The following is a 72,089-nucleotide window of genomic DNA, read 5'->3' on the forward strand; positions in this document are numbered from 1 at the left end:
TTTCCTGATTTCCCCTTTAATAGATGAGCCCCATGCTGCCAGGGCATGGTCAGCATGATCCACCACAGAACCTCTGGGTGCTTAATAATTTGCTGAATGAGGAAGTGAAAAGAAGGAAGGAAAGAAAGAAGGGAAGGCTAGAGGGAGGAAGAAAAGAGAAATAGAGAGGAAAGAAATGAACAAAAGAAGGAAGTTATCTTTCCATGGAAGGAAGGATGGATCAATGGATAGTTGGGTGGATGGTAGAATGGATGGATAGATGGGTAGATGGAAGAATGGATGGAAGGATGGATGGATGCAAGAATAGATGGATGAATGGATGGATGGACAGATGAATGGAAGGATAAATGGATGGGATTGAGGGAAGAAGGAAGGAAGGAAAGAAGGAAGGAAGGAAGGAAGGAAGCACCCTTCCTTGCTGGAGATCTCTGAGATGCACAGGACGCACATCCCTGCCTTCTCTTCCCTGAAGAAGGAGGTGGCAGGTTTTTCCATTCCTCTTCTTGCAAGAGGAGTTCAGGGTGTGCAGATCAAACTGCTTTATTCCCAGCATCTCGTTGGTGCCCTTGTTCTGAAACTTCTGAGTGCTGCGGTGAGGAAACCAGAACTCTGCAGAGCTGGCTTGTGATTGCCATTCACTCACTCGCTCGCTCACTCACTCATTCATTCACCAGCAAGCGCCCAGCACTCAGACGTCCATGAGCATCCATTCACTCATGCGTCCATTCCCTGAGCTACCCACGCTTCTGGTGCTGGGCTGGCCCAGGCACACAGACCCAAGTTTTCAGGAAGCTGTCTTCAGACAGCACATTGCATCCTGTAGGCACAATGCCGGCTTTATTTTTAGCAGGAAGAAAGCTATAGAAAGCTAAATTAGCAAAGACTGTCCTCCCGAGAGCTGCGTGGATGCCTGCAGGTAAACGCTGGAGGAAGAAGCGGAGCTGGGAAGCAAGCACCCTGCACATTTTCTCTAGGCCTCACCTGCACCCTCACAGACACCAATGTCCCTATTTGCTTACAGGGAAACTGAGGCCCCAAGCAATGATAAGTAGCAGCGCTCCCCAGAGCCCTTCCCACCCCAAATGCACTGGACTCACCAGATGGGCCCTTAGCAGCCCCAGGATCATGGAGCCCGAATGTGGCTCTTGGGCACCTGGCCAGCACAGCCCACCACGGTGGGCTAGAGCCTCTCACAGCCTTGTCCAGATCCACTGGAGAAAAATAAGTAGGGCTGAGTAGAGTCTGAGTCTCAAGACCAGAGGGCAAGGGCAGCCGAGGAGGACCACAGGGCTTTGTGCCACACGCCCAGCCCGGGAACACACAGGTGGAGAAATGAGACCCCAGGTGGCTTCTACCTCGCTGTGACCTGGCCCTTTTGGTGGTGGTAGCAAGGCTCCCGGAGGGCTCAGGCTGATTCCCTAGATGTATGACAGGGACACAGAAGTCTCCCCCACAGCCAGCCGGAAACGAAAGCGGCCTTCAGGAGAAGTGCGCCCCGAGTTTGATCAGGCAGGAAAGGACTTGAAGAAGATCAAGCTGGACGGAAAACCAGACATTCCCTTCATCCGTGGCCATCCCACATGTCACCTTCCTTTCCTGGGCATGTCCTCTACCTTAGGTGTTCGTTTTTGTTTTAGATGGAGATTGTTGCCCTTCAGTCAGAAACATTGCCTCCACATTTGGAATAAGTGGCTAAGAAGGCCACTCTGGTAATAACACAGGGACAGGAGAAGTATCTCCGGGACTGATTGACAGTTGCCACTAGGAACGGGGGCTCTGGAGCCCTTCCCAGGCCCAGGCTGGTTGGAGAGGGGAGGCCTGGTGGCCCTGTCACCCTGCCCGAAGTCTGTGGGGTCTTCACCGCCTCAGCAGACATTTGAGCTGACAACTGTGCAGAGCTGAAATTGTGAAGTTGATTAAATGATGTGTTTAAGGCTTCCTAAGGGGGGAGGGGAGGAGGAGAGGGAAGGAAAGGGAAGAGGGCAGAGAGGGAGGAGAGGGGGTGGAGGGAGAAAGGGGGAGAGAAAGAGACAGATGGAGAGAGAGAAGGAAAGCAAGGAAGGAGGGGAGGGAGGGGAGGAGGGCAGGGGAGCTGCAGAGAGGAAGAAAAAGAAGAGCCGGGAATCCTGAAGAGAAAGGAGAGGACCGAGTGAAGGCGGGGAAGATGGCACAGGGAAGAAAAGGAAAGAAGCAGGCAGACATGGCTGGAGAGAAAAAGAAAAGCAGGGCGAGGGGAGAGTGGAGCGGACTGAGAGGAAAGGCGAAGAGGGCTGGTGAGGGGCAGGTGGAGGGCTGCGGGTGCAGAGGGCCGGAGGAGGGTGGCTGGGCTCCGGCTCCCCAGAGTCCCGGAGGGTTTATCTCTCCAGGAGCAGCAGGCTCACTCGCTGATCTAATCAAATTATTCAGCATTAAAAAACTGCCAAGACATTCCAGTACTTCAGCTCCCGGAGACCCAGCTGGGATCAAATGCTAATCAACATCGCTGCGATATTTATTCCCACTGTCAGGCTGCTGCTGTTTGTTTTCCGAGGGCTGCATACTAAAGCGGAGGAGAAGATGGATTGGTCGGACGGGCGGCAGGAAGGGGGGCGGGCAGGTGGGCAGGATCGCAGGACCGGGGACTGGTTCTCACCAAGAGGGCACCAGGCCCCAAAGCACCCCACTAAAACATCCAGAGTCCCTTCCCAAGCCACCTCCTCCCCCTCCACCTCAGGGAGTCCCCTGTCAGAGGAGTCCACTGTCACTCTGGACTAGAGGTTCCCACCCAGGGACTCACACCCCATGACCCAGGCAAGCGATTTGCCCTCTCTGAGCTTCCGTTCCTGCCTAACCCGGTGCCCCAAAGTCCACTGCGCACCTGCTGTGAGTTCAGTGAGAGAGGTGATAAAAGAAGCAGGGCCCGGGTATATCACACACATGTGAGTCCCACCCGGGCTGTGGGACCCCGGAGCAGCTGCCCACCCACTCTGTGCCCTCAGTCTCCACCTCTGTAAGCAGGAGATGAGGATGATAGGAACCAATCCTGTGGGGTAACCTGTTGAAGTGAATTCATATGTAGACAGCATGTAGCAAGTGCTCAATGTATGCTAGGAATGATTATTAGCTCTTCACATTATTGCAAAGATTTGGATTAAATAATGCAGGTATAATTTAGCAGGGGAACCAGACAAAAAGAGAGCTAAGATGCATCTGGTGTCTACACTACCAGTGTATACTCAGCTCTCGGGAATCAGAATGGTTCCCTGGATCCCAGCCTGGGGTCTCTGCAGCCAGGCAGAGAGAAGGGTCTCCCGGAAGTTCACAGCCGGGATGGGATTCCTGACCCACAGAAACAGGTGCCGGGCTGGCCAGACCTGTCCTGTCTTACCTCAGCCCTGAATTTAGGGGCTCACTCCCTGAAGGTCACAGCGCCTGGGGGGAAACTAATGAATTTCCTTTGTTTTTCAGAGTTTCATTTTTTAAATTACAGCCTTCCCTCCTCTCTAATAAATACTGAACAATTAAAGCTTCTTTTCCCAAAGTGTGATTTCAACATTTCAATGTCCCTCCCCTCCTGTCACCTTCGCTGCCATAAACAGATTCGTAAAAACTGCTTTTGACGCCCCAGCTGCCATTAGCCACTTAAAATCCCGTAATTATCATCCTATCATGGGCCTGTTAACGAGCAGTAAAAATAAGGCCATTGAATATGGTAATTTATTCGTAAATTAGCCTAATGAGAATAAGGTTTCAGACACTGTTTACTTGCTGGCTGCCTAGCCTGGCCAAGGAGGTGTCAGGGACAGGAGCCTGGGGGGGGCGGCCTACCCAGGGGCAATGTCCCCTCCCTGAACCCCGCACCCACGGCACTGGTCATGTGGGTCACAGGACAAGCGACAGCCCTGCCTGCCCCACTGGATCTCCACAGTGAGACCTGAGTGCCTGTGGCCCATGCAGATCACACGGCTGGGTGACCGGGGCCTGTAGCTCTGTGACCCTCAGTTTGCTCATTTGTAAAATAGGGATTCATGTGCCCAGAAAGGTTGTCATGTTGAAGACAAAGTGAAGTACTCTGTGCAAGTCCTTGGAACAGGGTGTACATGCTACTGAGATCACTCATGTGGTTATCAATTAGCTGTCCAGACAAAATGTCGAGGAGTCTGGCTTCTCCTTACAACGTAGGGGTGGAATAGTGTTTCCCTCTGCCCTCAAAGTTACCACAACCTCAGCACTTGAACTTATTCAAAACGAGATCTTTGCAGATGAAATTAAATCAGAATGAGGGCCCCTGGCTGGACTGGGGGCAGGGGAGGTGACGCTGAGGCTTTGATCCGATGGCCTGGGGGGACTGAGGTGCTATTTGCTGAGATTTTGGCTTTTCCTCAAATGAGAGCCTGGATCTGGGTCACACTTGGCCAGACCAGAGCCTGGGCCTCTGAGGGCAAGGACTCTGTGCCTTGGTGACCTCGAAACCCACCTGGCAAACCCCCAGCCTGTTCCCTTGGCCCCAGGATAGTGAGGGGCTTGGTGAGGAATGGCCCTGCCTTTCATCAGCTGACTCCTGGACTGTGGAGCCCAGAGGAGCCCCCCCACTCCTATGCCAGGGCTGGGGTCTCAGGGATGTCTCACTGTGTCCACAGGTTCAGTCAGGGAGGAACCAGCAAGTCTCTGAGGTCCCAAGAGAGCATGATACTCACTGGGGTTAGCAAACTGGCTAACATGTCTGAATCTTGGTTTCCTCATCTATAAAATAGATGCATAATCTGCACCTCTAAGAACCTGGTCAGGAGTCTGTGAGATCTGGGAGGTCAAACAGGGAGCATGGTGTTAGGTCATGTGCAGTAAAAAGGCCGCCATTGCTCTTGCCCTCGTGCTTATGACCATTCCCAGTGATCTACTTTCTCTTCCCAGCCAGTCAAACCTGTAATTTTGTTCTGGCATTTGGTTCCTCTATCTTGTCACCTCTCTCTCCCTCCTCCCAGCTCATTTCACCCTGAAAATACTCCACCTGAGCCAGGCTCAAGACAGATCCCAAGATCAGACCCTTGAGGAAATAATGCTATCCTATGTTCTAGATGAGGAAACTGAGGCTCAGAGAGGGAAAGCGACCTGCCAGGCCTTGCCTAGGCTTGTTGACCTCTTTCCCCACACTGGCTGGGTGCTCCGCTGCTCCTTCTGACCTGTTCCCATTTTGGCCTTGAGACCTTCCCAGAACCAGATGCAGCAACATCCAAACCCAGCCCCAAACCCAGGCCAGGCTCCTGAGTCCCAAGGCTCCTGTGTCTGAGCCCCAAGTTCTGTCTCCAAACTGAAGGTGGAGCCCAGAAGAAGCACTGGATTCTAATCCCAGCTGCACTGTGCCTGACCATGGCTGTGTGACCTCAGGCAAGCCCCTTACCTTCTCTGGTCCTTTATTTCTGTCGGTATAAGTGATGCATATAATTGTGAACAGGAAAATTGTTATGGGCATTAATTGAAGTCAGCTGGTGCCCTATGGGGACTTAGCCTTGCTGGGTGTGTTAAGGAGGGCAGGGAGCTGGCATGAGCTCCATAAATTGAGTAATCAAGCTCATATTTATAGGGCCCTGCTATGTGCTGGGCAGTGTGAGCAGACAGACATGGCCCTGCCTTGGCTGTATGGTCTCATCCTAATGGTCAGTGGGCAAATGTCAAAGGCACAGTGATAGGAGGGGAAACGGCTGGAACCTGGAACACTGTGTCCCAGGAGGGTAATGACATGGTAGGGATCAGGAAGCCTCCCAAGGTGGTGACATCAGGATGAGACACAAAGGAAGGCAGGCTGGGGGAGAGGGAGCAGGCAGGGTGCTGCAAGCAGCAGGACAGCTCAGCTCATGCAAAGGCCCTGGGGCAGGAGGAGCCCGATAAAATGCCAGCTGGCATCTCCTCTGGGCTTTTCTCCACCTCTCCCTTCCCTTTCCTTCTGTGACCCCCACATCCTCACCCTCCCAGACTCAGGCTCAAGTCCCTGCAGGCACCAGGCACCTACATCTTCTCAAGGACTCCTCACCATCACAGCTCTGCTCCTCCTATTTTCACAGAAAAGGAAAATGAGGTTCAGAGAGGCCCACTGACTTTTCTGAGGTCACACAGCTGAGTAGGCTGACGCGTGGCTCCGGCTGTGCAGGATATTCCCTCTCACCCAGGCTGCCAGGAGAGAAAGGCGCCAACTCAGCGCCACCCCTGGCAGGGCGCCGCCTCAGCTTTCTGTGTTCTCCGGGTGGGCTTTGGAAAGGGCGGCCTGAGGCTGCAGTTGAAGCAGTGGGAACTGGGTCCTTTCTCTCCTTAAATCCAGAGAGACCCTTGGCTTGGCCTCTGGAGTCACAGCTTCTGTTTGTAAAAGCTTGGACCTTTGTGAAAAATCCCACAGCCTCTGCCCCAGGCAGTCCCCATCCCGCCCCCTTGGGCCTTTCTCCCTCAACTTCCTTCTGCTGGGGGCCAGGGTCATTTTTCTTCTGCCCCCAACAGAGTTTTCAGAGGCAATGGTGATGAGCTCTCCCACCGACTTTTGACCAAGTGGATTTCTGACTTCGTTTGAACAGGAAAATATCTCTCCAATGTACCAAATAAAGAAAAGTGACAGGGCGTGTTTATATCTGTTGATTTAGCCACCAAGTTCCCTCTAGCCCTGATTCGGTCGGGTCCTCTGAAGGTTTTCATCGAGTATTAATTCACTCTCTTCCTCTCAGTGAACAAAGAAGCAGGCCCTTCCGAATCCATTCCTCGGGGCATTAGCTTCGAGGCCTGCTGGAAATGCTACAGTATCTGCTCCTCTAGACAGCACTACACACAGGGCGGCCGGCAAGGCCAGGAGGGAGACTCCGGGTGTCAGGAAGCAAACCCGGCATCTGTAGGAAGCAGGACGTGGCCAGCAACAACCGCATGCCATTGCAGAGGTGGCTTTGGGGGACCAGAAGAGGCATGGACATTGGGGCTCCAAGGTGAGCTAAGTCACAGCTGAGCCCTGTGCCCCATTAAGCCACAAAACTGTCAAGGTCAGGGGAAAAAAGATGAATGCTGACCCAGCTCTTTTGAGGCTCTGCACATTTGAAGCAGGAAGGACTAGTTTTGGAGGCTCTGCTAGAAGATCCCAGCCACTGGTGAGCTCTACCTCAACAGAATCTCCAGGGAGGAGCCTGGGAATCAGCACTGATGAAATTCCTGCAGGTGATTTCAGTGTGCCGCAGAGATGGAAGGGCAACGAGCCAGTCTACAAGACCATGGCTCCCAAAGCAAAGTCCAAAGACCAGTCCTCTCAGCATCACCTGGCTAGCAACACAGAGCTGCAGGCCCACCTGACCCTGCAGAAGGAAACCCTCAGTGTCCTGTCCCGTAGCACTGGAGCAAGCTCTCTGAGACATGCTCAGTGCACACCCTACCCGCTGTTCATGTGTCCACTGCCGTCACCCCTCAGTGCCCCTGCATTGCAAAGGCAGAACGTTCCTACAGCCAACACTGTGCAAGGTACTGGAGCCCCAGTGATCGCTCAAAGGTGAACTTTGCACTCAAGTGGTTTGCAGTCCCCTATAGAATTTCCAAACTTGTATATCCAAGGGTGATCGTCATCAAATCAAGAAAAGCTTTGGATTAAGTTTTCAAATAACAGCCTCAGTTCCTCTCTTTCTTTGGCCTGTGTATATCTAGTTGGAGCAGTGAGAATCACTGCCAAGAGATTCACAGCTGGTTCTCTTACCCATTACTCACTCACCAAACACTTCTCTGAGCATCTGCAGGGTACCAGGCCCTGGAGAGTTGGAAAGGCCCAGGCCTCTTGCTTTGGTTTGGATGAGTGTTCCCCATTGCTAATGGCTTGCTCCCTAGTGTGGCACTACTGGAAGGTGGTGAGATCCTTAAAGACGGGGTCTTGTGGGAGGTCCCTAGGTCCCTGAGGATGTTCCCTTGAAGGGGATTGTGTGAGGATGGTCCTATGGTACAGATTAGAACATCCCCCCAAAGTCTCATATGTTTAGAAGCTGGGCTTTTTAAAGGTGATTGGATCCTGGGGGTGCTGTACTCACTGGTGAATTAATCCACTGGGGAGCTCATAGCTGACTGTGTCAGAGGAGGTAGGTCTCGCAAGGAACAGGCAATGACTGGGGCTGTAGCGCGGAAGGGCTTATCTCCCCCCACCCCAGCTCCTTCCTTCACTTTCTGCTTCTTAGTTACCATGACATGAGTGGTTTTTTCCTCTGCCCTGGTCCTTCCACCATGGTCTTCCTGCCTTAGAGCCAGCTGACCATGGACTGAACCTACCACATGCACTGCAACTATGAACCAAAATAAATCTCTCTTACTTCAAGTTGTGAGTATTGGGTATTTTGTCCCAGCAGTTAGAAAGCAAGCAAGACTCCTGGTCTCTTCCTTTTCCACTTTGCTTCCTGGCTGATGAGGGATGCATTTTTGTCAGCCATGTGCTCCTGCCACGATGTGCTGCCTCTCCAAGGGTCCAAAGCAATGACCTCTTGATCACAGACTGGACACTTTAAAACAGTAAGCCAAAATAACCTTTTTCTCTTTATAAGTCAATTAGCTGAGGTACTTTGTTATAGTAGTGGGAAGCTGACTAATCCTTCTCCCAGATTATAAACTCTAGAGATGAGCAGGACAGACAAGAAGGGAAAATGACCCAGGGCAGACTATTCTTTTTAGAAGTCCACCCCATTATAAATGACAGCATGAATCTTCCCCGCCTGGCCAGAGCCAGGTGCCAGCCAATTTCTTTCCCATCAGAGAGCAGGAAAAATGTAGCAATCAGGACCATAGACTCTCTCCCCAGCAGCCTGGGTTTACATCTGGATGTTTAATACCTAGATGGCCTTGGACAAGCCATTATTTCTTTGTATCTCAATTTTTTGACCTGTAAAATGAGGAGAAAAACAGGAACTTCCTCACTGGATTGACGCCAGAATTTAATGAGAATTGGCAAAGTACTTAGAATAGTGTCTAGCACACAAGCTTTATTAATTATATAAATTTCAAACATTACTTTGAAAAAGGTGCTTTAAAAATCCATTCTAAAGCCAGAATACTTTTCACATGCACTGGGGCCCTTGTTTATTCCATGTTTGTTTTAAGAGGACCCATTTTATTAGAGGAATAAGTTAGGTATCCATCTGTTGAATTCTCTTAAAGTGAGGTAAGCATGTCACTTCCTTGTGCCAGTGGCAAGAAGGGAGATATGCTAGGATGTGTGGCTGGATTATTATGAAACACTCATCTCAGAAGTATGTAGAGGCTCCTAAAATGTCCTAATTTTGCCTTTCTTGCAGTCTGTCTTCTTTATTTCCTTGTTCTAAAAGTTCTCTCAACAAAAGGAGATGAGAAGCTGTTTTAAATGAAATCTAGGAAAGGACAATATACCTTGCCTCATAGAAGAAAACGTCTATGAATCCACAAACCACCCCTGCTCTGAAAAAAAAAAAAAAGACTTCCTGTATGGTTCTCTCAATTTCCTGTCTAAACAGGAAGTGGCTACTTCCTGTCTTCTGGGACATCCTAGCCAAGATGCTGTACCCAAAAATGCTCACCTCAGCAGAATCATGGACACGAGCTTCCATTATTGTCTTCTATCCAGTGAGCCAGGAGCACTTATAAGCATCAGGGCCCAATGATAATCTCAAACTTTTCACAACTATTACAGGTGTCAACAGGATGGAAACAAAGCCAGAAGCTGTACTAAGATTTGGCCATCAAGTTCCAAAAAGGAGCATTCTGCTTCCTAGCATTTCTTGCCAAGGATGATCTCAGATTCATCTGTTCCCATTCACAATGAGCAAAGGCCTGAATTTTAATAAGGGTGTGGCTCAGTCTTCCCATCTCCTGTTCCTAAAAGTGGGCTGGGTAGGGACGGGTGATGGCCAGAACTGGGAGGAATCCAGAGGAGCATGTCCTCACACTGGCAGGCTACGAAGTCTGTGCCCTATGAGGGTTTTGGCATTCCTCCTTACAGCTCCAGTCCACAGGATTAGCTCTTTCCTGTGGGCCTCTCCACAGATTCTTTTATTTTTTTAATGTTGTACATTTATTCTGGGAATACAGAGTTGGATAAGGCACAGCTTTCTCCTGAGGAGCTCACAGCTGGAACATAGGATAGGGATAAGGAAACACAGGCAATGAAATGTCCTTGTTTGAGGCAGGGTATTTGGGGATGGAGATGCATAAAAAGGGAGGGATTTAATATAAACTGGAAAGTTCCATGAGCAAAGGTCAGGTAGACTGAGGGAGATTAGTTCCTCTCCTGCACTGGAAGCTACATGCATCCCTTAGAACTGATTGACTTTGTTTGCTCAGGAATCTTTGGGTCTTAGGGATTGTGCAGAGACCTACTGGGAAGGAAGTGCCAGAGTACTGATTTGCCCAAGCCCAGAGCAGCCCTCTCTGATGGAGTCTCCAAAAATGGCAGATCAGTACCCCAGCTTCCTTGCTCCTCCAGTAGGATGGCTGTGAACTTGTGTTCTACAGTGTTTTCTGGAATTTGAGCTCCAGTCACCCATAGTGCCAAATGGCATTATAACTTACCTCTTAAGGGCTGCCTCATTTCTCTCCCCCCTCTCTGGGGGCTTCCTGGAATTGCCCCCACCACCACTTCTTGCCCTTGATTTCTTATCTCTGAGTCCACTCTGGGGGAAATACAAGTAAAGATAGTTTTGGAGGAGACATCCATGGAGTCAGCTTTGGGGTTCCCTCTATCCCTGCTCCTAGGAGTCCCAGAGTTTGACAAACATTCCAAGGTCCATTTCCATGGCTCAGAAAAGACATGTGAGATGAGATAACCGGTTTCCATGTGCCCAGAGAGCCAGGACACAGGGCACCCTTCCAGACCCTTCCAGACCCTTCCAGACCTAGAAACACCAACAGTTCCCACCCCCGTCTCATCAGCCTGAAGCTACTGCACAGAGAGTCAGAGCCACTGAAGGACACAGCCCAGCCCACTGAAGGCCTGTGTATGGCCTCAATAGGAAAGCAGAAGGAAAGGAGACTACAAGATGAGATGTATCCTAGGCCAGAAACAGCTTCCAAAGGAGGACACAGAGCATATCCCAGAAATTCCATAACTCCCTCTCCAATGGCTCCTCTGGTGCTCAAATATTTCCAGAGCACCTGCTTTGTGCAACCACAGTCAAACTTGTGCTACTTATAGAAGTCCAAGTGTGGCCTAGACCAGTGCTTACAGGTGCTGGACATGGAAGCCTAGCTTAGAAGGAAGGACAAAGCCAGGAAACTCCCACCCTCCTGTGTTCCTGAGAGCAGAACTTTTCCCATTAAGCTTCAACAGGTTCTAGAAGGAAACCCTTGGGGCACTCTGAATCAGCTGACAGGGAAGGGTTGGGGCGAGGAGGACCCAGCTGCTGGGCTCCTCACCTGATGGAACCAAGACTCTGAGATGGGGAGTTATCTGCCCAGGAAGACTTCCAACTCAGGACCTCTGGGGTGAATGGCACTCAAGTCATGCCAATGGGGGACGAAAAATAGGGCCTCACCAGGCTTTGCATTCTCCAGGATGCATGACAGATTCCAGTCAAGTGGCCTTTGCCTGCGCAAGTCCCTAGAGTATCTGATGATCTGAAGAAAAAAAAATAGTTGACAGAAAAGAAGAAAAAGAGGGATGAAAGAAATGAGGAAAGGAAAGGAGGAAAGAAGGAAGAAAGGAGGAAGGGTGAAAAGGAGGAAGGAAGGAGGGAGGGAAATCTCAGAGGGGTTTTTCCCCAGGAAGGTAAAGTGGAAGGTGAAAGCTGATTTCTAACCCTGGTTCCAGCCCTACTAGAGAACCTTTCATGTCTGGCCAGCAGGTGATCCCTTAGTAACTCAGTGCCCCAGTATTCCCATTTGTCCAATGGAAGTCAGTTTCATCCATTCAGGTATCACTTTTTTTTTTTCTTTTGCAGTGCTGGGGACGGTACCCAGGGTCTTCCTCACGCTAGGCAAATATTCCACCACTGAGCCTCACCCAGCCCTGTGTGTTACATTCTTTACAGGATAACAAGGTCAACAGCAATGGTACCAATAACACACAGGACCCAAAGCATGCTGGGCCCCAACATAAGTATTCTAGGACCCTGGCTTATGGGATGCTCAAGGTGAGCCCATTAGCAGAACCAATCTTGTCCCAGTCGTAGATGGGACACTGAGACACAGTATGGCTAGTTCCGTGTGTGGGTGGCAGTGCTGAGGTGTGAATTCAGGGTGACTTTTGTCAGTGCCAGGCTACAAAGCCTTGGCCCGGGACCTTGCATCACACGATGGGCCCATCAGCACCTGGAAAGAATATTAGAGGAAGAGTGGAGCATGATGCTGAGGTGGTGGCCAGCAGGCACTGGGTCCCACAGTTCCTTGCCAGACCTGGTGGCTTCCATTTCTAAAGACAGCCTCCTGGCCCTGCCTTCTGCCCCCACTGGCCCTCCCTAACTGGACCACGGTCTCCTGTTCCTGTTAGGAGGGTTGCTCCGAAAAGGAGCTCTGGCCAGGCCCTGGGCCAGGCCGTTGGGGCCCTGCACCCCATTATCATTCTGCCGCCTTCCAAGGGAAATTATAAGCACTTTGTGTCAACTCCCGTCTGTCCTGGCAGCCGCGCCACAGGAAAGCGATTGAGGTCAGGGGAGGCAGACAGCCTACCCATCACGGCCGCCACGGCCATTCCTCACGCGGTGACATGCAATCTCCCGCCGAGGGTCACCTCTGGGGAAGCGATTCCTTCAAGCCCAGAACAAGTGCCAAATTGCAGCTTTGGCGAATAATCATGTGGAACACATTGGAAATAGCCGCCTCTGTAATAAATGGTTAACCAAGGCAGTCCAGTCCTCCAGCGTGGCTGGGGCTGCATTGCCAGTAAATATATTAACCTACCCAGGGCCGCAGCACATGGCCCAGGCACCTGGTTCTCCTGGCTTCCATCGCAGGCAGCCGGGGCAAAGTGCTCAGAAGGGACGAACTGTGGGAAGGAGGTGGGTCAGCTCGGAGGAGGAAGAGGCAGGGGCACCACCAGGACAGAGGAGAGAAGAGTGGCTGGAAGGGGACCTGGTGTTCTGCACCCTGCTGTCACCTCTGTGCTCCTGGGAGCCTGCAAAAGAAGCCCGGCTTGGAGGAAGGGTGAAAAGGTAGGTTTGATTTCCCCTAAGTCCTTGCTGAGGAGAGTCTGGTGTAACAACCCCGGCTCCCCAGGACAAATGTGTGTGTGTGTGTGTGTGTGCTCACGTGCACACAGGCACACACGCAGGAGCCAAGGAGGAGAGGAAGAAAGAGGGAGAGAGGCAGAGGGGGTTGGAGAGAAGAAGGATGAGGAGAGCCAGAAATATAAATGAGAGATGGAAGAAAAAATGGAGAAGATGCTTTGAAGCCCGAAAGCAAGAGAGAGCAATCTAAGACGAGAAAAAGAGCAATGCAGAAAGAAAACACTGAGGCAGAGGGAGGGGCTGGCCGGAGGGCAGAGAAGAGGTGGAGAGAGGGGAAGGGAGAGGGGAAAGCAAGAGCCTTCCAGGCTGGCCTGTGTATCCGCCCACCCGCCCACCGGGAAGGAAACGCTCTTTGTGATGGGAAGCCTGGGGTGACACTCGCAACTCCTTACACCCCTTCGCACTCCAGGGCCTGCAGCACAGGCACACCCTCAAGGACAAACACACACACACCCCCCATCCATGCACATATGCAAACGCACTCACACTCATACACGAACACAGACGCACACTCACGCAGACTGCATGTACACTCAGACACCCATACATACAAACCCGCCTACTCACAGCCCCCACACACATACATGCACACGAACAGACCCAGGCACAAACCTAATCACATACATGCATATTCCATGCGAGTGCACACCCTCCCCTCCTTAGTGTGACCTTTGCACACACACATTCATGTGCATACATACTCATGTGGACACACATTTTCTTGCACCCACACAAGCCCATGCATGCATGCATACCTGCACACAAACATGCACAACACACACACACATCCTCATTTGCACACATGCACACACATGCACAGCCTGCAATTGTTCCCCTCCCCCTGCCCTGAATACAATTCAGCCACAGAACAGATACAGCAATCCAAGGTCTGAGCCAAAGGAAACAGAACAAAAGCCAGGCGGGCTGGGCTAGGGGCTGCGGCGAGAGGCCACAGTCCAAGCCAGGACCTGGGAGAACCAGACACAAGTGGGATGGGAAAGAACCACAGAAGCTGTGGAGACTTCAGAGCGCTCAGCCCAGCCTCCTCCAGCCAGGCCGGAGTCTATGAGGGATCCGGCGGGGCCCAGGCTGCCCAAGGACACAGCAGACCCTGGCTTCCAGGCTGGAGGAGCCCAGCCAGGAGCAGGCAGTTTCAGGCCGAGAGGAGCCTGGCTCCCTGTGCCTGCAGCTCTCCCTTCTGAAGTGGGGGGGCAGTTTCCGGACAGCCCTTTTGCCTTGCTCTCTCTAGCCGCCCTGTTAACTCCCAGTGATTTGCCAAAATTAACAGATTTATGGCAGCACGTTGGTTTGGATCAACTTTTCGTATGTGCTTTGCAAGAGAAAAACATTTTCTTCTCCCCCGACCTACTGTTTGCCCATTAATACGCTCCACATTCGCTGGTGCTTAATGACTGTTCAAATTTTCTCCGTTCACAGAGAATGTTGTTGTTGTGATTAAGGGTGCCAGGGTGCTCGCAAGTACAAACACACCAAAGCCATAAAAAGGGCAATTAATTCTTAAAAAAAATAAAAAAGCAAGAGAATGAGAGAGAATGGATGCTCTGTTTACAGAAGAGCAAGAAAGAAAACAGATATTTCTAAGAAGTGTCCTTACTAGACAGCAGTGGCCCCTGTCCACTCTTCGGAAGACACAAAACAGAAACGTCCACCGGAAATGCTGGCAGGGGACATCTGGTCAGCCAACAACAGTGTCCCCACCTTGGGCACGCCTGGTGTGGGCTGGCTGGTCTGGTCACTAGAGAAGGCCGTGGGTGTGGGGAGGTGGACATCCTGGCTCGACTTCCATCCCAGATCTGCATATATCTCCTGGTGCTTCTGAGCCTCAGTTTACTCATCTGCAGAATAGGGAATGGAAGCCCTGGAGACAGCTGTCAGGATTTCACAGGGGAATGTGGGGGTACAGGAGCCCCTTTCCCAGTGGGACCACGGGGTAGCCAGAATGACGGACAGACAAGTCCTGGCCCAGGTGGGGCTGCTGATCCAGTGGTAGGAGAAGGGAAGGAAATATCTAGAAGCATCTCATGCCTACTCATTACTGTAAAAGCTGAGAGGAAATAAAATGAGATAGAGGACCGAGAATGACCTGGCCGTGTGTGTTGGGGGTGGCCGGTCGGGGTCAGGGCAGTAACTGAGCAGAGACCTGAATGGGGTGAGAACAGAGTCTTGTCAAAGTCCTTCTGCTCCCTTCATTTTTCCTAAAAATATGCTTAAAAAGCACTGACCTTGAAGGACAAGGGACAGCTGGCCCCATCCTGCAAGAGCTAATTGACCAAAGGTCACCACACACACGGGGAATGTTTTCTTTCCCAAATCAGAAGCACATATTCTGAGCACCTCTGGGCATGGGCCATAGTGCTAGGGTGTGGGGACACAGCTGGAGGAAATGAGACGTGGTCCCCAACTCCTAGAGCTTTGAGTGCAGTCCATGGACTGACACAGACACCATCATTGCTTCTTTCCAATTCTGGCTGGACTCCGAGGAGGACACAGGGACCAGAAGGAGCCCCTGAGGGAGCCGGGCCAGAGAGGGGTTCTCCAGCAGCTAAGGAAGGAGCTGGGAGGGCTAGGTGAGCAAGTGGGAGGTGGGGAAGGGCAGGGAGGAGGGACGATGTCCCCGACAGGAGGAACAGCGTGTGAGTGCAGCCAGGTGGGGAGACAGGTCAGCCTGGAGGTCAGCCCAGCCCATCCCAAGTCAGTCCCCGTTCCACCACCTCCTACCCGTGTGGTTCTGGCTGAGTAACTTAAGGCTGCCAAGCCTCAGTGCCCCAGTCTGTAAAGGAAACTCAAAGAAACTCTCTGAGGCCCTGCACAGGGGAATATTTAGCAAAGCAATGTCCTAAGCCAAGGCTTGCTTTCAGTGACGACATCAGACTGGGGAGTGGAAGAGCCTCTGGCAGTGGCCAAGGTGCCTGCTGCTGGTGTCTACTCGGTCACTTCACCTCCCTGTGACCACCCTCAGGTTCCCCACCAAGTGAGAGACTCCATTCCCAGTTGCAGGAAAGTCACATTCAGGGGCAGATGGCACAAGGATGGGGAGGCAGATCTCACCTGGTAAGGGCAGAGACTGAGGAGACACAGTCCTTAGCTGCTCCCCTCCTCTGGCCCCCAGCAGATTCCCCAGGGCCATGGCCTGTCCTGCCCCTGGGTCCTTGGGAAGCAGACCCCGGCCACTTTCTGGAAGGGTGAGTGGGAAGCATGGCTGCTTTGCAGCAGCCCCTGCCCCACTCTGGTCCCTACCACTGACTATGCCTTTAATGCCCTGTCTGCCTGCAGCCTGCATCTCTCCTCAACCCCAACCTCCCCACCCACCTGCTCCTCCTCACCTCCACCTTGGTGTCCAACTGTCACCCAAACGGAACACCATCAAAAAGGAAGCCCTGATCCCCACCTGTGCCCCTCGAATGCCCCCTGCACCACGGGGCCCATTTCAGGGCTGAGCAGTGCCAATCTTGTACTTGCTGGGGAACAGAGCCGGGCAGTGTCCTGGGCCCCTTGCCTTCTACTCTGCTCCACTCCACACCTGTTGAGTCCCGTGGTTCCGAGTCCAAACACTTGGTACCACCATGTGGCTACCACCCAGGTTCAGCCCACTGAGGCTATTGCAACCGCCTCTGGACTTCCCCCAGATCTCTGCACCAAAGCATCAGTGTTTTCCAAGAGATGAAGTGTATGTGCAGCCACACTGTTCCTCAGCTGGAGACCCCTCCTCCCCTGTGCATCTCAGCTCCCGCCAAGCCAAAGCAGCCTTACTGGCACAGTGCTCTCAGGGCCTTTGCACGGGCTGTGATCCTTCAGCCCAGGGTGCTCTTCCCCCACAAACCACTCTGTCACCTTTTCCAGGCTTCTCTGCCATCATCTCAGGGAGGGCTTGTCTGGCACCCCACTCTACATGCTAACGCTCCCCAGCCCCCATTCCTGCTTTCTGTCTCTTCACAGAACTTGATCCCTTTGAGGCAGGGATCTTTGATTTGTTTGGGGTGAGGATACCCAGTAAACATCTGTTGAGTGACTGGCTCCTGTGATTCAAGCAATGATGAAGCACTGGGCGTCTCACCTTGGAAAGATGCCAAGGGGCCTTTTGTGAGACCCAGAGCAGCCTTTGTGAGGGGCCTGACACCCCTCTTTGTTCCAGGCCCTGCCGCAGGCCCAGGCACCAGGAGACAGACAAGAGGTAAAGAGGGAGGCTTCAAAGGACTCCAGTTCCCCACTTACTGTGTGAACTTGGACCCTACCTCCAGGTCCCCAGTACTCAGTTTCCTCACCCATAAAACTGGAGTGCATTATGGGTTTAATTACATCTCCCCAAAAGATATGTTAAGTGCCAACCCCCGAGAATATGACCTTATTTGGAAATGAGGACTTTGCAGATGGAATTTGTTAAAGTGAGGTCAGGCTGGAAGAGGGTGAGCCCTAAATCAAAAGGCCGTCATCCTGTAATAGGAGGAAAATCTGGACACAGACACGGAGGAAAGAGACCAGCGTAGGGAGATGGGAACAGAAGCCAGAGTGACATTGATATGGCCACCAGCCAAGGGACACACGAGGCCACCAGAGGCTGGAAGAGGCCAGGAAGGGTCCTTCCTCCTCTTCAGACTGCCAGAGGGAACGTGGTCCCTCAACACCTTGATTTCAGACTCCGGGCCTCCTGACCGTGGGAGAATTCGGCGCTGTCCTCTTTAGCCACTCAGTCTTTGAGGTTTTGTTCATGCGGCCCCAGGACACTGATGGCCCCAATCTTCATGCCTTGGCCAAGAGACACTACTTAGAGCCTTCCAACTCCTCTGACCTCTGCACTGGGACCTTAGGGCCGCCTGCTCCGCCTCCCAGACATGGCCGCAGAAACACAGACAAACCTTTCACCAGGTTCTTCTGAATCCATCCAGGCCAGCCAGCCCTGGCTTCCCACCCCTGGCTGCCCCCCATTCACTGACATTTGGACCCCAGAGCTAATTGCAGAAGGTTCATCTTAAAGGAAGCCACTAGCACACTCTCACCCACGTTTTACGACTTTATAACTCACCAAATAAACCTGATTCCTATAACCATAAAACAAAGCCAGAACGAGTTGGACATGTCCCAAGCAGGAGGAGCGGGAGGGGGCGGGAATTGCCAGAGGGGGCTCTCTCTCAGCAGCAGAGTCTCGGCTCTCTGGGTGGATTTCAGCCCTGCAATCTTGCAGAAACTTAATATTCCAATCAGCACCCAAGCAAGGCATTAGACGCGAAGGAGAGCATGAATACCCCCATAGCTGGGGGAATATTACTCACCAGGTCATGGTCGGCTGCATAAAATACAACCCTCATATATCATTATAACTGCCAGCCAACGACAGTTATAATTGAGACGGCAATAACTAGGAGAGAGTTCTTTAATTTAACATCCAATTATTACAAGTTATCACTTCTTAATAAATGTAATATAACAGACAATCAATGTTGCATACGACGGCCCAGGCTGCAAGGGGATGGGAAATTTATATCCTGGGGAAAAAAATATACTCTGTAGTGTGCGTGTGTGTGCTCGCGTGCGTGCCCAGCACTCTGTGTGTGTGTGTGTGTGTGTGTGTGTGCGCGCGCGCGCGCCTGCGCGTGCGCACGCTCGGGGTTCAGCTTTCTAAGTCTGCAGGGCTGTGATAAGTGTAGAAGGCTCAGCTATAAATAGCTGAGTTTGCCTCAATAGCTGACATCGCCGCATTTGCATATGTACAATAGCTCCAGGCCATGAGAGAGGAAAGAATAAGAAGAGAAAAAAGATTTCTTCCCTAGTGTAGTCTGAGCAACAACAAGAGGAGGCAAAGCCCCTGCGGCCCAGCGGGCCCCAAAGCCCAGGGCTCCAGGTGGGGAAATCACCCTGAGTCTGACTTGCCTGCCGGAGCAATGTTTTTTAAATAAATTCTTTTTGATGTGGGACATATATCCTGAGAAGTGGCTGCCTTATGCATAAGCAGCTTGATGACTTCCTGGAAAGTGGACACCCAGAGGACCCAGCACCTCGAGAATCAGTACAAGTGCTGGGCACCCTGGGAACCGCACTTTCGCCCTCCTCCTTTCAACACCTGGATCAGCCCCCTCCTGACTCCCATCTTCCTGGGCTGCTGGCTTTTCCCGGTTTAACTTCATGTAAATGTAATCACACTGCACAGTGTGTTCTCTTTTGAGTCTGGCTTCTTTTGCTCAATCTTGTTTTGTGACATTTATTTGTGTTGTTGCATGTTGAAGTTGTTTATTTATTTATTTAGTACTGGGGATTGAACCCAGGGGATATTTATCACTGAGCTATATCCCTCAGCCCTTTTTAGTTTTTTATTTGAGACAGTGTCCAGGTTGGGCTCAAAAGTGCAATCTTCCTGCTTCAGCCTCCTGAATAGCTGGGATTACAGGCATGCACCACCGCACCTAGCTCATTTGCATTTCTAGATGATACTCAACTGTGCAAACATGCCACAATTTGCACATACACCCTAGAGGACATTTGGGTAGTTTGTAGTTTGGAGACTGACACACACACCCCTGCGAATGCTGTCCTACGTTCTTGGGGAACAGGTAGACATTTCTCCAAGGCCTGTGGCTAGGAGTAGAGCCACTGGACTGTAGGGTGGGTGCAGCTAAGCTTTAGGAGACATAGACCAACCGCTCTCCAAAGTGACTGTCCCATTTTGTATTCCTACTATCAGCCTAGAAGTTTTGGTTGCCCTGTGTCTTCGCCAACACTTGGTATTATCAGTTTTGGAGTCTAAGCCACCCTGGTGGATGGGAGTGGGGTTTCATTGTGCTGTGACTAGCATTTTCCTGGAGATGCATGAGATTGCACACTTTCTTGTGTGCTCACTGACAATCTGTCTGCCCTCTTCAGGGAAGCACTTAGTCATACGTTTTTACACATTTTCTTTTGGGTCCTTTATTTTTGTTAGTTAGTTTGTTTTGTTTTGTTTTTCCTTACTGTAGATACAAATCTTTGTCAGTTGTATGTAGGGCAAATATTTTTCCCACTCTGAGGCTTGCCTTTCCACCGAGGAAGAAATGTTTTAAAGTTTTAATAGAGTCTCATTTTCAGGCCTTGTTTTTTAGGGTTAGTTCTTTTCTATACAGGATTTTGTGTAATACAAAATTTGGATCACTTTTAAAATATCAAGATGGGTCTCAGCTAAATTTTTATGAGAACGAATGGTTTGGGGCACTTTGTTTTGTTTTTGTTTTTGCTTCTACCCATCCCTGCTCCCCTCCCTCACTCCAGGCTCATGGATTCAGTTTGGAGAGAGAGGGAGGCAGATGGGTGTAAGTTCACCCACTGTCCACCCACCCAGCCATTTGTTCACTGATTGGCTTACATATCAGGCCCAGTGCTGAGAACTACAGACACGGAGACAAACACCACAGACAGCTGTGCCTGACTCCAGGAAATATGAATCTAGCCAGGCGTGGTAGTGCATGCCTGTAATTCCAACACTCAAGAGGCAGAGGCAGGAGGATCCCTATAAGTTCGAGGCCAGCCTGGAATACATGGTGAGACTCTGCCTCAAAAAAACCAAAAAAAAGAAAAGAAAAGAAAGAAAGAAATATGAATCTAGAAGAAAACACAGGAGGAACTTCTTAGTGACCTTGAGTTTGGCAAAAAATTTCTTAAGACAGGAAGAGGTGAAAACTGTATGAACTATATAAATGAAAAGAACAATATATTGGTCTAATGAAAATTAGGTGATTTGGCTTTTCAAAAGACACTGATAAGAAAGGCTGAAAGAGACATAATAGTGAAATAAAAGGATGCTCCCGGGAGTTTAGGATGTGACACCATGGCAACAGCCCGCTTCCGTGCAATCAATATTTGAGTGCTGTTATGCCCTCGGACACCCCTGTACCTTCAGGGGCACAAATGGCAAGAAGACCTGCACAGGACATTGTGGATAGGGCTGCTGTGGAATAAGTGCAAAGGTGGCAAACACTGAAGGGAAAACCAGGAAGGCTTCCTGGAGGCGGTGATGTCTGAAATTGGCCTTGGGGGATACAAAGCAGAGAGAAGCCAAGGACATGGAGGCCGGCAAGAGGTGTTAGGTTCTGGAACTGTCATTGTCAGATGCAGGGGAGCATCACATAGAAGGGGAGGAGGGGAGTCTGCAGCATAGGTACCCGCATCTGGTCTTGGTGGAGTCTGAGAGCCCCAGGAAGATTTGGATGTCATGGTGCAGGTGCTAGGGACACTGGGAAGATGAAAACATCTTGTTGGATGAAGAGTTAGAAGACTGCAAATGAAAGGAGGCAGGTGTTGCCAGGTGTGATGGCACATGGCTGTAGTTTCAGCTACTCGGGAGGCTGAGGCAGAAGGCTCACCAGTTCAAAGCCAGCCTGGGCAACTTAGAAAGACCTTGCCTCAAAAAAAAAAATTTAAACACTAAAGTATAGCTCAGCAGTGCAGTGTTTGCCTAGCAGGCGTGAGGCCCTAGACTCAACCCACAGTACTGCAAAAAAATAAAAATAAAAACAAAAGGAGGTGGCATTCTAGGAGGTTGGAATCTAGGGACCCAGTGTGGATTGTGACTGCATGATTAGATTGGAGCTGGGCCCCCTTTCTCCATTTGTAAAATGGGGGTGACAGCAGCAATTACCACTCCCCCGGGACTCCCCTGCCCGAAGGTTCCCTTAGCTCCCAGGATCCTCTCAGTGCCCCATGGGGTGAATGAAATCACCCTTCTGGCAGGAGCAGAGGGCACAGGCTGGGAAGGGTCGGAGCCAGGACACAGGCCAAGGCATCTGGCTCCCTAACACTGCCTGTGGGGAACTCTGGGACTGGCCCTGGGGGCCGACAAGCCCTCGAATGCCATGAGTGGGGGCTTCTGAGCGCTAACTGCCATGGATGGGCTGGGCTCGGCTCGTGTGCATCTCAGCCCTGCAGACCCAGCCACCCCATGGTCAGGGAGCCTGCAGCATCAGAGGTAACACCTAGGACATGGAGGCCCAGGAGCAGGATAGACCCCTGAGAGCAGTGGACACTCCCCGAGCAGAGGCCTTCGGGGCCCTCGTGGAGGCCTGGCCCCCTGGCCGCCTTGGGCTGTCCTCTCAGCCTGCGCATCCTTACGGGCTGGGAGGGAGAGAGGCAGCTGACTTCTCTTCTAGCAGGACAGCAGTCCGAGGAGAGCAGAGCCTACCTGTGCCCTCCCTGCAGCCGCAGTACCTCCAGAGGCTGTCTCCGGTGCAGTCACAGAGGGACTCAGGGAGGACTTGCTGTCTATCAGCACAGAAGAGCAGAGGGAGGGAGAGCAGAGAGCCCACAGCAGCCCTGAAGAAAAGGGAGGAGAAGAGGAGGCCGGGAAAAACACGTGAGGGGAGCTGGGTGGCCAGGCAGGAGGTGACCCGCAGAGCCTCCAACACACCGTGGCCTGCGGGGGCGCTGGAAGCTCCTGTGCTGACCTTATGGGACACCCGGAGCAACTGGGAGCTCTCTGCTGGCAAAAGATGAAGTTTACAAAGAAAAATAATCTGTATTTGGGACTCATAACTAATGACCCTTTGACAGAAAGACCTACAGATGAATAAAAATTGGTTGCCATATTTAGAACACACCGCAGGGAACTAGTCAAATGTCTTTGTTTTGGGCTTAGCAAAACAGAAGACCAGAGAGGGGCAGGCTCTTCCCTTGAGCTACACAGCCCACTCAAATCTAAGTCTTCTGACTGCACATGCAGTGTGTTTTTTCAGGAGCGCAAGGGACTTAGCTCAGGCTGGCCTCCTTTCGGGGAGGCAAAAGGCAGGGCGCTGGGCCGTGCAGCCCCACGGCAGACCTCGGGGATCCCTGCCAAGGGAGGTGCAATCTTCTGCCCCGCACGGCAGCCTAGAGTGTGAGCTGCCTGTGTGAGCTGCCCGCGCCCGGCTCCCAACGCTTGGCTGTGTTTTCCCTTTCTCAGAAGCTGCTTGGCGCCCGGCGGGGAGGCAGTTGGCTGTTGGTGGAGGGAGAGAGAGTAGCTGCTCCTGCAGGGCTGAGGGAGGGAAATCTGGGGCTGGGAAGAGGGCAGCAGGCTCTGGGGCCCACCCTGCACTCGGGGTGGGCAGACGGACAGACAGACGTGAGGGAGCAGACTCCATCTCCCTGCCTGAGGCCCCTGTGTGTGGCAGCCTCTTAACGACCACACTCACCTCCAGGACCTGAAGACCTCTGTCCCTGAAAGTCCCCTCAAGGTCATGAACCTCCCGAGTTCAGTGTGGCAGCAGCCAGGCATAGGGTGGGACATGGAATAGATGGGCCACAGCAGAGAAGAGGGGGCAGGGAAGGATGGAAAGCAGCAGGAGAGAAGGAGGGAGGGGAGGGGAGCCAGGGAGGGAAACTGAGTCTCCACGCAATGATGTGATGTCCCACCCATGATACAGAGCTATCCACACTGCTTCCTCCCAGCGTGGTCTCACCAGCACCTGGATGTGCACAGGAAGCCAGGAGAATGTCACCTCCGGAAGTCAATTGCGGGGACAGAGGGTTCCTTCTGAGGTGTTGGACATGTTCTAAGCCTTGGGCTGGGTGTGTCCCATGTAAAGGTCTAGCAAGTCATATGTGGAACGTTGACAGGGTCCACATCTATGCTTTCATGCATGTGAGTTCTATGTATGTAAGTCCAGTCACCTTTTGAACAGAAAACACAGCAGATAGGTGGATGGAAGGAAGAACAGATGGCTGGCTGGTTAGCTGCTGCTATGGTGCAGGTATGGGTCACGTGGCCTCTAATGGGCTGTGTGCTAGAGACTTGGTTCCCAGTGTGGCCATGTGAGCAGTCAAAGGAACATTAAGAGGTTGGGCCCCAGGCAAGGTGACCAGGTCACTGAGGCATCACCCTCCAGAAGGATTAAGGTAGCTCTCATGGGACCCTACTTAGCTCTTCTGAGAGGCTGCTACAGAAAAGCCCTTCCCAGTTATTCTCTGCCTTCCCATGTCACCATGCTATGGATCCCTGCCCCTTCGATGCCCCCTGCTCTGACTCACACAGCCAGGGGAGGAGCCTCACCAGGACCTGAACCATGCTGGTTGGCTTTTCAGCCCCAGACCGTGAGCTAATACACCTTTCTGCATTGTAAATTTTTGGTATTTTTGTTATAGCAATGGAGAAGGGGGTGATACAGATGGAGCAATGGATGGACAGTTGGATAGGTGGATGGATGGATGAATGGATGGATGGATGATGGAGGATACATCAACCCATCAATCAATGGATGAGTCAATGGAGACTTCATTTTACTCCTTGAAGGTAAAAATTGCCTTGAGCATATTAAATGTTTAATTATATGTTAAATGAATAAACAAGAGGATGTAATGTTGTCTACAGCACATCTGATAGCAAAAATAATTGAGCAAATGTCTTAAACATTTTGGAGTTCTTTGATCTAATCATTTTGCTGATCAGATCTGGCCTAGAAACATATCAGGATACAGGGGTGACACAGGACACAGGTGTTCACTGTGGTTTTGCTTACAATAATAAAAGTTGGGGGGCAGCCCTCCAAAAGGGACAACAGAGGATCTTGATACAGCTACATAGAAACATTATGACTGAATATGACAGGGAAAAGATGTTTTTAATTATGTGAGAAAATTCTCAGGATGGAAGGAAAAGGCAAAATCAAATCATTAGTATATGAAAATCTGTATGCAATGTGAACTTACTAATGTTTGCTTTTTTTTGAGTGTGTGGGAAAATGACTTAGAAAAAATGACGTCTGGGCATTTCTAAGTGGTAAGACATTGTTGTTTCCTGCTTTGTTATACATTCTGCGGTAACTAACCATTTCACAGCAGTAATGTAGTACTTTAATTATCAGACAAAGAAATGGCATCCCTGCTTTACCAACATCAAGCAAAAAAGAAGTGGATTCTCTAAAACCTAATGGTGGTGCCAGTTATGTGACCGTGGCAATCAGTTCCGAGGTATTACATCTCGAAGTTTCCCCTTTTCCATCCTTATAAACTCCTGTGTCCCTTGAGCAAAGTGGTACTGAGAGGCTCAGTGGGACGATCTGTTTGTTCTTTGGAGCAGTTCTGTCACTCAGCTGCCGGGTTTACCGGGCATCTGCTTTGGCAGGGTGAGCAGTGGGCTTCGAGGGAGCCTGAGCTCTCAGGACTGCCAACCACCCACCCAAGGGAGGGGTGAGAAGGGTGCCCGAGCCAGGCTTGGCAGTGCACATCTGTCAGCTCGGCACTCTGGGAGGCTGAGGTAGGAGGATGGCAAGTTCCAGTCTAGCCTTGGCAACTGAGAAACTTAGCAAGACCCTGACTCAGAAGAAAAAATTAAAAAAAGCTGAGGATGCAGCTGCTCCATGAGAAGGCCCTGGGCTTAGTCCCTGGAACTGAAGAGAAAAACATAAAGAATATCTGGTATCTCTGAAGTTCTTACTTCGTATTAGACTTTGCGATGCATTAAAACTAATTTGAATCCAGCCCTAAAAGGTAAGAACTATCTATATTTTATAGATGGAGAAACTGAGGCTCAGAGAGGCCAGGTAACTTGCCCAAGGACACGCAGTGAGGATGTGGCAATGCTACACTAGAGCCGATGGCTTCAATGACAAGGTCATCTTCTCTCTGCAACCTTCTTCAATCTAGAGATGATGATGGTGATAGCAGTTACTCAGGGAAAAAGAGCAAACAAGAAACAATAAAAAGATATAGCTTCAGGGTCTGGGAAGTTCTGAGAAGAATACCAAGCAAGGTGAGAGACAGGAGGTGACAGATGTGGAGGGAGCAGCTTGGATAGGATGGGTTCAGGGACACCTTCCATGAATTGTGACATTGCAGGAACAAACCATGTGAGGAACCAGCGGGAGCAGACCATGCAGCAGGCATTGCACATGCAAAGGCCCTGGGGGAGTGTAGGGGAGGAGCTTGGTACCAGCAGAGGGAAGGAGGAGGCCACAGCTAAAGGAGGGAGTGGGAGGAGGCCAGAGGTGCTGGGAGGCAGGGATGAAGAAATGCAGCAGGGCCTGGCTGAGAGGGACCCAGGGCACGGCGGGGCGAGGACGGAAGAGGCCAGTGCCGCTGTCCAGGTGAGGTGTGAGTGAGGCTCAGACAGTTATGGAGAAGCAGCCCCCTTCCTCGAACGGCACATGACGCCGTCTCATTAAGTGGAAACTGTTTCCTCTGAGGTGATTCAAACTCCCTGGCTCTGGGCGACACAGCTTCCTCTCAGACTTGGCAGGCCTTCGAGGTGAGGCAGAGGCCGCCGAGGGCAAGAACCTGGAGCTCTCCATCCCGCCAGGACTGCCGTCAAGGGCTGCTCAACCAGGGACCAGGGATGAGGAGCCCCGCCCCACCCTGGGAGCGCTCCCTCGGTGGACTGGATCCACTGCCACGGGCTCCCTCTTAGGATCATTTGTGGGCTTTGGTTGTCCTTTGAGCAGAGAACTCCAGTTGCAGTTGAGACCCCTGAATCTCAGAGAGGCCAGGTCACCAACCTAAGGTCACACAGTAAATTAGCCATTATCGCACAGGGGCTGAGTGACAGGGCTCGGGTCTGAACTGTGACACCCATCCCAGGCTCACAATTTAACCACCACCTGTTCTCTTCGGTGTGGTCCAAAAGGGCAGAGAGAGGCCCAATTTACAGAACTTAGAAGGGACCAGGATGAAGGGATTCTTCAAGAGTAAGAGTTCTTAATAACGAAAATTGGCTATAGGCATGGATTCGTGAGCTCTGCATCCTTGGAGGCAACCAAGCAAAAACTATTCAATCACCGCGTATGCATGTGTCCAGCCTTTCAGTGTGGTTTAACCTGGATGATCTGCATTACCTCTTCCAACGTTAATATGTAGGCATGAGTCATCCACTTAGTCCAATACTGATATGGTTAGTTGTTGAGCATCTACTATGCACTAGGTTTTCAGTTAAATGCTGGGTCACAAAAGAGCAAAGTATCAGTATGGTTCCAGTCATCACAGAGCTTACAGTAGATACGATGCCACATGCAAGCTGGTAGCATTTGTGGTTTTATTGGAGGTGGTGCCCACACTATGGAACTATTCACAGTTTTGAATCATCAAACTGTCCTCAGGGAGGGGTCAGCATTTTTGCTTTCCACAAGAGGAAACTGAGGCACGGAGCAGTGCAGGGAGGAACCTGGCCAATTGGTGTGTCAGTAGTGGAGCCAGGACATAACCTTTGCTCTGTCAAAATGTCCCCAGAATGTGTTTATGTTCCCAGAGAAGATTAGGGTGTCTGGAAGGTGCTCACCTCCCCCGACACCTCCCTGCAGACCCCGCCCTGGGGCCGGAAGCCCCCATCCTCCCTCCAAGGCAGCAGGAGACCTTGGCCTAGAGCCCAGCCACATCTTGCCCAGCTCAATGCATATTTTCAATTAAAGTCATACTTCATTTTAAATTAAGGGGATTTTTTAAAAAATAAAATATCTACAACATTTAAATATCATTAGTAATTACACTTTATTTTATTTCGAACTGCTTGGGAACATTTTATTTGTAATTATGTACATTTGTTTGTAATGCCGTTTACTGAAGGGAAGGAACTGGACGGAATGAGTGTGGGATGCTCTGGGCCCTCCGTGTGATCCGTGGGAGGGGGGTCCACAGAGATCATAAGGCCCCAGACTGGCCTGCGGTGCTGTCTCTTCAAATATCACCGCTCTGAGACTAGCATCTCCCTCCTTTCTATTAGCCATCAAAGAAGAAAAGCAAACACTGGACACTCATAGTAATTACTGCAACTTTTGTAACGTTCAGTTCTATCTAAAGGCCCTGTGCTGAGCATTCGACACTTGAACTGCCTGCCGCAGCTTAGGAAGCCAAGGGTCAGCTCACACGGAGGGAGCGTTGCCCAGTGCTGTGGACGCTATCCAGCGATTTGCCTCATTTCCAAGGGAAATTGTTGCAGTTACTTTTCATCTCTCCTCAGTTCTATAATCCAACACGTCCTGGACATTTTCAGTGTCCCGTGACTCATTCGACCGCAGATCCTGGGCTCACCTGATGGGACTCCTCCGGGGTCCTGCACAGTAGGGACCGCAAGGGTTTGCTCTGACATCAGTGGCTGCTCTGCACGCTGGTGGAAAGACCTTGCTGAAACCTGCAGCAAGCTGGCCCTGAGAGATTGGAGCTGTGATTGGGAACCTCTCGACTGCTCTATCTGGGTCCTGGTGGCCATCCCATATGTTCGTCCCCTCCCCTGAATCCAAGTGCCGGGGTGAGGATCCCCACTGAGCTTACCGGTCGCCACAGTAGTTGGCTGGCTCAACCTTACACCCTTCACCTTAAAGGCTGAGCTGGGAACTGACCAGGAGGGATCTCAGATGTCATGGAGAATCTGTACTTCAAAGTTTGGGGTGTTTTCAGATAAAATGTAGGTGTCTGAGCTCTACCCCACGGTGGTGTGGTCTCTGGAGCAGGCAGCCTGACACCCAAGTAAGGCCTTCACACCTCAGGTAGATCTCACGTGCACATGCGCATACACAAACACACAGCGTCAGCCTCTGTATCTGCTCCTTCCACATCTGTACGTCCTTTTTTGTTTTTGTTTTTGGTACCAGGAATCTAACACAGGACCCTGCACTTGTGAGGCAGGTGTGGTGTCGCTGAGCTAAATCTTCAACCCCCACATCTGTACATTCAACCAACTGTGGATCAAAAATATAGAGGAAGAAAATCGTGTCTGTGTTGAACATGTACAGACTTTTTTGTTGCCATTATTCCCTAAACAATTGCAGTGCAGCAACTATTTCCATAGCACTTGCACTGCATCAGTTGTGACAACTCATCTAGAGAGGATGTGGGTGTACAGAAAGCTCTGTGGGGGTCACATGCAGACTCAAGCCATGTAACAGCTAGGGCATCCACCATTCTGCCCTTCCACCGGGGCCACCGACTGTCCCCAGCAGTGACCAACACCCCAACACAACACCCAGCTGGAGGGCCCTGTGTCAGGCCTCTTGGGGAAATTGGAACCTGCCAATGGCCAGCTGGAGCACTGCTGAGACCAGGGCACAGCTCTGCCGGGGACCCCCGTGTGCGAGGGCAAAATCCCAGCTGCACATAGTGGCGAGCTGTTGGAGCATTTAATGTGCGGGCTGACATTTAATGTGCGGTAGCTCCCTGTGATGGATAAATATTAAACACAGTGAGACCGATGGGACTAAGTAAATATCTATTAGTCTCTGAGGTGATGTCTACAGGCGCAGGAGAGGAGGTCCTACTTGTTTCCTCTTCTCATGATAGTAAATATGTATCCTACTAGACCTCCCGGAGGAGAGCCCTCTCTCTCTTTTCCGCTCTCTTTCTCTCCCTCTGTCTTCCTCTCTCTCTCTCCTTCCCTACCTCTCTCTCCTCTCTCTCTCTCTCAATTTTATTAAGTTGAACAATCTCACATTTTTTTGAACCCACGTCAAGAAAATAAAATAGCACATAGAAAGCCAACTATTCTCCATGAGCTTTCTTCAAAGACTAGACTAGAACATAAAACAACGATAGTTCTTCATGATGGCCCAATTCAACTTACTGGTTTATAAATGTTAAACATGAAATAAAAGATGATGTCCAAAGAGGAAGATAGTGGCAAAAATTCCCCTGCCCCCTAGCCCTGCTCTAGCTTCACCTTTCATTGACCCTGGAAAGTCTAATTCTTTGCTACACACTGTCATCCTCTATGGCCCATGGGTGGGCTCCAGGAGTCCTCAGAGACCCAGTTCCACAGATGTTCCAGTCCTTTTTAGAAAATGGCGTGCATAGCATTTGCATATGACCTACACGTATCCTCTTGTATACTTTAAATCATCTCTAGATTACTTACAATACTTAATGCAATGTAAATGCTATGTAAATAGTTGTTATGCCTTATTGTTTAGGGAATAATGACAAGGAAAATAGTCTGTACATGTTTGGTACAGATGCAAATTTTTTCCTGAATACTTTTGGTCCACAGTTGATTGAATCTGTAGGGGGAGAATCCCAGGTTACTGCATGTACACAATGTATAGAGGCTGTGGCTGTTAATCTTGATTCTCAGCCTGACTGGCTTGAGTCATGCCTAGGAGAGTAGTGAAGTACACTTCTGAGTGGGCCTGAGTGGGGAATGGGAACATAGCCTTGGGGACTGTATCTGACCCCTGACCCCTTCCTCTCTGGTTCTTTCCCTGTCTCTTCAGCTTCCTGTCTGCCAGGAGGTGAGCAACTTTCTTCCACCATGACATTTCTGCCTTGGAGCCAGCCAACCATGAACTGAACCCTCTGAGACCATGAGCCAAATAAAATTCTTCTCCTTGTGTATGTCAGATATTTTGTCTCAGCAAAGAAAAAACATGGCTAATATAGAGGGCTATGACTACCTCAGTATCCTGAATTGAATTTATTTTTCATGGTAATTTTGACTTTGGAGAAAAGACAGAGGTCACACTGTGCCTGATCTGGTGAACAAGAACACATGCTAATGTTTTATGAGCCTGCCTTTCCGGTGGATGGCACTCTGCAGCAATATTCACTTTATTTGTTATTACATCTCATAAAGACACTCACGAAAGAGGATTTCCAGAACTGCTTCAGAAAGTAGCAAGAAGGATGGAATAAGTGTGTTTGAGGTGAATGGGGGATATATCTTGAGAGGGTTAATGGGAGTGTATCTTTTACTGCAATCAATTTTTAAAATTTAACACTCACCATGTATTTTGATCATGCCATTTACCTCTTTGAGGTTGTTTCCCCATCTGTACAATTCCCAGGTCTATAAGGAAAACCAGTTTATACTAAGTTAATGTGAGATCCATGCTGGCAGACAGATGCCAGCAATCCTGGGTCTCCTCCGCATGTGGACATCTGTCCAGTATCTGCCTCTGTCATCCCGTGGCTTTCTCTCCCCTAGTATCTGTGTGCTGGCTGGGACACCGGTCACACTGGATCAAAGGCCCACCCTGTTCATTGTGACTTACATCTCACTCACATCTGCGAAGACTTGGCTTCTAAACAAGGCCACATCACAGGTACCCAAGGTTGTGTCTTTTGCAGAAGACACAATCCAGTCCACACCAGGCAGGAAAAATGGTTTCTAAAAGAGAAAAGAAACTTTGAGGACAGGAGTCTGAGCATGAAGAACAGTCAGGAAGGTATGTGACCTGCAGACCTGTGATGAGGACAGCTGCAGACTGGGGCAGGGAAGGTCAGACAGTGGAGGTGTGGGCAGGATGCAGCCCAGTGTCACCTGGCAGGGATCTGACATCTCAGCATGCTTCAGAGGTGGCATCTGGCTGGGGAACAAAAGCAGCCATAGGAGGGGAGAGGGCACAGCATGCAGGAGGCCACAGTGGGCAGGGAGTGGGTGGCCATTATGGCTGGGTAAGATGTCCATCTCTCCCTCACCCAAAGGGGACAGAAGTGACATGCGTGAAGAGAAGGAAGTGGACATGGCGAACGTGACTTCCAGGGGGTGTCCAAGGCCAGGGTATAATTTACTGGGCTCCCATTTTCTCTGCTAGGGTGACAGCCAAGTTCCAAGGTGACACCTCCATTAGCTGGGGCCCCTGAGCAGGTGCAGCCTCACGGGGGAATGACTCTGCTCCTGGAGCAACATCAAGGCCAAGGGCTTCAAGGGAGGCAAAGAGCTAGAAGAAAGAAAGATGAGACAGAGTCCAAGCTTCTTAGCCTGTGTTCTGAACGCTGGGTGAGGTGGGCTTGGTGGGTCTTGTTCTTAGCCCTGCAGCAGCCATATGCCCAGCTTATGCCATGCTGCTATGAAGGGTGGCCAGACGCTCTCAGATGCAGGAGTGTGCATGCCTGGATGCACCCTTTGCTCTATAAGGCCCAAACCCTCATCTGTGACTTAGGAGTGACAATGGCAGCAGCTCCCTTGTAGGGCTGATGTGACGATCCAAGTAAGCACTGTCATCATTGCTATTGTTACTATGGGAGAATGTGAAATGTCCCAAGGCCCATGTCCCCATTTGATCCCCGAGTCCCACCTACATGCTTAGAGTGCATCATTCTGGGAGCCATCCCCCAAAGGACCATATAGAAAAGGAACACCTCCTGAAGACATCCTGGGAGAACTAGAGAGCCCAGCAAGCTGGGAGGAGCAAAGCTGGTACCTGGGGTAGCAGTGCAGGTGGGGCGGAGTCTGCAAGCAGGTGCTCTTGGTCCTGCCACACAGGAAAGGAACAGAAAGGCCAGAGAGCACAAGTCCACTCTCACATTGCCAGTCAGAAGCACAGCTGGGATTCACAACAAGACCTTCCAAGGCCAGAACCTGGCCCCTCACCACCTCACAGCAGGCTTCTGACAGAGCCCTGAGGGAGCAGTTTGCCCTCAGCAGCACCTGCCCTTTGTGTAGTGGCTACCATGGTAAGTTCCAGGTGGGCATATTTCAGGGCTCACCCTTGCCTGGAGGATGCCACCCTCATGCCACTCCCTTGCCTCAGAAATCCTTAACCATGTGGGACTGGTAGAAGCTTAGGACACAACTCAGTGGTCACAGGTCAGAAGCCATTTGTCACTTTGTATCCCTTCAAGAGTCCCGTATCCTCTCCTTCAAAATCTCACTCTGTACTCTGTCTCTCCCAAGAAACAGGGGCAAGTCCCCCAGTAGATGAGCAGGATTAGCACTTGTGCAAATATCTGTCATCTTAGAGTATGTCCAGCCCTGCACAAAGTGCCTGCAAACACCCCTGCTATTGGTAGAAAGTCTAAGTAAATGCGCCTCACTGTCATACCCTGTGTATCAGTCACCTATTGACTTAATAATGCTGTGTAACAAACACACATTCTCAGCATCATATAAACTGCAATCAACTTGTGTTGCACCTGCATCTCAGGTGGCCATCCAGGCAGCTCTGCTGGATTTGTCAGCATCACTCACATGTCCAAGGCTCAGCTGGCAGGATGTGGACCTTGCTGGCAGGCAGCATCTCAGTTCTGCTCCATGTGCTCCCCTAACCCTCTGCGTGCACCTCTCATGGGGATGGCAGGGTGCAGCAGAACTGGCTTTGAATGACACATGTAAACATCTCCTCCATGGCCAAAGTCGCATGTGTGGAGGGTACCATGTGGCCACATGGTGATAGGCCTGGCTTCTGGGGGAAGTGGAGATGTGGGCCTTGGCTCCAATCTCCTGCCATGGCCTTGGTCACAGCCACTCTTATTACACCAAGGGAGTGAGTCAAGGCAGGGCCAGTGTCAAAGTCCACACACCAGACTCACTTCCACGGGCTCCGGGGTTGAATAGCTGCAGTTAACTGACCTGTACCGTGTCAGAAAGTCATCAGAGGCTGACATGGAGGTGATCAGGGAGGCCTAGCTGTGACCTGAGGAAGAGGGGATGATAGGGAGGAGGGTTCAGGCAGAGGAGCAGCAAGTGCAAAGGCTGGCACATGGGGGAGTCCTATCCCTAACTGCCACCAGCCCTGCCTCCCTCCTCGGCCTCTCCTCCCTCTCCAGAAGCCTCCATCTCCTGCCACCCCAGGGGCCTCCCTCCCTCTCTCCCTGTCCATTCTCCCCCATGGTCCCAGGGCTGTCACAATTGTAACAGCACAGATGCAATTGAACTGCAGAAAAGCCTGATTTGCCAGGCTCAGCTATTCTTGAGAAGCTGCCCTGGCTGTCCAGGAGTTTTTCTGTTTTCCAGAGATGAGAACAGGGCCGGAGGGTCCTCAGCTCACAACCCTGCAGGAATAGCTCTGTAAAAGGTCACCAGCCAGTGTTTCTGATAGACGTGTGACCAGAGGGCAAGGAGCAGCCGAGGCAGCCGGGCCGCAGGAGAAGCAGGAGGCCCTGCAAACTTGTGGTACCAGCTTCACCTGGCCCCACTGCTTACCCACTCTGTGACTGTTGGCATGTCCCTTCACCTCCGTGGCCTCAGTTTCCCCTGCAAATGAGAATGATGCCCAGCTGTCAAGGTCGTCAGGGCTCAGTGGGGCACATAGTTCCTGGCACAGGGGACAACATCACCAGCTGGCAGCCAGCTGTCACTGTTGATGTGTCCTCCACCCCGCCCTTCCTCTGACTCTTCGCAGAGCACACCACCAGTGCATTCCAATCAGGGCCAGGTGTCTGCTTAGCATGCCACCGCCTTGGTTTCCCCCAACCCTCTTTGAATTTTAGATGGTAGGTTTAAGGACTCCAGATAGAAGAATATGAGAATACAGTAATGTCCTGCTCTGGGGTTGTGGTTCCAGGGTCTATCCCTCAACCCTACCCCCTCCTATTCCATGGAGTTGGCTGGGCAGGGGCATGTGGGGGTGGGCACGGGGCCAGCTCAGGCAGTCGGCATCCAAGGAAAATCAGCCCTGAATTCATCCATCCTTCAATCAATGCATTCACTCATTCATTCCTTCTTTAACCAACTCAGAACTCGACACATGCAGGCAGTATGCCCAGAACAGAGAAGCTGTGGACAGTGATGAAGTGCTATGGTTTAGATCTAGAATGTCCCTCCAAGTTTTATGAGTTCAGAGGTGGGATTTTGGGAGGTGATTGGCTTAGGACCACACTGTGCTCACGGGTGGATTAATTCATTGATGAGTTCAGAGCTGAATGTGCTGTTCAGAGGTGGAGCCTAGTTGGCAGAGGCTGTCACTGGGGAGGTGACTGAAAGTTATACTGGCTCCATGGCTCCTCCTCTCTCTCTCTCTCTACTTTCTCACTGCCAGGAAATGAGTAGCTTTCCTCTGCCATGTTCTTTCACTGAGCCACTCCTGCCTTGGAGCCAGCCAACGTTGGACTGAATGCCCCAAAACCATGAGCCAAATTAAACCTCTCCTCCTTTAACACAGCGGCTGCCCAGTATTGTGTCCAGTCATAGCTGATCAAGACAGTCAGCTACATGCTCCAGCTTCCACAAACATCACATTCTCAATAATGATCTTTAATAATAAAGCTCTTTATGAACATTTGCTGCCAGTATAAGCACTGTCCACTTCATTTTAAATTTTATTCTCCTAATGGCCAATGCCCTGTCACCTGCCCACACTTCTCCAGGCCCCAGACTCAAATGCTGGGCCTGCTGAGGGCCCAGGGAGAGAGAAGGGCTCTCTTCCCAGGAAACACAAGAGACGAGTGACAGCCGTGCTGGTCCCTTTTCTGTGCCAGAACATGTGCCCAGAGAGGCATGAGGAGGAAGTGAGGACAAAGATGACCCTGCAGGGACTCTTCACCAGAGAGGGGACATTCTGCAGCTCCCTAAGCCCACTGTGCATCACAGAGGAAGGGGCAGCATCTCTAGGATTCGGGGAATGGACTCTGGTTATTTGTGAGAGGTCTCTGCCAGATGGCCCGTGACATCACTTTGGAACTGGAGACAGCGATGTGAATCCTTCTAGCTTCCCCTCTGAGGGGCCTTGGGAGGAAGCAGAGGTGGCTTCAGTATCCCAGCATGGCAGGAGGGGGCCTGGCAGGTGCGCTGTGTCATGTGCAGATGTATAACAGCATGCAGGTGATGATCATACTCATGCACCCACTCTGCAGGTTGGGAAACTGACACTCTGAAAAGTTAAGCCACTGATTCTCATTCTCCCCACGAGCGTGTGGCAGGATGAGAACTTGCACTCAGATTCATCTGATGCATGGCCTCGGCCTCTCCTGCTGCCTTCCATGTGTCCTGTGTGGTGGACCTTAAAACACTGGGAACAGTGTGGTTTAACAGCAGATCCAATCAGACAAAAGCTGGAATCCCTTATTATGTTTATATTGTTAATTCTTTCTTATTGCGTTGCCTTTGGCTTATGTACACACTCATAAAACCATCACCATGTTCAAGATCATGAGCATATCAATTACATCCAGACATCTCCTGTACCTCTTTGTAATCTCTCCCTCCCTCTGTTCCCTACTTCCACATCCCTCAACCAAGGCAACCCTGATCTGCTTTCTGTCAGAATAAATTTCTTTGCCTCTTCTAAAATTCTATATGAATGGAATCATACAGCATGTAATCTTTCATGTCTGGCTTATTTTATTCAGAATAATACCCCTGAGATTCATCCAGGCTTTTGCTTGTACCATAGCTCATTCCTTATTACTGCTAAGTAGTATTCCATTGTGTGAGTGAACTGCAGTCTATCAAGCCCTTCATGTATTGACAGGCATTAAAATTGGCTCCAGTTTTTGACTATTAACAGATAAATATGCTACAAACATTTGTGCATGGTCTTTGTATAGACATAAGCTTTCGGTTGTCTTTAGTAAGTGCCTAGCAGTGGAATGGCTGGATAATGAGATAACAATATATTTAAGTATTTTAAAACTGCAAACCATTTTCCAGAAAGGATGTACACTTTATGTTTCCAGTCACAGTAAGAAGAGTTCCAGTTTCTCTATGTCCTTGTCAACACCTGTTATGAACTTCTAAATTTTGGACTTCTAAGTAAATGTGCAATGGTGTATCATTGCGGATTTAATTTGCATTTTCTTAGTGATTCATGATATTGAGTATCTTTTCATCATTTATTGTCAGCTGGGTATCTCCTTTGCCCAAGAACTATTCAATCTTTTTTGTTCTTTTTTTAAATTAAGTTTTTTATTTTGTACCATCAATGTTAAGCATGTGCCCAATTTTAAAATCATGTTGCTTGTTTTCTTATTAATGAGCTTTAGGAGTTTTTTATATGTCCTGGATAACAGGGCTGTATCAGATATGTGATGGGAAAATAGTTTTTCTCAGTCTAAGTACCTTTATATTCCCTCAACAGTGTCTTTCATAGAGCAGGAAGTTTTAATTTTCTGAAATCCATGCTACCAGTATTTTCTTTTATTGACCATGGTTTTGGTATCATAGCAAAACCACTTCTTGCCCAAACTTACAAAGTTACAAAGATTTTTCTCTTTTATCCTTTTTTTCTAGAAGATTTATATTTTTAGATTATATTTTGGTCTTTGATCAATTTTAATTTTTGTTTATGATATGAAGTATAAAGCCATATTATGTTTCTGCACACAAATATTTCATTTTTCTAGTACCATTAGTTAAAAATACTGTCTTTTCACCAATGATTCTGTATGTCTCTTTGTTGAAAATCAAGGCTATATATGTATAAATGTATTTCTGAACTTTATTATGTTCCATTGATAGATTTGCCTATCTCTTCCCAATTCAACAGTGCCTTGACTTTTGAAATCTGTGTAAGTCTTCATGCAATTTTTTTCTTATTTTTCAAAGTGGTTTAGTTATTATAGCTTCTTTACTTTCCCACATGAATTTTAGAATCATTGTCTCAATTTATACCCCCAAAGCCTGCTGGGATTTTGACTTGGATTATATTGAATCTGGAGGTTAATTTATGGAAAATTGGCAGCTTGCTATTATTCAGTCTCTTAGTCTATGAACATGGTACACCTCTCCCTTTATTTTGATATTCTTTAATTTCTCTCAACAATATACTATGGCTTCAAATATACAGATATAGCTCATCTTCTCTCATATTTATCTTTGTTTGCTATTTTTACATGCTCTTATAAGCTGTAATGATTTTTATCTCAATTTCTAATTATTCATTATTCATATATGGAAATGCAATTAATTTTATGTATTGATCTTGTGTTCTTCAACTTTGCTAAACTACTTATTAGTTTTAGAAACTCTGGTGTGGGCACTATAGGATTTTTCTACAAAGATGATCATGTTGATTGCCAATAAATCTGTATGCCTTTTATTTCATTTCATTTTACTTGCTTTATTGCACTGGCTAAAGCCTTCAGAATAATGTTGAATAGAAATGGAGATATTAGACTTCTCTGCATGTTCCTAAACTCAAAGGGAAAGCATTCAGTATTTCACCATTCAGTATTTTGATATTTGTAGGTTTCATGGGTGACCTTTATCAAGTTGAGGAAGTTCCTTTCTATGACTAGTTTGCTGAGGTTTTCTAACAAAAATTGATGTTGAACATTGTTGAATTCTTATTCTTTGACTACTGGGATGATTATATGGTGTTTCACTTTTAGTTTTTTAATGTGATTAATTACACTGATTTTTTAAATATTACACCAGGCTTATGTGGTAATAATGTATTACCCTATGTGGTAAAGATGTATTATCCTGGGTGGTAATGATGCATTAACCTTTTTATACATTGGTGGATCTGATTTGCAAAAACACTAACAATTCGTGCATCTCTGTTCATGAGAGATTTGGTCTGTAGTTTTATTATCTAAAACTAATACTTTTGTGATTTGAGGATTAAGGTAAGTCTAGCCTCATAGAAGAATTTATGCAGATTTCATGTTATTTCTTCTTTAACTCTTTGGTAGAATTCATCAGGTAAGCCACCTAGGCATAGGATTTTCTGTGTGGGAGTGTTTCTAACTACAAATTCAAATAATCTAATAGATTTAGGGCCGTCCAGATTACCTCTTGAATACCTCTTTCTTCTTGAATATGATTTAGTAGCTTGTGGTTTTAAAGGATTGTATTTATTCCATATAAGTTTTCAAAAATTTTTGGCACAAAGATGTTCACAATTTCTCTTATCATCCATTTTAATACCTGTAACATCCGTAGTGATAAGCTCCTCCTATCACTCATATTTAATACCTGTAACATCTGTAGTGATAAGCTCCTCCTATCACTCATCCTGAGTATTTATGGCTCCCTCTCATCTCTCTTCTCAGTCTAGTTCTGCCTCAGTCTCTTTTTCTACCAGATCAGCCAGTTAGAGCTTTTTAGATTTTTATTTATTTGTCAGAGAAGTAACTTTTGGTCCCATTTATGTTTATTTTCCTATTTTAGTATATTTTCTATTTCCTTGATTTGAGAACTTCCTTCTGTTCTAATATAAGCATTTAGTGTTATAAGTTTCTTCCTAAACACTGCTTTATCACCATCCCTCAAATTGTGATATAATGCATTTGAACTTTGGCTTCATTCAAAACAATTTTCAATTTTCTTTTTATTTCCTCTTTGATTCATCATTTGTAACAAAGTGTGCTACTTAGTTTCTAAATATATGGAGTTTTTTCAGATAGTTACTGATATATAATTTTATATTATTTTTATCAGAAAATATACTTCAAATGACTTGAATCCTCTTAAATTTTCTGAGTTATGGTCCAGAATATGTTCTCACTCAGTTAAGATGATCTATTATTCTGTTTGTACCAGAGAAATACATGTGCTATTCTGTTGTTAAGAGAAGTATCTATAGGAAAATTAGGGAAAGTCATGATGTTGTTTGGTGCTATCATCTTACTAATGTCCTGTCTACCTGACCCATCGATTACTTAAGGAGGGAGTGCTGATCTCTCTACAACTGTGGGCATTTCTATTTCTCCTTACAGGTTCATCTCTTTTGGTTCATGCATTTTGAAACTCTATTATTAGGTCCATGAATGTTTAAGATTGTTATGTCTTCTCAATGGATTTCCCCCTTTGTCACAACAAAATGACCCCTCTTTACCCATGATAATATTTTTTGCCTAAATTTTTGCTTTACCTGATATCAATATCATCACGCAAGATTTCTCTAATTAGTATTAGGATATATATGTTTTGACTCTTTACTTTAAAACTGTCATATCTTTATATTTAAAGTGGGTTTCCTGGAGTCAGCATGAATTGGGTCTTGCTTTTTTATCCAGTCTGAGAGCTTCTCTTTTAAATGGGTATTTACATAATCTATATTTAATGTGGCAATTAATATGATTGAGTCTAAATCTACCCTTTCACCATCTTACTGTTTATTTTGTATTTTTAATTTCATGTTTCATTTCTTTTATCTATTTTATTTACTGAATATTTCTATGGCTCAGTCTTGTTTCCTTTGTTGGCTTATTCACTATTGCTCTCTGTTTTGTTATTCTAATGTTGCTTTAGGGTTTATAGAATTTATCTTTAACTTATCACTATTTGCCTCCGAAATATTCTACTCCACTTCAATATATTGATAAACTTCCATTTCTTCCCAACTACTATTTGTGTTTTTGTTATAACATTTTACTTTTGTGTGTGTGCTAAACCTCACAAAACAATGTTATTGATCTTACTTTGAACCATGGATTATTATATTGCTTAAAGAGATTTGGATGTTGGGGGAAAATAATTTCATATTTACCTATTTAGTGACCATTTCCAGTGTTTTTTATTAGTTTATGCACCCGTGTTCCTCTCTGGTATCATTCCTTTGATCCAGTGGGCTTTCTTTACCATTTCTTGTATAGCAGTCTTTTCATTTCTCACATATTTTAATGTGTATTTCATTTTGATTTGGAAAACTACCCATGGTAAGGCCTATATAATTCTAAACACTTTTCCTTTCTGTACATTAAAAGGCCTGCATCATTATCTTCCTTGCACATGAAGCTGGCTGTAATTCTCGTCTAATTTTTGTCTATATATAATATGATCCCACCCCTCACCCCAGTACTTTTAAAAATTTTTCTCTGTTCATTTCTTTGTATATCTAATTAGTTCTGGAATAAGTTTTACTTGTTTGAGTGTTGTATTTGGAGTTTGTTGAGCTTCCTGAATCTGCATTTTCATATCAGAGAATTTTCAGTCACATCTTCTTCAAGTATGTTCTCCGTTTCCTTTCTCCTTTCAGAGCCTTCCATTCTATGAGTATTCAGAAATTCCACAGTTTACTAATACTCTGCTTAACTTTCAAAAAAAAATTTTGTTAGTTTTGACTTGGTTGGTGTCTCTCTCCATATCTTCAGGTCACTAATCTTTTCCCTGGCAATATCTAATCTTCTGTTAAGGCACTCGGTGCATTTTCCATTTCATACATTGTCATTTTCTTTTCTGTATCTTTTTATATCTTCTATGTCTCCATTGAGCATGCTCTGTCTTTCACCTCAGTTCTTAAACATATGAAATACAGTTATAAAACCTCTTTTAATATCATTTCCATATGTCAGTTTTAATTGATTGATTTTTATTCCATTTTTCGGTTCTTTTTCCCCTCTTTCTTGCATACGTGGTGATATTGTGACTGCATGTAAGCTACTGTGAACTTTACTCTTTTAGGTATTGGGAATTTTTCTTTTAGTCTTTCTTTCTTCTTCCTTCCTTCCTTCCTTTTCTTCTTATATGTTTAAAAATGTCCCCAAGCTTTGTTGGTAGGTGCAGTTGTTAGTTGGAAATACAGTGGTTGGACTTTCAGGTCTTGCTCTGAAGCTTTGCTGGGTGAGCCCAGGGAAGGCTTTGCTCCTGGACCTCTTCACTCCCCACTGCTAAAGGGAGCCCCCCTGTGTCCTCCACCTGCTGGAGCCGAAATCACTCTGGGAGAGTGCTCCACCTAGGTTTGCAGGTGCACCCTCCTCCCAGCTCATTTCCTCCTAAGGGCGTGCTGATGAGCACTCCATTGAACAATCCAGGAGAACCATCGGCAAATCTACCAGCCCTGTTTGTGCCCACTCCTCTCCTCTCTGGTCCCTCCTCTGCCCATCATAGTTATCTCTGGCCCTGGACCCTAACTCTGTCTCTTCTGGTGTGCAGAGCCCCAGCCTTATCTGGCTTTGCAACTTCCCTTAAAGCAGTATGCCAGGGCTCCCCTTGCTTGCTTGCTGTCTCTCTGTGATCACTGTCCCTTGGTGCTAGATGGCCAAGGTCTTAAAAACCATTGCTTCACTTTTTTTCCATTGTAGTTGTTCCAGGTGTGGGGGCAAACCCAAGCTCTGTTGCTCCATCTTGGCTGGAAGCCAGCATCCTTGTATGATCAAGTTCTGATAAAAGACATCATATGAGAAAGGGTTCCGAAATTGGTTTTACTGTACCTGGAGGTTTCCTTTGTTCCAGGCCCTCCAGTATGCCCTTTACGGGGTCTTCTGTCTCCAAGCCTTAGGGGTGGTAATGCTGTACTCATTTTAATGAGCAGGTTACTGGGGTTCCAGAAGTTTGCAGGAGCTGTCCTGGGTCTTAAATGGGGACTCTGATATAGGTCTGTCTGATTATACTTGCCCTTCGCTTACCAACTGGCTCCTTTACTCATGGCCAGACTGACTGAATGAAGTTGGAGGATGAAGGAATGCACTCATGCATGAATACTTTGCATGGCTGCGGGTCATCTCATTTCTCACAAATAATGAAACTTGGGTTGGAAAGGGCACCTCAGGGTCATCTCCATCCATCTGAGAGGCTCAGGAAGATGAGAATGTACCTAAGACTACACAGCTAAGGAACTGGCTTTGAAAAGCTCTAACCTCCCCCTCTCCCTACAACTAATGCAAATAAGGCAAGAACAGCAGCCCCTTTAAAGGTGTATTTAAATATGTCTGTCATGCATGGGCTTGCAGACAGTTGGGTTTTATTTGCACAAATGCTTCTCCAGTGCACAGAACAGTGCTGGGAAAGTGGAAAGAGAGGTCAGTGCCAGCCAGGAGAACATGGCAGGGATGTTCAGTGAGGCTGTGTCGAGGCTGATTTAGCAAACACTCTCAGACCACATGCTTCTGCAGCTGGGAACTGGCTCCAGAAGCCTCATCTCCAGATCACTCCTATTCACACCATACTGATCCTGCTGGGGCTCTTTTCTTAGTGTTGTGGCTTGTATCTAAATGTTCCCCCAAAGCCTCATGTGGTCATAGATGGAGCTTTTCAGGTGTGGCTTGATCTGGGGTGTGTAATTCTGGGATTAAGGGTGCCCTATCTTGGGTATGGGAGGCACCAATCCAAAGGTGTGTATCTGGGATGGGATGAAAGCAGTTGTGCTGCTTGCTACTTCACTGCTTTGCTGCCTTCTGCCTGCCTGCTTTGCATGGACTGCTTCTCTTCTCCCCTGCCCCTCTGCCATGCCACTCTGCCTTGAAGTCAATTGACTGTGGACTGAAACCTCTACAAACCATGAGCCCCGATAAGCCTTTCCTCCTTTAACTTGGGTGTCAGGTGTTTTGTCTTAGCACAGAGAAAAGCAACGAAGATACCCAAAGAACTAGTTTGGAAGCAAAATCATTTAAAATGACTCATAAGAAGGGCCTATAGTTCAGGTTGAGAGGAACCTTGAGATGCATGTAAGTGTGGAATTAGATGAAGTCCAATCTGGGGCCTGAAAGTGTGCTGTTCAGGGCCCTTTGGGCTTTAAATTATAAAACTCATTCAAACTGTAGCACACACATCTAATCAATAAATATGTGACATATGCATCTAATCAATTAGATAAATGTACATGGCTGTGTGTGTACGTGTGGGCAGTCACCCCTCAGTGTGCTAGGGAATCACTTCCAGGAACCCCATGTTACCAAATGAAATGTCCTGCAGAGCTCCAGTGCTTAGCTGCTCGCTGATAGGTTTGGGGGCAGTGATTGGATCATGGGGGCTTTCATTCTGTCAGATGGGCTGAGACCTCTGCAGCCATGAGCCAGAATATACCTCGTCATAGCAACGAAAAGCCAGCACTGGGATCCACAGATGCTCAAGCCCCTTGTGTAAAATGGCTTACTATTTGGCTGGAACCTGTGCGCATCCTCCTGTATGCCTCAAATCACCTCTAGATGATTTATAATCCCCAGTGCGGTTTAAACGCTTTGTAAGTGGTTGTTATACTGTATTGTTTAAGGCATAATGACAAGAAAAAAGTCTGTTTGTGTTAGGTACAGATGCAATTTTTTATATGTATTTTCCCTCCACGGCTGGTTGAATCCATGGATTCGGAAGCTGCGGAGACTGAGGGCAGACTGTGCGCCGTCCTTGTTGCAGGGAGGTCCAAGGCAGACTGCTCTAAGACACCATGGGATCCTGTTGCTCCTGTTCCCTTTTAAAAAGACTTTGTTATTGCCGTTACACAATGAATCTATGGTCACTTTAGGAAAAAAGTATAATTAAAAGCAGGAAAAGCATAAAAATCATCCAAAACCTGCCATTCAGAAATAATCAAACTTTTTCTGAGTTTTTTGCTCATGTCCTGAGGGTTGGTGGGTATGTAAATACTGTTGGCTTTGTCTCTAATGCTAAAATCAATAAGTACTTAGGGTTGAATGTTCAAGGAAGAGAAAAATTATGAAATGGAAATAATCAGAATCCAACCAACAAAAAGATCATTTCTATTATCTTTGTGGAATGTGTTTTTTAACTTTCCCCATTTTATGTGTGTGTGATATATACTATACCTCATATATATGCATTTTTTTCAAACAGAGGTAAAATTGGCATTGGATCATTTGGGAATCACAGGCAGAGGATAACAAGTTGAAAACTTTGATGTCACTTAACATCTACAATGGGGCAACTGGTGTGTCTTCCTCAATTGAAAAAAAAAAAAAAGCTCAGTGAATTAGGCCATACAGGACCAAGCTTAAATATTCAGTAGAGAATTTCCCAATTTCCTGCTTAGTGACAGTAGCTCTTGTGATACTGAAGCAGGCGTGTAGTCATCCTTCTCTCTTCACCTCCCATGGAATTCCCTCCCCTACACCCACTGCGTGAATGTCCCCACCACTGCTGGCAAGTGCTGGGACAGAATGGCTGTGTTTCATGGTCATCAGTGTGGCCCAGCAGCAGTGCATTGTGGTTAAGTAGGACCACTAAGCCCTGTCCACTCTGCTCCTGTCCAGCAACAGTCCAGGATACCTCGGTGCACCTGGGCTCCAGTACTGACATCATAATAGAGATCACTGAGGTCCCGTTGTGTTTGATTTTAAAGGTGCACACTGACATCATGCTCTTATGGGCATGGGGATAATCTCCTTGTGTTTGGACAAATTTGACCTGTTGGAGAGGCTAGGGCTATGGCCAGGATAACCTTGCAATATTATTTTCACGACTGTTGTTAGGAGGGAGTTTGTGTAAGAATTTTATACACCACTGGTTCCCACTGGGCATGTAAGAGCTGCTTTATACACCCCGATCCTTGGAAAGAAATAGACATTCCACACATCCCCTTCCATTTCTCTGATGATATGCGAAGATCTTTCTTGTTACTACCCTGTTTCTAACACCTTTCTGTCACTTACTAATCTCCCTTTTTTAGTAACAAGTAATCTTCAATTATAGAAGCTACAGCTAGAAATACACCTGGTCAATCTCACGTAACAATGCATTATCAAGTGCCTCAGAAGTAAGAGGCACTGTATTTTTGCATATCTCTAAGAAAGAAACAAAACTTCTAATTAATTGTAAAACATCATTCTTTGTGAACTACATCCCAATTTCATAGTTGCTAAACTACATTTTAAAAAAGGAAACAGACAAGTAAAACAAAAACAAACCAGAAAAATCCCTGCACATCATGTTAATGACAAAATTCATATTCTCATTTTTGTATTTATAGTTGGCCTTCTACTTATGGCTGGTGATGAGGGTTTTTTTCATTTATAAAGGTTTCATAAATTAGCTTTTGAAATAAATCTGTTTAAAGAAATCAGGTGGATTTATTTTTTAAAAATCTGAAGTAAATCATAGCAGAGTTGATGCAGGTACTGAAAGCTAATTTTTGGACAGCTGAAGACTGGGAAACCCCACTACGTGGGATTAGTGAGGCTGGGTGCTCTGTCACCTCCAAGCCTTTCCTAATACTGCAAGAGGTTCTCCTATATCTGCAGCAACCCTAAGGGACCATTTCACTTATTTCCTCCCTTCTGTAGATGGAGAAACTACAGCCAAGAAAGAGGGAAGAAGATGATGTGAATTCATCAGTAAGTTCAGACTCAGCCTCAGAAATCCGGTGGATGGTGCACTCCAGCCATGAGCTCCACTCAGGGGGACTTTGGCCATGCGGAGATGCTCCCCTGGGTGTCTCCTCTCCCCTTCTTTTCTCCCTGGACCATGTTCTAAGCCACATAACTCACTATATTGTTCAAATGGAATCTCTTGCTGGGTGCAAACCAAGAAATGGCTTCTAGAGAGGTCCTTTCTTCCGTGGTTTAGCTATTACTACAGTTTGGATCGTAAATGTCTATCAGAGGCACATATATTAAAGGTGTGGTCCCTAATTTGGTGTTTTGGGAATGGTGGAACATTGGGAAGGGTTTTCAGTCATTGTGCGTGTGGGACATGCCTCAAAGGGTTAGAGGGACCCTGGTCTCTTCCTCTTTCTTCATTTCCATACATGGGAAAAGGGCTTTGCCCCACATACCTTCAGGACCTGATGGGCCACCATGGGCCCAAAACAATAGGGCTAATCTGCCATGGGCTGACGCCTCCAGAACCGTGAGCCAAATAACCTTTCGTCTTTATAAGCTGGCTGTCTCAGGTACAGCAATTAAAAGCTGCCTAACAGCTCTTCTTGAGTTTTGCATTTTGATTTATTCATTTGCTTGCTAAAGTACAACTTCAAGTAACTTTTTTCAAAAAAGGTAAATGAGAACATGCTTTTTCAAGCTCTTAAATATATGAGGATGTTTCTTTCTGCCTCCTTCATGCATTAAAGTCTGTTTGGCTGGGTGTAAAATTCTTAGGCCACATCTTTACTTCTTTTAATATTCCTTTTCAGGAGCAGAGGAGAAATTTGAATTCTGAAAGGTAAAATGATCATTTTCATGCTCAATTTTTTAAATCTAGAAACTTAGAATGTTTTTAATTTAACTTGGAGATTCAAATTCAGAATTCATCTAGTCCTGGTCATCTTTTCATTATGTGGCCTATCTACTTTGTGGTAATGTTTTTTCCTACACATTATTAAGATTTTTAAACACTGCGATGCTTCTTTCTCTTGTATCTTTGATTAATGTTGAAGATACAATGTCTGTTTTTCATGGTGGTTTTTATAATTAATTGAAATTTCTCCCATAAAACAGTTAGGGTGATGCCTACACCTCCAAGTGTTCCACAATTTTAATTCCCTATGCTGTTTCCTGTGCAGTCATTTTTTGGAAGAGTTGGGTGAAGAGTTGGACTTCTTATTTGGGTGACTTATTTGGGTGAAAAAATATATATATATATATATGTATTTTTTTTTTTTGTACCAGAGATCGAACTCAGATCCTTCCGCTTGCAAGGCAGGCGGCGGAACCACTGAGCTAAATCCCCAGCCCCAAAGTTGATATATATTAATAAATGAGTGCTGCCTGTCACTGTTTTTATCATATCCCTAGAATTAAGTCCAAGATAAGACACTTCATGATTCTCTGGAATACATGAGATATCCTTCCCTCAAGAACAGGTTTTGAGATCTGCTCTGCCTCCCTGGGAAACCACTAAGCTTTTGATCTGGTACAAACCAACCGCAACTCCTCCTGAAAATTTAGAAGATACAGATAGGCAGTCTGAACCTGAGAAAGCAGAGAAGTTCAGCCACTGATCAGTTCTTTCTACAAGAGCAATTAGGCTGGCTAAGCAAATATAAACAGGATCAAAGAGAATCTCTTCAAAGGGGAAGAACTTTTTTCAAGCAGTTATTAAAGACCCATCTACAAATTGCATATATGTTAATTTTAAATCAAGTACTCTAGAAACACCCATTGATAAGTGATTTCATGTGAATTATAAATCACAGCAGAGAACTCATTCACAAAATTATCTGTGCACTAATTACAAATCAAGCAACTTAATCAAACACATATAGGATTATATATGTGCTAATTACAAAGGCATTTTAGATACTATCATTTCCAAATTAAATAAGTGTCCATTGCCCTCTAAATACTTTGCCAAATTCCATTCACTGATGATTCCAATGCTGACTAACTATACAGCAAACAATTTGAAACACACATTTGCAAAACTCCATGTGCTAATTACACAACACTTTAAAAACACTAGTATAGAAATGATTTATGTGCTAAAGACATATTCAAAACCTTAGAAAACTCCCAATACAAATGATTTATGTGCAATTACACACCAGACACTCCAGGAACACCCATGTGCAAATGATTTATGTACTCATTACACCAATACTTAATTTCAAAAATGTCTAATCACAAATCACTTGTATGCTAATCACAAATCCAAATACTTCTTTGGAATTGATGTATGTTCTAATTATTAGCTGTTCTTATCTGTTTCTTCTAAGGACCCACTGACATCGACAGATTGACAGCTTTCTTCTGATTGGTGCTTATTATCAACATAAATAAAGCATCCCAGTTCATAATGAAAAGAGTGTAGGTTTTCTCTTTATCCACCCTTCCTTCCCCAATGGTGCCCAGTTATTGCAGTCCAATCACATTTGGGGATGCTGTGAATCTGAAGAACCATCTCTTAGTGCCAATTCAGAAGGACTAACCTGAAGTAGGAATGTTTTCTTCCTTTTTGTCACTTTGAAACTAAATTAAAGGAATAAATGAGATATAGGTGCTTATGAAGCACTGTCTACCCATATTTCATATTCACAATGAATATTATGGTCCTCAAAGTATTCATTTTAAAATTGCATTATTCTGTCTATCACGACCACATTTCTTTATGTCCTTGCTAGCATGAGAAAGCTTATGTAGGATTTTCAAATTTGGAGCTGGGGGTATAGCGCAGTGGTAGAGTGCTTGCCTAGCATGTTCAAGGTCCTGGGTTTTATACCGAGCACTGCAAAAAAAAAAAAAAAAAGAAGAAGGAGGAGGAGAAGAAAGTTTCATAGTTATCATTTCACTGAACTTGCATCTTATAAAAGTAGGAGGAATCAAGACTAGGAATTAGACACTACTATTTTGCACATGGAAAACCAAGGCTCATAGTAGCAAAGCTGTGTTTCTTCTCCAGACCTAACCTCAAAGTCAGCCCAACTCCACAGCAATGGTCCTCCTCCCACCTGGTCTCCAGGCAGCATTTCCCTCTATAGGAAAACCAACAACCATCATCCTCACAGAAGTCTCCAACCCAGAATACCAAGCCTGGCCATAGGCTCCACTTTCTCCTCACCCCATCCTCTCCTATCTTCTCTCTTCCCAGCCTCCTCAGGTCCCTGGCCACTCCCTCCACACACTATGCTGGTGTTCCTATCCAGATCAGGGGCCCAGCATGCTTCCCACCTCTTTAAGAGTGAAAATGGATATCCCAGAGATTGCAGCTTAATTGACTGATTAATAACAGCAAACCTAATTGAATGCTCCCAGCTTGTATGTACGATGTCTTAATGTCAGAGCCTTGGGAATAAACACACAGCAGGGAGGTCGGAACTGCAGAGCAAGCACTGGCACTTCCAATTGAAGAGTCAATCTCATTATACAGGAAGCTGTTGCCTGGATCGCCCCTCAAAGGCTCAGCGTCTCAAACCAGATTCCCTGGTACCTACTGGCATCCTGTACCCCACCCTTTCTGCAAAGATGCAGATGTCAGGCGCTCTCTCTCTCTCTCTCTCTCCCTCCCTCCCTTCCTCCCTCCCTCTCTCGTTTGTTCTCCTTGCTACATCTGCATATCTGAGCCGCTCAGTTAATATTCATGAGCCGCCACTGTGAGGTCTAAGTGGAATGCCTGCTCTGGGCCCAGGAGGTGATGGGCACTTGGGCCTGGCAGGGGTTGAGGGCTGAGGGAGGCAGTGAGGCAGCTCCTGGCTCAGGGCCCCTTCTTCCAGGTTCCCCCGTGGGCCCTGATAGAGAGGCTGCTTGTGCTCTGACAGCTGGGACAGGGGCTCTGGATGGAGTTCCTGGCCATAGGGAGGGGTGATGAAGTCTCCTGGAACCCCAGTCTTATCCTCCAGACCTGTTTTCAGCCACAGCACGGGGGCTCCCTGGGGCCTCTGGGCATTTGTATTCACCTGTTCTGCTGCTGTAACAAAGTCCCATATCTGTGCAGCTTACATGGCCGTGCCTTCTCTCACAGTTCTGGAGGCTGCAAGTCCCACATCAAGATGTGGCCGGGCGGCTCCTCCTGCACCTCTCTCTCTGGCTGCCTTCTCACTGGTCCTCGCATGGTCTTTCCTCTGTGTGTGCTCATCCCTGGCATCTCTCTGTGTGCCCACATTTGGCTTATAAGGCCACCAATTAGACTGGATGAGTACCTCACCCTAATGCTGCATTTTATCTTCCCCACCTCTTTTAGGCCCTGTCTCCAAACACAGTCACACTTGGAGGCGCTGGGGGTTAGGACTTCAGCGTCGGACTTTCAGGGGAGACACAGCTCACTCACAACAGCATTACTGCATGAATATACCCCAAACCCTTGGACTGCAACGTGCCCAAAATCTTCACGACCTTGAACCTCTCCTCAGCCCTCTGGTACCTCTAGTGTTCTCATCCTGCAGAATGCCACTGACACAAGGCGAAGACCTAGTAGTACAGACAGCTAAGTTAGGTAGAAATATTCTAGGCAGTCAGACAGGCCTGGGCCCTTGAGGGAGTCAGTGCACACACATTACAACTGTGGCTGGAGGAGCATCTGTCAAAGGCCAGGCCTCAAGATGAAGACAGAATGACCAGGCCTGCAAGCCTCCCCAAGAGATAAGCAATACACTGAAGATTACACTACAATTGTTATCACCTGGTCCAATAAAGTCTAGATGGACTTTAAAGTCCAGTGGGTGACCAGGACCTCCTGATCCATCCCTTCCTAAAAAGACTTTGTTCTTTCCATGTACACTTGCTATGTGACCTGTTTCCCCATTGGATCAGTATTACCTAAGCGGCTTATAACCTTATTGGTTGATCATAGTTTTGACCCACGTTGTACCCACCTCATGATTTTGCTCTTTAAAACTTCCTTTGAGAAGTAGGCTCATTGGCAAACCACTTCTGCCTCTCAGGAGCTAATAGGTGATTTTTAGAGATATTTTTCACGACTCCACTGTGTGGTAGTCGAGTGCAGACTGCATAGGTGACAACGGATCGCTGTGTAGGGCAGACACAGCAGTGCTGACTCCTCCTCCTACACTGCCACACAGGCACATCAAAGCTGTAGGCCCCAGGCCTCACACACACCCGTGTGACTTGGTGAGTAAAACCCAGCGATTACCAAAAACAGTACCTCCACCAGTCCACACAATTTGTGCCTGTGAAGACAGGCGTTTATTGTTATTAAGCAGACTTGTAAGTTTTCTTACAAATTATTAAGTTTGGGCTTGTGGTGTTGTTTTGTAAAATAATTTAACAAGTTAAAATAGTTTAATAAGTAATTTTGTAGCAGCTGTGCTATAGGAAGTACAAGAATGTAGCAAATCACTGTTTTGCTCGTGATATTATAATGACATTCACATTGTTAATACTAGAAATGTTATAATAAAATTGTAGAAAAATGAAGTTTTAGGGCCAGGGATTGAGCTCAGTGGCACCACGCCTGCCTTGCAAGCGCAAGGCCATGAGTTCAATCCCCGATGCCAAAACAAGAGAAGAAAAAATGAAGTTTCACTACCTGTATACATTAACTGTATTAAGTATTTCACATGTGGCCCTCACTTAACGCAGGCCAGGGACACCAAAAGTGGGCCACGCAGGCCTGCCCTGCTGACGGTGGTAGAATTTGGTCCTTCCCCTCGCTTTTGTCTCTGTACCTCCTCCCTGGCTACTCGCCTACTTCTGCAGCTTTTGTTACCTGCTGCAACCTCTGACACTTTCAAATGGCTTTCAAATCAGCCCCCGAATCCAGTCCTCTCTCCTCCTCCACTGCTAATGAAGACAGCCCTGCCGAGTACTGAAGCAGAACTTATAAATGTTACGTTAATTTCAGCAAGCGTGCCAGGTGCTCCTCTAAGGGAACAGAGTCAATGCCCCTTGGGATAAATTCTGCATGACAGGAAGCCACGTGAGTGGGTCCTCCGGTCAAGGTGAGTGGACCCCCATTCCTTGGCGACAGGTGCACGGAGCTCTGGACACATAACTGCCCCCACCCTGAGATTTCTCAGTGAGCAAGGATGTATTTGCCATGTGCATGGGAACGGGGCCCCCAGGCAGAGACAGCACCTGATCCTTGCGGGGAAAGGACACTTTCAATGTAGACCTCCAAGGACAACCTCTGAACTTGACTGTGTGTCAAACACAGCCACTGACGGAGTGTTTGCTGACACCCTTCTGGGTGGCTGCAACCTTTAAAAGACTACCTGAGGCTGGTGGAGCATGAGCTGGAGAACAGAACGGCAACTGTGCCCGAGCAGCAAGACCTCAGACGGACAGTGGCTTGGCTTCCTGAGCTGTGGTCTCAGGGCTCCCTCCACATGTGCTCACCCAATGCTGACCCCAGGGGCCCCAGGCTGACCCAGTTAGGCCTCATTAGTGGAATCTGGGCTATGGTTTTAACATCTCTCCCGGGGAATGTATGCTGCTATGTCCTTTCTAGCTAAGACCAAGTAAGTTCAAAAACTCCCTCTCTGTACAGAGAGGTAGCATCTCATGGATAATTGGAAGAAAATCCCATTAACTACATCCTTGATCTTCCCCCACCCAGATTTGAAGGTAGAAAAGGAGAAACCAACCTGGTCCTCGGAACACTCAGCCTTGGTCCACCTGGCCCCTTGCTTGTCATCTTCATGGTGTGTGAAAGACGCCAGATGCATGGAAAAGAGGCACACGATTGCTCTGTTTCTGTGAGAGTCAGGAGCTGACACAGAAATGCAAAGGTGGGTTTTTGAGGGGAGGAGCAGTGACCAAGACGGGGCACAGGAGACAGCGGAGGAGCGGAGAGGCCCTTACGATCTGATCTGCGGGGAGGTGTGTGGGATCGCGGTGGCTGAACTGTGTCCCAGATCCATGTGCTGCAGTTCTGAACCCCAGAGAGACTCTCCTCGGAAGCAGCGCCTTCAGGAGGTGATTGAGGTTAAGTGGGTTCCCAGAGCCTGGATCCCGTGCCGTTAGTGTCCTAGAAGAAGAGACAGCAAGATAGCCTAAGGGCTCTCTCTCTCTCTCTCCTCTCTCTCTCTCTCTCCACCACGTGAATGTAGAGCAAGAAGGAGCCACCCACAATCCAGAAAAAAAGCCTGCACCAGAAACCACGCCGACCAGCACCTTGACCTTGGACCTCTTGCCTCCAGACCTGAGAAAACTTATTTCTGCTGCTTACGTCACCCTATTTGTGGTATTTCATTACATCAGCCAGAGCTGAGCAAGACCGATTATTATAAATTATTAATTTATAATATATAAATTATAAATTTATAATATATAAATTATATATAATATATGTAAAAGTTGTGCCTTTTATGACCTCGCTGAGATCCCCGAGCTGGACAGCGAGTGGCTGAGTGCCCTGGTTTTGTGCCCACTTCTCTGATGACAAAGTGAGGTCATCATGAGCGGTGATGGGCTGTGTTTCCAGAGGCCCCTGGAGTCCGAGGTCCTGCTCCATCTGGTGACTGATACCGGGCAACCTTGGCTGACCCCATGGTGGACACTGGGGCAGGGGCCCAGCATGGAGCCCAGGTAGCCCATAAGGAGGTGCCAAGGCTCAAGGAGCACATGGTCATTGACCATGGAGAAACTACACAGCACCAAATCGCTGCCCCTGCTGGGCAGTGAGGGGCTGCAGGGGCGTCAGGGCAGAGCCCACATTTCCAGCCACTGTCTGTATCAGTGCAAAGACATCTCAGGGCCCAGCTCCCTACACCCCGATGCTGGCTGCACACACAGAAGCCAGTTCCACTCAGACTCTGCATCAGAACCTACTTTTGGGCAAGATCCTCTGGGAAACCAGGTGTGCACTGCAAAGTGCCTCGTGATGCTTCAGAAAGATGTGGGAAGCCAGGGAGAGTCTCCCCTGCTCTCTGCCCCCGCTGCAAACCCTTTTGCACCCCAGCCCAGGATAGCCATTCAGTTCCCCCTGACCCAGGGCCCCAGGGGCCAGGGAACTGAGTGTCCTACAGGTGCATCCCAGGCCCAGCATGTTGGCCCCAGCAGGTGTAGGTGTGAGACCACAATCAGGCAGTGAGAGCCTCTGACTGGAAGGAGGAGGCTCACCTGTGACAAAGGTGGCCTCTCTTGTTCTCCAGGTTGGGACAAAGCAGGCCTCAGAGGGGGCTATTCTCCTGGGCCTTTTAGCTCACCTAATAAAGCAATTTGCCTGGCCTTTTGTCGTTCTCTTGTTGTGACTTCTGGCTGACACAGGTCTTACAAAACCAGGGAGTTATACAAAGCCTGCTTAATCCCTCGTTTGGCACCTGGAGCTTCCAAGCCACAGGCAAAGCCCTGGAGATCCAGGCACCTGACACAGGGCAAGGGATCCTGGCTCAGGGGTCTGAAGGTCCAGCATGGTGGGTGAATAACTGCACATAGTTTGCAGGTCAGCCAAAAAACAGAGTTAAATAAGATCATATGTGCAAGGAGGGATTCCCCAAACAAGTTTTATTTAAGTGATAGAGGTTATTTTCTTAGACTAGATAATTGAAACTTAATGGAAATATTCTCTCAAAATGCATACATTCTAACCACTAAGGTGTCAAATCAATCATTCCAGGTTGCCTGGGACTGGAGGATTTCTTGGGCATGAGTTTTGATGCTAAAAGTGGGACAATCCCAGGCAGACAAATGAAGACAGCTACTCACTCAGTTTGTCGCAGGCCCTGGGAATCCTGCCATGAACAAGACCAGGGTCCTGTCCTCATAAACCTAAGGGGCTGATGGGAAGAAGAGAAAAGAAACAAAAACCAAACAGAATATTGATCAGTGATAAGTGTTATCCTGGGAACAAAGAAAGAACAGAATAGGGCCATCCAAAAAGGCTTCTCCAGAGTCTGAAAAGTAGCAAGGGTTCAGCCATTTGGAGAGATGTGTGTGTGGTGGAGAGAGAACAGGATAAATGGGAGCTCCAAGATACAACAGCAAGTACAAAGGCCCTGAGACAGGGTACCAACTGGTAGGGATGCGAACTCAGAAGGATGCTGCTGTGGTTGAAGCATGTGTGCATATGCATATGTCTACCCTCTGGACAGTGAGAGAAGATGAGGTTCGAGGCTGAGAATGTGAGCCAAGACCAGAAAACACAGAACTTTCAGAACCCAGTCAGGGTGATTTTCACTCTCAGTGTGAGACACTGAAGGGTCAGCGCTACTCTTCCCTCAAAACTTCCCAGATTGGATCCTTGGCTCGTTCCCCGGTAACCACCCTGCTTTGGAACAAGTGCATTTAAGTCTGTTTATTTGCCACTCGCCCCACTACAGCTGTCGCCCTCATCCCTGACTTAGTGAAATGCCTTTTCACTTTTCACCTGGTGGCTCACGGTCTTGCTGTTGAGTTAGAAGAGCTCTGTACATTTCTGGATAACAATCCTTCATCACAGATTTTCATCCAGTCTGTGGTTCATATTTGATTCTCTAGACAATGGCCCCATTTTTCATAACTAAAATCTTAGTTCCATTTCTTAAATTCTCCTACAAGATGGGCATTATGTTTGGCACTAGTTTGGGTTTGTGAGAGTGCTAACTAATCCTTTTGCTCGACCTGCCTCTTCCCTCCTCCTACGTTCAAACCCTTTGAGTTCTTCCGGTGAGAGTCACTGAGAAGTACACTGTCTCCATTTGGTTTGACAGTGTCTGTATTTGGTCTCTACTTACTTTTAATGGTACCAGGGTCTAGAGCATGCTAGGCAAATGCTACACCACTGCCCCACACACTCCTAGCCTTTTTATTTTATCCCAGATCTCTGGGAGTACAGGCATGTGCCAGCGTGCCTGGCTTGGTCTCCACTTCTTTACAACAGCTATGTGGGGAAAAGCAGAGTTGTAGTCTGAGAGTTATGTTCCCTCTGCACTTTGAAAATATTATTTATGGCTTCCTGGCATTGAGCAATGCCAAAGAGAAGTATGCTGTCTCTCTTCCTCTGAAGGTCATTTGTCTTTCCTGTCTGGAGCTTTTAAGGCTTTCTCTCTGTCTTTGGGGTTCTATATTTTTACCATGATGTATCTAGGTAAAGCTATGTAGGTGGAGCTGTGTAGTTAGGTAGTTGGTTGGTTATTTGCTCCTTTATTTGTCTACGGGAGACTCTATGTCTTTCCTTTGTCTGCAAACATCTTTCTTCAATTCTGCCTCTTTCTCTTTGACTTGTGTTCCCCTGTCACCTTTTTCCTCTTTTTTTTTTTTTTTTGAGGTTTTGTCAGACTTTCATGGAATTTCCTCATTCTGTTTCTACATTGGCATCAACCATATTGCCCTATGTTCCATTTCTTTATTTTGCTCCACTATTTCTGGAATGAGTTCTTTAAAGTTATCTTCCTATTCACTAATTCTCTCTTCCCTGAATTTGCTGCTAGTCTTGTCCACTGAGTTTTTAATTACAATGGATGGATGAGTGGGTGGATAAATGAGGATGAATGGATGAATGGATGGATGGATGGATGGATGGATGTGTGGGTGGGTGAGTGGATGGGTGGATGGGTGGATAGCTCAATAGGTCTATTGATCAATTGATAAATACAGATACTACATAGTAAAAATATTTAATTCTTTCTTTTCAAATCAGTCATTTATAACATCCTCTTTCTCATGTCATATTTTCTTTTTTTTGTATTAAATTCTTTTCTTGGTACATTGTAGGTATACAACACAATTACATTTCTCACTGGGAATTGTACCTTTACATGATGCATCTTGGTTCTTATTTTTTCCCCATTCCTAGCCCTCCCTTCACGCGCTCCACCCTTCCCTATTTACAAAGACTTTATTTCCATTTTTTCCATTTCTCATCATTTTTTCCTTTCCCTTCTTTCCTTTCCCCTGCCTCTCCCACTACCCCTACCCCTTTGGAGCTTTTCTTCCTATTTTACATTATCGATTATTCATTCTAATCATTGGTACATTTTAGGTATACAATATAATGACATTCATCATTGGAAATTTACACCTTTACATAGTCTCTCTTGGTTCTTATTTTTCACCCTTGCCCAGCCCTCCCTTCAACCCCTCCAGTCCCCCCTATTTACAAAGATTTTGTTCCTATTTTTCCATTTTCTCATATTAATCCCATTCCCTTCTATCCTTTCCCCTAGCCCTCCCACTTCCTTCCCCTTTGCCCCTTTTCTTCCTATTTCACATTACCTATTATACATTTAGTCCTTATTTACACTTTCACTTTCTCACACCAGAGAAACTATTCGGTATTTACACATGTGTGTCCTATTTATTTCACTTAAGAGTATTGCCTCATTGTGCATCCACTTAGCAATAAATGTCTCTAATTTCTCATTTTTTATGGCTAAGTAGTACTCCATCTTATAAAAAAACCACATTTTCTTTATCCAGTCTCCAGTTGATGGGCATTTGGGCTGTTTCCAAGTTTTAGCTATCACAAACTGTGCTGCTATGAACATGGGTGCACATATATCACTGTGGTATGATTCTTTTAATTCTTTGGGGAAGATCCCCAGCAGTGGAATAGCGGGGTCAAATGGGATTTCCAGTCCTAGTTCTTTGAGGTATCTCCATACTGATTTCCACAGTGCTAGCACCAGTCTACACTCCCACCAGCAGTGGAGCAGGGTTCCTCTTTCCCCACAGCCCTGCCAGCATTTCTTATTGGTTGATTTCATGTTAGCAGCCATTCTTTCTGGAGTGAAGTGGAATCTCAGCATTGTTTTCATTTGCATCTCTCAAATGACCAGTGATGTTGAACATTTTTTCATGTATTTATTTGCTATTTCTACTTCTTTGTCTGAGAAATGTCTGTTCATTTCAGATGCCCATTTTTGGATTGGGTCTTTAAATTTGGGAGGTCTGATCTTTTTAAGTTCTTTATAGATTCCAGATAGTAGACCTTTGTCTGAGGAAGAGCAGGTGAAGATTTTTTTTCCCACATTGTGGGTTGTCTCTTCACACTGCTGGTGGTTTCTCTTGCTATGCAGAAGCCTTTTAATAAGAAGAGATCCCACTTGTTGATTGTTTGTGCTAGTTCACGGGCAACTGAGGTTTTGTTCATAAAATCTTTTCCTACACCAATGTCTTCAAGGGTTCCACCTAACCTCTGTTCCAACTGGTTCAGAGTTTCTATTTTAATATTTAGATCTTTAATCCATTTTGATTTTAGTTTAGTGCAGGGTGAGAGATACAGGTCTAGTTTTAATCTTTGGCAAGTTGAAGCCCAATTTTTCCAGCACCATTTATTAAAGAGGCTATCTTTCCTCCAGTGAGGGTGTCTGGCTCCTTTATCGAAGATGAGATGGCTGAGTGTGTCTGGCGTTGTTTCTGCATCTTCTAATCTGTTCCACTGGTCCTCAGGTCTGTTTCTTTGCCAGTACCATGCTGTTTTTATCACAGTAGCTTTGTAGTATAGTTGCAGGTTGGGGATTGTGATACCCCCTGCCGTGTTTCTGTTACCTAGAATTGCTTTTGCTATTCTGGGTCTCTTCTTATTCCAAATGAATTTTTGGATTGTTTTCTTGAGGTCTATGAAGTATGCTGTTGGGATCTCAATTGGAATTGCATTAAATCTATATAGCAGTTTTAGAAGTATGGCCATTTTCACTATATTAATCCTTCCTACCCAGGAGCAGGGGATGTCTGTCCATTTTCTGATATCATCTTCAATCTCTCTTTTCAGAGTGCCATAGTTTTCAGAGAAGAGGTCTTTGATTTCTTTTGTTAGGATGATTCCTAGGGATTTCAGTTTTTTGGATGCTGTTGTGAAAGGAATTATTTGGCCTATTTCTCTCTCAGTGAGTCTGTCATTGGTGTAGAGGAAAGCTATTGATTTTTGTGTGTTGACCTTGTAACCAGCTACTTGACTGAATTTGGTTATTAAGTCTAGAAGACTTTTGGTGGAGTTCTTGGGGTCTTCTATATACAGTATCATGTCATCTGCAAATAATGACAATTTGACTTCTTCATTTCCTACCTTTATTCCTTTTATTTCTTTCTCTTGTCTAATTGCTGTGGCTAATGTTTCCAGAACTATATTGAACAAGAGTGGTGATAGTGGACATCCTTGTCTTGTTCCTGATTTTAGTGTGAAGGATTTCACTTTTTGACCATTTAGTATGATATTGGCTGTTGGTTTTTCATAGATGGCTTCTATCAGTTTGAGGTAGAGACCATCTATTCCAATTTTTTGTAGGGTTTTTATCATAAATGCATGTTGGATTTTGTCAAATGCTTTTTCTGCATCTATGGAGATAATCATATGGTTTTTGTCCTTGGCTCTATTGATATAGTGTATTACATTGATTGATTTTTGTATATTGAACCATCCCTGCATCCCTGGGATGAATCCCACTTGATCAGGGTGTATGATCTTCTTGATGATCTTCTGCATTCTGTTTGCCATTATCTTATTAAGGATTTTTGCATCTATGTTCATTAGTGAGATTGGCCTATAGCTCTCTTTTTCAGTTGGGTCTTTCTCTGCTTTGGGGATCAAGGTGATGCTTGCTTCCAGGAATGAATTTGGGAGTATTGCTTCCCTTTCAATTTCATTGAAGAGTTTAAACAGTAGTGGCAGTAGTTCCTCTCTAAATGTCTTGTAGAATTCAGCAGTGAAGCCATCAGGGTCCGGGCTTTTCTTAGTTGATAAGTTTTCAATTACATTTTCAATTTCATTGGTTGATATTGGGTTGTTCAGAATTTTTAGGTCTTCTTCGTTCAACTTTGGTAATTCATAGGTATCTAGGAATCTGTCCATTTCTTCTGTGTTGTCCATCTTATTGGCGTATAGGTTCTGGAAGTAGGTATTGATGATCCTCTGGATTTCTTCTGGGTCTGTTGTAATTTCCCTTTTCATTCCTAATTGCATGGATTTGGACCTTTGCTTTCCTTTTTCTGACAAGGTTGGCTAATGGTTTGTCAATTTTGTTGATTCTTTCAAAGAACCAACTCTTGGCTTCATTGATTTTTTGTATCATTCTCTTAGTCTCCATTGCATTGATTTCTCCTCTGATCTTTATAATTTCCTCCCTTGGATGAGCTTTGGGATTGTCCTGCTCTTCTTTTTCTAGAAGCTTGAGGTTCAGCATCAGGTTGCTTAATTGGGCTTGTTCTATTTTCCTAATATGCATATTCACTGCTATGAATTTCCCTGGTAAGACTGCTTTCATTGTGTCCCATAGATTCCGATATGTTGTACTGTCATTGTCTTTTAATTGAAGGAACTGTCTGGTTTCTTCTTTAATTTCCTCTGTGACCCATTAGTTATTCAGAAGTGTGTTGTTGAATTTCCACATGTTTATGAAATTTTTTGAGTTTCTTTTGCTATGGATCTCCAATTTCATCGCACTATGGTCTGATAATATACAGGGGATAACTTCAATTCCTTTGCATTTACTTAAACATGTTCTATGTGTGAGTATGTGGTCTATTTTGGAGAATGACCCATGTGCAGCTGAGAAGAATGTGCATTCTGATTTTGTGTGGTGGAAGACTCTGTAAACATCTGTTAAGTTCATTTGTTCAAGAGTTCGATTGAGTTCTAGTAGTTCATTACTTATTTTTAGTCTAGTTGATCTATCTATTTGTGACAGTGGGGTGTTGAGGTCCCCCACTACAATTGTATTAGTGCACATATGACTTTTCATGTCCGTTAGTATTTGCTTTATATAGTTGGGTGCACTAGTGTTTGGTGCATAGATATTTATGATTGTCATCTCTTCCTCTTGGATTGTTCCCTTTACAAGGATGTAGTGTCCTTCTTCATCTCTCTTAATCAGTGTTGGTTTGAAATCTACTTGATCTGCCAGGAGGATAGCTACTCCTGCTTTTTGGGGGGTTCCTGTCACATGGAGTATTGTTTTCCACCCTTTAACTTTCAGTCTATGAGTTTCCTTTTGAATTAAGTGTGTTTCTTGTATGCAGCATATTGTTGGATTTTGCTTCTTGACCCATTCTGCCAGTCTATTTCTTTTGATTGGTGAATTGAGACCATTAAAGTTGATGGTTATAACTGAAACGTTATTGACTTGTCATTGCCATGACTTTTTCTTTTTGTTGGGTTCTCCCCCTTTACATTTAATTTCTTGTCATGCCAGATGGGTTTATTCTGCTTTGCTTCCTGGGGTTTTGATCCTCAATGTCTGTTCCTAGGATATTGTGTAAAATTCTTTCAAGTGCTGGTTTGGTATTCACGAAGTTCCTAAGGTGCTCTTTGTCATGAAAGTATCTTATTTCTCATCCATTTTGAAAGATAGTTTTGCAGGCTACATCAGTCTGGGTTGGAGGCTGTTTTCTTTTAGGGCTTGGAATATGTCACTCCAAGCTCTTCTTGCCTTGATGGTTTGTGTTGAGAAGTCTGCTGTGATTCTGATGGGCTTTCCTTTGTATGTGATTTGTTTCTTTTCTCTGACTGCTTGGAGAACTTTGCTCTTCTGTTGTGTTTCTGGAATCTTAACAATTATATGCTTATGTGTAGATTTTTTTTTAATCAAGGATGGTTGGAGTCCTATATGCCTCACTTATCTGTATGTCAAGCTCTTTTCCCCTGCTTGGGAAGTTTTCTGCCATTATTTCTGTGAAGAGATTTTTTATGTCATCTGCACTCTCTCCTGTTTCTTCATTGAGCCCAATCAGTCTTATGTTATTCTTCTTTGCATCATCTAGCAGCTGCTGGATTGACTTCTCATGTTCCCTTATAATTTTGAAGCAATTTTTCTTTTCCTGGTCACTAACTGCAATCTTATCTTCTATATCTGAAATTCTGTCCTCACATTGGCTCATTCTGCTGTGTAGACTTTCAGTGAGTTTTTCATGTCCTGGAAATCTATTTGCATCTGTTTTATGGATTCCATTTGTTTCTTATGTTGGGATTTCATCATGTTCCTGAGCTCCTCTCTAGATTTATTAATCATGTCTTGCACTAGGGGCACAATTTCTCCTGTTATCTGAGAAATTATTTCTGATTTCATTTTTTCCAGATCCCCTTTTGTTGCCAGTTCAGTGGGTCCAGGTGGTTGAGTATCAGAGTGTTCCATTTCATTTCCCTTTGGGGTTGCTGTAGGTGATCTGGAAGTCTGGTTTTGAGACTTATTTACATGTTTTCTCATTTCGACTGGGGCGGGGAGCTGTTAGTGCCTGCACGGATTACCTCCTCTGAGCTGGGTGAGGTGGGACAGGGGCCGGGAGCAGCGGTAGGGATGGTGACCCAAAAGCCCTTTCCTGTGGGCTGGGAGCAGCGGGAGGGATGGTGGCCTGGAAGCCCCTTCCTCTGGGCCGGGAACAGCGGGACTCAGTACCTTGGTCTGGTGGTCTGGTGTCCTCTGCGTCTTTGCAGTGTGGAACCAGGTGGCTGCCTGTCTGCAGCGCGGTGATTCGGTGTCTTCCCCTCAACTCAGGACCTCGGTAGGGCGTGCACAGACCTTCCTGTGTGCAGCGGACTGATGCAGCGGACTGATGCACTGATGCAGCGGACTGATGCAGGGTATTCTGCGCGACTGGGAACCTCGGTAGGGCGTGGGCAGACCTGCCTGTCTGCAGCGGAGTGATTCGGCCTGTTCTGTGCGACTCAGGACCTCGGTAGGGAGTGCACAGACCTCTCTCATATGTCATATTTCCACGTATCTGCTTGTATATTTTTAACCATTTTAAACATCACCATTTTTTTAAATCTTCGTGATGGTGCTCTGGACCTGTGCTCTCTCCCAGGACTGATTTGTCTTTAATTGTGCCTGCTGTCTCAGGTGTTACACTGCCTCAGCTTCTCTGTAACTTTTGTTGGGAGCTCATCTTCAGCGAGCCCCACTCCTCTCCGGTACACCCTGAGTCACAGGACCACACCCGGTGAGAACTTCCCGGCTTCCTGCTTCACAGCTCAAAGGACTTCAGTTGTCAGTTATTATGTGAGTGCCTCCCACTACAGAGTGGGGGCGTTTTGATCCACATCCATGCATGGGCTAGGAAAAGGTTTCAAGCTCTTTATCAGAGCTTTTCTTGTCCCTTGTGTCCCCCAAATTGGCAAGTTCCCCCTTGCTGCCCTGGGTGGGTTATTTGAGTCTGTGGGACGGGCAGCACTTCGAGGTAGAGTTGTTTCTGGGCCAGCCACCTTGTAGCACCTCCATCCACCATGGTGACAGGACCTCAGGCCCAGGTTCAAGGTATGCTGTACCCTGGCAGGCTGCCTCTGTGCCAGCTTTCCACAGGGCTCTGGCTTCCATCTCTGCCTTTTTTCTGGATCCTAAAGATTTGTCTTCTTTTGCCATGTTAGGAAAACTCGTAGGATTATGTTTATGACTTTCTGAATCTGTCATATCTAGAATTGAGTGTGTCTGCAATGGGAGCAGGGCCAGGGCTCAGCAGTCCATGCAAGTGTGCTGCCAAAAGCCCTCCAATATCGTCCTCTTTGGCAAAAATATGGTAAAAATTTAAAATTAATAAATTAAAACCTGACAAATGAACGTACAAAGGAGACACATGTCATAACGAACAGCATCGTGTACAACTCAGAGAATCTTCATGAAGCCCATACACTTATGCAGCCAGCGCAGAGGAGGAAGCAGAGCACAGGCTTCCCCTAGTGGGCCCAGACACAGAGGGGCCAGTGCCTGCAGCTGCTCTGCCCCTTATATGATACGAAGGGGTCCAGTGTCTGCAGAGAACCCCGCGTCCTCCCAGTACTTCAAACCCCGTCCGATGACTGCTAATCCCTAACGCGGCGCACCTGCCACCCAGATGCTTGCTAGAGCTCATTGCCAAGGGAATCATGACAAGGACATCACCAGCACATCTGCAAAACAGTCAGAACTGGTTCCCAACTAGTTTCCGTCGCGGTTGGCTGAGTCTGTGGGACCAGAACCTGTGGATACCGAGGGCCACTCGCATCTCCAGCACCCTGGAAGCCCCATTGCACCCCATCCCACTCAGCCGCCCAGAGATAGCAGTTATCCTGCCAGCACACGACCCTCACACGAGGTTGGCCTGCTCTCAGCTTTGATAAAATAGCACCGCCCAGGGTGTTCTCAGGGGCAGCCCGCTTCCTCTGTGCAGCAATTGTGCTCGTGAGGCTCATGCATGCTTGTTGTGTGACTGTGGACTGCACTCATTTTGTTTACTTTTATTTTTTTTCATACAGATTTGCAATACATGACAAATACATTCATGGTGGGGAATTGGTACCTATACATGTCACGTGTTAATCCTTTGTACTCCCCCCCCTTCCTTCTTCTCTCCCTCCCTCCCCTGATCCTCTTGCCATCTGCCAAAGGTCTACCTCCTTGTTTCCTATCATCTATCTTTTATTTTGCTGTTTAAATTATTTATGCTTTGGGTTTCTCATATAAAAAAAACTGTACAATATTTTGATTTTCTGTGTCTGATTTATTTTACTGAGCATTATGGCCTCTTTTCTACAAATGACTCAAATCTCTTCTTTTTTATGGCTGAGTAGTACTCCATTGTGTGTATTACCATTTTCTTTCTCCATTCATCGGTTCATGGTCATGTAAGCCACTTCTTCCATGGTTTATTATTATGAGTTGTGCTGCTATAAATGTGAGAATGCATGTATCACTGTAATATGATGTCTTTAACTCTCTAGGGAAAATACTCAGAAGGAGAATGGCTGGGTCAAGTGGAATTTCTATTTTTAGTTTTTAAAGGAATCTCCATACTAATTTCCATAGCGATTGCACCAGTTTACATTCCCACCAACATGTAAAAGGGCTCCTTTCTTTCCCATAGCCTCATCAGCATCTATTGCTTCAATCACTCATTTTAAAGATCACTGTGTACTTCCTCATCCAGTGAGTGATCACAATATACTTATGTGCCCATTTCCTTTGGGTGTGTAACTGGAAATATGACTGCTGGCCCACCAGTAAGGATGTGTGCAGATGGACCTGATGAGGACTCTGGTGCCCTCTTGTGATTTGGTCTCTCCTGCTAAACTTCATTTCCTTGATTGTCAGGTCTCTGACAGTGTTCACTGTTGTCTGCCTAATGCCTTGCATACATTAGGTGCTTAATAAATGCTTGTTGACTACATAAAGGCTTGAATGAGTGAATATAGATCTGGGCATGAGCCCAGATTGGGGGGTCTGAGCTATCTGTTAATCTCCCCACACTCCTACCTGCTCCTCACACCTGGGGACTCTGATGCAGAGTGGCAGGTGATAGTTAAGCTTAATTTTGTCAACTTGAATGGGAGCTGCTGAGACTAATAAAGTACACTTCAGGCTATGTCTCCATGTGTCATGGAGTTGTGGACTCAGGGTCTGTGTCTGGCCCCATGTCCATTCCTCTCAGGCACTGCTCCCCTGCTCTGCTTCCCAGCCTCCATGAACTCAGCAGTACTCCTCTGCCAGGCCCTTCCACCATGAGGTTCCTGCCTTGGAGCCTGGAGGCCATAGACTGAATCCCCTGAAGCCATGAGCCAAATTAAACCTCTCCTCCTTTAAATTGTGGGTGTTGAGTATTTTGTTCCAGCAAGAAGAAGGCTGACTAATATCCAGTGGGTGTAATCTGCCCTGTGGGTGAGCAGGACTAGGGAGGGGTGGGGGCACAGGCAGCTGAATGCCACCCGTCTCAGCATAGTCCCAATCCTGCACCCTGCACCTTTCACCTGGCCCATCCTGCCTTTCAAAACCACCAAAACCTATGTTCTTCAGCCACAGAGGAGTCTTGGCCTAAAAAACATTCAACCTGACATGTTTCCTGTCTGAAGGCAGATGTCAGGGAGCCTGGAGAGGTGGGTTTTGGTGCCAGTCCCCCACCCTCCTATTGAAACGTTGGCAGTGCTGGCATGGCTGATGTTTCCCCCCCTGAGCTAAGCAGCGGGGGCCTCAAGGTGCCTTCTGCTGTGTCAGACCCAGAGAGTTCACAGGACTGGGGGGCTCTTGTCTTTCCTGGTTTTGATCTGTCAGGTTGCTAAGGATGCTTTTCCTTCAATATAGGAAATGATCTTTCTGCTGTGTTCTAAAAGGGGTGTGTGTGTGTGTGTGTGTGTGTGTGTGTGTGTGTGTATTAGAGACAGAGACAGAGAGACAGAGACAGAGATAGAGAAGGAAAGAGAGAGGGAGAAACAGAGACAGACACAGACAGAGAGACAAAGAGGCTGAGACACCTGGAGAGCCAGAGAGATGGAGAGAGAGAAGACAGAGAGAAAGAGATGAGGAGGTAGAGGGGAACAGGCAAGGAGAGAGAAAAATAAAAAGAATTATACCATAGGATAATGTAATGAGAATCAAATGAAGAAAAATATGACCCCCCCAAATAAAAAGAACGTGTTGGTAAAATTTTGCTTGGAATTTTCCAGGAGCCTGTGCAGAAACATAGGAATTAAAAACTAAATTGCACAAAACCTTTCTGGAACATTCCCTTAATGTTAACCTTACTTTGAATTCTGAAAGAATGATTTCAAATGTGACTTTATACAGAGATCAAAGAATGAATCCATGAGCTCTGCCCTCAAAGGAGCAAAGTTCACAGTGATGTTTTATCATGACATCACTCCAGCAAGGACAGCCCCACAGAAGTAAATCCTTACCTGGTCTGTTTATGTCTTGCAATTCTTTGCTAATTTGTTTCTTCTTGCTGTTTTATTCTTAGCTGCCTTACAGTCCGAGCTTATCTATTTTGGGGGCCCCTGATGCTTAACAGTTAGGAAACCGGGGAAAGTCACCACTTTGTACCTAGGAGTAAAACGTTCATCTATATATAGTTGGGCCTTGCTATCCACAGGTTCTGTGTCTGGGGATTCATCCAACCAACTGTGCATTGAAAACATTTTTTAAAAATTGCTTTTGTACTGAGCATGTACAGACTTTTATTTGTCATTATTTCCTAAACAATATCACATACACACCAAGTATTTGCAGAGCACTGAAATCTGAAATTTTTTTTTTGGTACCAGGGATCGAACTCGAGTCCTTGCGCTTGCAAGGCAGACGGTGGAACCACTGAGCTAAATCCCCGGCCCTCATAACACTGGCATTGCATTAGGAACCGTAAGTCATCTCGAGCTGAGTGGGATGGGGACCAAGACATGGAATCGGGGGGACGACAGGAGGGGAAGGGGATGTGAAAGAATCAAGAGGTGTCATGTGCATGGACTGACTCCCCACCGTCATGTAATCATGCAGACATGTACTAATTAAAAACTGTTATGGGAGGATGTGTAGATTATATGGAAATATCGGAGCGTTTTCTGTAAGGGACAAGCATCCTTGGATTTTGGAATCCAAGGGCATCCTGGAACCACTTCCCCCTGGGTACTGGGAGTCAACTGTATGTAAAATAAAATATATAAAACATGTTGTATAAAATATATAGTCAAGTATGTTTGTGTGCATATATAAATCTGTGCATATGTGCATGTGCATGTGTGTACTTTGTTCTTAAAGTTAACCACTCGTTATGAAAAATTCAACTTTGAACTTAATGAAAAGGCACATTACTCCCTCCATTAGCTCTGCACAATGACAAGGCCTGTGGCTAGGCAGCCACACAACCCGGGCAAGCTTCCCCGAAGCCAGCGCTGCGGACTCCATCAGGCAGAGGAGCCGACCCGCGCCCAGGGACTCAGGGGCAGCAGCGCTCCAAGTCTCCGAGCAGGTGTCCTCCGTTAATAAGCCCACGGTGCAATTATGCAGGAATTCGGCCAAGCCTTTTCCTGAAGTATTTATACATCCCACACTTACCCAATCGAAGGAGAAAAGAGAGGATGTAAAACACGGCTGTAATTGCATGAAAGATATTTTTTGTCCTCGGACGAAAGGTAGACAAGGTGGGCTGGTGGCAAATTGTCCTGTGTGGAGAACAGGCTGTGTCCCGGCACCATGCTGGAGCTTTATAAACGGCTTCTCAGTTAATCCTCCCAGCACCCAGCCGGTAGGGATCGCCAGATCATTTCACGGATGATGAGCTAGGCTCAGAGAGGTCACGGCAGCTTCCCAAGGTCACTCAGCCTGCACAGAGAGGTCGGGACACCTGGTCTGTGGGCTCACCAAGCCCATGGCCTTTGCCTGTCACTGGCTCCTCTCCAAGCGCCGAGCAATGTGACGCCCTCCTTGTGGCAGCCCCTGGGGAGAGAAAGGCACAGGTGTGGTCTCCACTGTCTGGTCCGAGTCACCTCCCGCCCAGTGCTCCCTCCCCCAGCTCTGGCCTGGCTTTTCTGCAGTTGTCCAGACACAGAAATCTGGATGCAGGGAGCTGTGCGAAGGCTCTCCCAGCCCTGAGTGCCGCGACGCACGGGAAACCACGAGGACTTTCATAAAAAGGCAATTTCTGCAGCGCACAGGGGGCGGGAGGATAAAAGCCACGACGTTTTCCCACTCCTTCGCTTCAGCATTTGATGAAAACATGAGACCATCCATAGGCAGGAAGCAGAAAATGATCATTTTGCAGCAGGGGGCCGCCTTGCTGCTGAGCAGGAGGGGTCCGGCCAGCTCTGAGCCACAGTCTCTCTGCAGCCCTGCGAGGTTCTTGCCCCTTGGCCTCTGCAGACCCATCCCACCCTCTCCAGGACCCAAGCCACACTGGGCACTGAGAAGAAGCTCAGACACCTGTGCCCACCTGGAAGCAACGTCACGGGCTTCTGCTTTGTTGGATTATGAAGCTTCTGCAAAAGATTATTTCAAAGAAGAAAAGGCCAACATTCACTATTGCTGAAGAAGGGAACAGGATGGGAATTCCCTGGCTGTGTGACCCTGAGTGAGTCACTTCTCATTGGTTTCTTCTACACAGTGGGAACAGGGGCCACCCTTCATTTGACTGTTGGAAAAACAGAAGAAAATACTAATAGCACAGGGAGCCCAGGCCATGACGGATGCTCCCACGTGACCAGATGGGTTAAGCTGCTCCTACTTATAAGGATTGGATGGACTGATGCTACTGAAAATTTGGACAAATGGGGGTCAGGAAGGTGGGTGCAGAGGTGCAATGGGACAGCTAGAAGGAGGGTGGTGGCCTTGCCCTTGAGGATGTGGTGGCAAGAAATCGAGAGCTAACCCCGAAGTCTCTGGGCAGCCGGCACCCCGTCCAGTGGCCTCTGCAGTTTCCTGGTGCTCCAGAGGCCCAGTGCTTGGTTTGATGCTCTGTCAGCCATGGCCATGCAATTCTTACCATTTCTGGAACAAGGGTCCCCACGCTGTTATTTTGCACTGAGTCCTGTCCTGAGTAAAGGCTTCTGTGGCTGCATTTCTTCTTCGGCCTCTGAGAGCCAGGTCCATGCTGGTGACCCAAGGATGCTAAGGGGATGCCCTCTCTCCAAGAGAGTCTTCCTAGGCACCCCCAAGCCCTCCCCTGTGCCCAGCATGGTGCCCGGCACTAAATAAATGCATGTTAAACCCCTAGTACAAATGCCCACCTGTGGGTTAGTGAGGGGTTAGGTCATAGGGAGCTGGAGTCAGACAGATCTGTTCTCCCAGCTGCTGGGACCTGTAGCTTCCCTGTGCCATGCTGGCTCTGTTGCTGAAGCAGGGAAGGATGTCGGGAGCTTTCTTCTCGGGACTTCGGGGCGGGGGGGTGGTTAAATTGAGATTGTGTGTTAAGCTCCATGCCAGGCACCTCAAAAGTAACTGTTAAATTCATTGACAGCTGACCATGTGTATCCAAATGTTTCACATCTGCAGATTCAGCCAAACTCAGACCAAAAATAGTCCAAAAAAAAAATTCCAAAGTGTTCCAAAATGCAGAACTTGAATCCACACAAGTAAGGGGCTTTGTGGGTGCACACGCAGCACCCCTGACATCCTGCAGCCCCCACAACCCCAGCACTGCTGCTCAGATCTCCTGCCCTGGCCTTGCGCAAGTGGCTTCATAGCCAGGCCTGTGATGGTTGTGCCTGTAAGGAACAGGTATGGACTGTTCCCCCTTATCATTATTTCCAAAGAGACAGGCAAAGGCTGCAGGTAGCTTCAGACAGTGACAAGCACACTGTGCCACCTCCAAGAACAAGGTCAGAGAATGGGCTCTGCTCTGCATCACTGGAAGCATCCTTCCTGCCTGCTCAGAAATTAAATATATTGTCTTTTTTTTTTTGGTGGTGCTAGGAATTGAACCCAGAAAGCAAAAAACTACATCCTCAGCCCTTCTTATTTTTTGTCTTGAGACAGCCTCTGGAAAGTTGCCCGGGCTGGGCTAGAACTTGTAATCCTCCTGCCTCTGCTTCCTGAGTGGCTGGGATGACAGGATTATACATTCAACTCTTTCTGAGCTGGAGCCAAACACCATGGCCCTCCTACCCCAACCTGACCCTATCAGGGAAAGGAACTGTCTTCCAGGATTTCCGGGTGATTTCTCCCCAACTTCATACCTGTATAGGGCGCTCCATCTGTTCCACCACCAGCAGGACAGACAGCTCCCCAAGAACCCCAAAAGGAGTCCCCTGGCCAGCTGCCCCCAAACCCCACCTTGGGGCTCGTGAGCACTCAGAACAAACAAAACAGGAAATGCACAAATTATCCTGAGAGTTTGTGTAAGAAGCGGGGGTGGGGAGTCACCCAAGAAAAATGATCTCCAATAAGATGGTGGGCTTCTAATGAATGTGTGGGTAATGAAATAAACCGGTTTAGGCCACGCTCGGCCCTGATCTTCCCAGGCCTAGATTAAAAAATGGAACATCTGTGATGATTTAATTTACATCTTAATAACAAACAGGCCTCAAGAAACCCGTGGATAAATGCCTTTTATTGCCGGCGTATCTTTTGCACTGCAGCTTGAATGAAAACTCTGGTAATTAATTGTTTTAAGCGATTCTATTAAAAAGTGTCTGCGGGAGCGGCATGCCGCATGTTTATGTGGCCACGCTGCCGACAGGAATGCAGACAAGCCGGGCGGGCTTGGAGGGAGGCGCCTTCCTTCTTTATTTCCCCCACATTTGCGGCCATACAGACACAGAATCCTTCTCTTTCTTTCTTTCTTTCTTTCAAAAGAGAGAGATGGAAGGCCTGCTCATGTCTCTCCTGTTTTTCCTCCCAAATCTTACTTGTCAGCTTTGGAACTGACAAATGAGCTCTGTATTCCCTACCAAGATGTTTACTTAATGCTCTTCCCCAATCCAACTCTTCCTATTTCTAGCCCTCTGATCGCTTACCTGGAAATGGAGACTATCCCATGATCCATCCATCCTCCGCCCCAGACCCTGGGACTGGCAATGGACTTCAGCTGAGCATAGACTCTCTATGGCTGAGTTGCCAAGGTCCAGTTGATGTTGGAAATCACCCACCACGTACCAGGGAAGGCTGAACGCTGAGAGGACTGGGCTTTCCCCCATTTGTGAAGCCCACTTGGGAAGGGGAGCAAGGGGGCTTTCGTACATCAGTACATCAGCAACCAGGTCACTCACTGAAGAGCTCAGCCGAGTGCTGTTAGATGTCCTGGAGAGCTTTCCAAGGCTTCTCAGCCCGGCCCACCCATCCCAATGAGACCCTGACTTAATTAATTAGTCCAGGGCCCAGCCAGCAATATCTTTAAAACCCCCAGGGGCATCCTCTCCTAGTAGCTGGGCTGGAGACTCCAAGACAAACAGAGAAGCCAAGCGTGTTTCTGAGGTAGCTCAGTTCCCTGAGGGGAAGAAATGGAGGGAGAGGCTGAGGAGCAATCAGGGGCAGCTTCTCGAGGTGGCAACACTGGGCCTTGTGAAGATCTGGGAAGAGCGTTCTTAGCAGAGGGAACAGCATATGCAAAGTGCCCTGAGTGTGTTGGAGGGATGGAAAAGCAGTGTCCCTGGAGAGCGAAGAGGGCGAAAAGAGAGAAAGGAGAAGCGGGAGGACCAAGTGCGCCTGCCAAATTGAGACCAGCCTAGAGTAGCATGAAGGCCCAGGTAGATGAGCCACAGGGCACAGTGTACGTGGCTGCTGTGCTACGTCGACATGGGTGGTAGAGGTGCTAGGAGGGAGGACAGAGGCCAGGGGGAGGCTCCTGGGCACTCACCAAGCAAGAGTCAGGAGCACCTGCTGGGGGGAAGGGCAAGGTGCTTCTCAGATTCCCCTTCCACCCTGCCCAGCCAGAGTAGGGCTGGGCATCACTGCCTGGCTGCACACCAGGCGGAGAAGTGGGTCTGGGGAGGCCCGTGGGCTGCACTTCTTATGACCTTGTTCTCCAAACTCTGGCTCAGGGCTGGCTGAGTCTTCCCCTGTCTCCCCAGACCCCATGTCCCCCACGTGCATTGGAACCTAAAGCTGAGAGTGAGGTCAGGGGACCAGCTCAGGAGACATGGCCTGGTTTCTAGTTTCCACCTTAATTTCTTGCTCCTGAGTACTTTTCAAATTCTATTTTAATTTCAAGACTCCTATAAACAGACGCTGCAAAAAGTATGAGTACATCTGGTTAGGTGCAGCTTCATGGGAATCAGAGAAAAAGAAGTAGAGAAATGCCACCTCCACCTAA

At 47.2% G+C, this 72,089-nt stretch overlaps 1 long non-coding RNA gene across 1 annotated transcript; it reads left to right on the forward strand.

The window, feature by feature from the left end:
- Positions 1-12,830: 12,830 nt before the first annotated feature.
- Positions 12,831-30,423, forward strand: LOC101718874 (uncharacterized). The gene is made up of 3 exons (XR_001183385.3): positions 12,831-13,091; positions 24,261-24,408; positions 30,305-30,423. It is a non-coding gene; the product is annotated as an uncharacterized LOC101718874 (long non-coding RNA).
- The last annotated feature ends 41,666 nt before the right edge of the window (positions 30,424-72,089 follow it).

Source organism: Heterocephalus glaber, unplaced genomic scaffold, assembly GCF_053883595.1.
Source record: "Heterocephalus glaber isolate CG9 unplaced genomic scaffold, H.glaber_assembly_v1.0 deba00001687, whole genome shotgun sequence".
NCBI lineage: Eukaryota > Metazoa > Chordata > Mammalia > Rodentia > Bathyergidae > Heterocephalus > Heterocephalus glaber.